The sequence below is a fragment of the Quercus lobata genome, chromosome 4, assembly GCF_001633185.2.
Source record: "Quercus lobata isolate SW786 chromosome 4, ValleyOak3.0 Primary Assembly, whole genome shotgun sequence".
NCBI lineage: Eukaryota > Viridiplantae > Streptophyta > Magnoliopsida > Fagales > Fagaceae > Quercus > Quercus lobata.
The window spans coordinates 62,142,006-62,214,094 of record NC_044907.1 but is presented as its reverse complement, the minus strand read 5'-3'; the positions used below and the strand labels follow the sequence as shown (position 1 = coordinate 62,214,094).

Genomic DNA, 72,089 nt, shown 5'->3' with positions numbered 1-72,089 from the left:
TTGTTTTTGAAATTCCCAACAATCTAGGTTCAACAAAAATAAAGTAATATTACCTTCATAATATTTTTATAACAAATCTTAGGTGGTAAGTTATTACTTGTTTTAAACTAAATGTACCGTTGACATCACTTTTTTATCCATTAATAACAACTTGTCATCTAGGATTTTTTTTGAAGATATTGTAAACGTAGTATTTCTCACAAAAATAATCTTGGTCCTCCAAAAAACTTATACTTATCAAGATGGTGTGAGTTCACTTTGCATCTCTCTCTCTCTCTCTCACACACACACACACACACACACACACGCACACATACTTTCTTCATTTTTCTATTCTCTATTATCATTTTAGACTCTTTTTCACTTCATTACTCTCATCTCAACATTTTCGGTTCCCATTTTTTGTCTTTTCATTTTGTTAGTAGAAGGAAATTGTAAAATTTTATGTGTGTATATATATATTGGTAATGTCAATATCTTTAAGCTCTTTTTTATTAAATTTTGTATAATTTAAATTTCTTAATGATTATTCTAAAAAAAAAAAAAATTCTAGAAACACCATTGTATATGACTCATACAAAATGGACTTAAACTAATAACTAAAAAGGAGGACAGACCCAAGTTTATGCACCAAGAAACGCACTTAATTATAAACCATTTAACTAATATACATAATAGTTTGTTCATGAGCGTTTTAAGAGCAGATTTTGTTCATGAACGTTTGACAATATCTTTTTTTCTTTCTTTTTTTCCTGAATGTTTGACCATATTATAATTGAACAACCTGTATAAATAAATAAACAAATGCTTGATTGTTGGAACTATAGTTGTCACTTGTAAGTATCGTACAATATGCGATACGTCTCATATCATATATGAAAAGTTATGTATTGTAAGGGTTTATCATAAGTACTCCTGAATCGTTCAATACATAAGTGTGTATCATATGAATCGTATCATATCATTGAATTGTACATATCATACAAAAAATAGACATATGAATTTAAAATGAGTTTTTTTGTTGTTAAAATTTGTGATTTTATTTGATTTAAACAAGTTGTTAGACTTTTTTTAACACAAAATTATTGGGATAATTAATAGAGTACAATAAAATAACATGTCCATGAGTCCCCCCCCCCCCCCAATTTCTTCTACAATATTTGGACTACACACTTGACACTTCGTTTTTATATTTGCAAATTTATTTTATATGTCATAAATAATGTACTAAATACAAATATAATTAATTTTTATTTCGTTATTATTGTATAAATTTAAGAAGCTAAAATTCCAAGAAAAAATATAAAGGAAAAATTATTAGAATAAAAGAACAATAAAATGGATAGTAAATGTTGATAATGATGAAAAAAAATGTCAATGAAGAAATAATTTTGCAAGATAATGAACATGATGATAATGATGACTTAAATGGAGTTTATATATATATATATATATATATATACAAGATAAAAATTATACTCTAACTTAATCTAAGTATATATGTTTGTAAAACTCTCTCTTGGAGATTTGAATCTCGGCCCTTACCCACACCCCACAAGCACTTATAGTTGTAAAATGACCATCGCGCCAAAGGTGTGTGATGATATAACTTAAATGGAGTTGATTAGGCAAGATAATGAAAAAAATTATTGTTTAGGCTTACATATCATGTATTATTGCTTCTGAATTTAATTAATTTGAATGTATATGTTATAAACATACGTTAAATTGATTTATTTAATTATCTTTGTTAAATAGTATTACATAAGTAATAATTAAATTGGTCATTAATTGAATATATTCCAAATGGAGTTATAATGAATATACCTTTTATATATGTATATCTATAGTTTTATATAATTTTATTATATGTTTTTGTATCTTATGATATATGAAAAAAAAAAATATATATATATATATATATATTTGTAGGAACTGATATAAAAAATAAAAAAAAAAATTGACAATTTTGATTAAAATAGTGGAGTAATGTAAATAAACATACGAAAAGAGCCACACCAAAACTTTTAGGGTATTATATATCATTGTTACAATTTTCCTTTTCAATTCATAGTTCATTTATTGACCACCCCACCCCCCCCCCCCAAAAAAAAAAAGAAAAAAAGAAATCATATTGGTCAAAATTCTGCAAATTGCAAGTTCTGAATGGCCCTAATTAATAACTATCAATTTAACGATTCAGATGAAGTTTCTCAAAAAAAGTTACAATTAGCCAAATAACTAATATATTTTCAGTTTCGCTCCGCTGACACTATATCTTTTGTTTTTGTTGCAGGGACCAATTAGATACACAAATTTTTAATATGTGTCTGTTTGTGTTTTGCTCGTCTTCATTTTTGTTTTTAGTAATTATATTATTATGATTTATGATGATTAGATATCATGTTAAGAGTCTTGTAATTCAATTAACACATCTTAGTATTTGTAACGGAAACATTCGATATTCAAATTCTTCCAAGGGCTGAACTAGAGGGAGCAGAACTTTAGGGTGGTTAGGTTTCAATCGATAGTGGTGGGTTTGCTGTGGGGGTGGTTGGTCACAAAGCCACATGGATCAAAGTAAAGCTTTTCTTCTTGCTAAGGTCTGTGAATATGGGGGTTTGGTTAAGTGGATGTTTTAATTGATTAGGTTTGGTTTTGGATTAGAATTTTGAGTTAAGAGGCTAATTTTTTGTCATAGTTCTTGATTTCATTATCTGTGATTTGATTTTAAATCTTTAAATTTTAACTTTGTTGGGTAATTTAGACTCCGGTTGATAGAATTAACAAATTAATTTTAAAACCAAGTTGTTAATTAGATCTATTATGAATAATTTTTGTTCAAACAAACAGAAATCAATATCATGTCAATATCATGCATAGCGGAATAGTAAATAAGACAAGATATGATAACCCATGAAAACCAATAAAACAAACTAGTTTCACAGTAAAAAACCTGGGGGGAAACCTTTCCAAAAAGAAATCCACTATAGTAAAAAGAAGTTTCAGATCTAGTACAAAATATTTGTCCCTAAATTCTACAAACCCAGTAGATAGACTTACAGTAGAAACCTTCTGTTGGAAATATTTTAGTGAATAAACAAGTTTTGATACAAAAAATAATATCCCAAATAATTAGCAAGAACATAAAATAAGAAGGAGTTTAGAACAATCTCACAATGCTATAGAATCACGCTGCGAAAGCGTTGTCCTTAAAGGTTGATTCGTGCCACTCAAAGTAAAACTTGGTGCGATTGGTTCTCTTGGCCAAACAACCTCCCAGGATTAGACTATAGTGTCGACCTTTGTGATGTACGCACTTCCACTCACAAAAGGTTTAAGAACAACCCTCTATTGCCTTTCCTTAGAACAAATATTCTTGTAGAAAAAATATGTGAGAGAGAAAGATAGTAGACTTGTGTATTTCTAAAATATAGAGTAGTAAAAAAGACCTCTTTAGAAAGTATGTTATGATGAGTATTATATAGGCTACTTATGAAGATAATAGTTTATAGTTATTGGTTACTAATAACCCTTAAAAACCCAACGGCTATATTATCAATTATTGCCTAACGGCTATTTTACTCATAAATTTCCAACGGTTAGAAAATAAATAAGAATAAAAGTGATTGGAACACACACCCATACCAACACCTTCTACCGCTTCAAAACCTTTGAACTCTTCAATATATGAACGCTCCACCTACAATCACAATTATAACCTCCACTTGACTTCAAGAACCTCTTAAAGGTTTTCTTCACAGTAGCAAGCCTATAGTGATTGCTATAACTTTAGCTTCTTCGCTAATGGAATTTTCAAATCTACTTTGAAACTCTTTGGTTTGGTGAAATAGAGAAAACTTGGTTACAAAACCCTAGCCGCATAAACGAAGTCTCTCTCTCTCTCTCTCTCTCTCTCTCTAAAAATCCTTCCAATAGATGGCTTATAATGTCCTTTAAATTCTGGCTCAAACGGATCTCAATACGAGTTTCAAATGAATAAGTTATGGGCTTTTTCGCGTTACCAATTTTTGCTGATCTGCAACGCTCGATTGATTGAGCTTGTGTCGAGACTTCTATCAAGGAAACAGTAAGTTTCGAGCTTCTATTGAGTGGTATTGAGCTCCTATCGAGCTCCTATCGAGCTACTATCGAGGTACATATTGAAAAAGTGCTAAAAATATGTTTTGCTTGACATTTTCTTGAGCAAACTTTTGTCTTCAACTTGGTCTTCAATTACAACTTTAAAACACATCAAAACTCAATAAAAGACACATAATTTGGCATGGTTTGACAATACCAAAACATATGACCCTAACAAACTTGATTTGTTGTGTTTTCCTCATCATTAAGTTTTGCTTGTTGGTTCTATTCAAGCATTTTTTTTTTTTTTACTTCTTGTTTGTTTACTAAGAAAGTTCTTGTTTTTCACACACACACACACACATGTATATATATTATTTAATCCAAATCAAAGAAAAAGAAGAGAGAGTGTCAGAGAGAGGGATGAGAGGTGAGTTAATAGAGTTATAGTTTGTTTGGACTTAAGGACTGACATGGTCAGTTTTGAAATGTTTTGGATCTAGTTGGCATTAGTTCAAACATCAGGGGTAGTTAGTGAAATTTACCCTTTATTTTTTCATACGTATGTCAATTTACTCAACAATCATAGATATTTTTTCATATTTTAAAATCGCTATATAATTTTTTTCATTCTTAATATTCTAACAATCAAAGTAAGTGATTAATCTAAATACCTAACTTTTAGACATCAAATTTGATTCACTGAAATGATGAAATATAAACAAACCTAAAAGTATTAAAAATATAGCAATATACCTACAAAGTTGTATGCACATTTCATTGGCTTATTCTTAAAAAATATGTAGAATTCAACATTTCTTTCTCTCTTTCTTTTAGGTCTTTAAAATTTGGGTATAATAAATTTAAAATTTAATATTATGATCGAGATGGTGGAGATTAAAAAAAAAAAACTGGATCGGACTTTAGTACCATATAAGGAAATTTAAGTAGTTTTTAATTTTTTATTTATTTTGTGTATAATATGGGAACCATTAATGATTAATGGAATAATGCCGTGAGGAAAGAAAAAATTGGGATAAGAAAAAAAAAATCCATAAATCTTGCAATTTTGGTGAAAAAGATAAAAACTAAAAAGAAAAAAAAAAGTGGGACAAGAAAAATAAATTGCCGTGAATTTTTTCATTTGGATGAAAACAAGGTAAACACAAATCAGAAAAGTTCGGTTGCGTACTTGTATGCAACAATTGTTGCATAATAAGTTATACGATAGTAAAAAGAAAGTAATATGTATTCAAGGGTTATATACAATAATCAAATAGACCCTTTTAGCTAGATACTTGTATTTATTTTATTTTATTATTTTTTGCTTCTACATAATACTCTATGGAGCTAAACTTTTTCTAAAAACTAGAAGGAAAAGTCCTTGGGTGAGTAGCTGGGGGGAAGACTTTCAAGACAGGTTGGACATATAAGTAAAACACTTCTAGGACTCCGAGGGTAAACTGTCCCCCCCCCCCCCCCCCCCACCCTCTCTCCCCCCACAAAAACAAAAAACAACGCCTCAGTTGCCAGTTGTAATGCAGTGATTCTTTCCTTTTTCCTTTTTTTCTTTTTTTAAGTCCAAGTAAACCCCTATCAAAAAAAAAAAAAAATTCCAAGTAAACGATTGGATGAAATGGGTAATTAGCCATAATTTCCCAACCATTTAGTTAGTAGTTTTAGTTCCCAAACTATATTATTTACTAGTATCTCGAGTCTTTTAGACTCGATTTTGGACTATAAATCGAGCATCAAAAACTCGATTTCTATGCTCTAATTACTTCCGATGTGGCATTTTTTTCCATGTGGTGACTACATGGAAATCGAGTCTTAGAGACTCAATTTATAACCCTTATAAATAAAAACAAATCAGAGAGGAACACTAGAACATCAGAGAAGAAAGCAGAGAAAAAAAAACACCAGAAACAGAAAGAGAGATCGAGATCGAAGTGGGTGGCTTCAGATCGGCTTCAGACCACCGTGTGCGACCCAGGCAGACCCAGGCCACGCGAGCCCCAGGCTGCACAAGCCCAGGCCGCGTGAGCCCCAGGCTGCACGTGACCCAGCTCTTTCTCTCCCTCTGAGCTCTTTATCTCCCTCTGATCTGAGTCTTTAGGATTGGGATTGATGTGTTTGGGATTTCTTAAATTTGTTTTTGGGCATTTCGGCTTGTCCATGAGACTTAAAATTTTTAAAATTTTTTTTGGGTTAGAAATCAAGTCTTAGAGACTCAATTTCCAAGTAGGTGCCACGTGGAAAAAATACCACATCAGACGTGATCAATCCATAAAAATCGAGTCCCAAAAACTCGATTTATAGGTTCTAAATTGAGTCTTTTAGACTCAAGATGCTAGTAAAAAATATAGTTTCGAAACCTTAACTACTAACTAGATAGTTGGGAAAATTAAATTAGTTACCCAAATTCCCCTAAATGATTTAACAAAATTGCGCGGAAAGTGCGGAAAAATATCTTGTCTAGCAATAGTTTTCTTTTTAGGTATTGTTCTTGGTATTTACAAAGGCTGGGTATATGGTTTGCTTAGTTGAACTTTAAAAGTCGAGTACAAATTTTCTATCCCATTCTTTCTACTCCAATATATACTTTACAAATAAAAATATGTCACATGTCCATCTAATTTATTAAATGCAAAATTTATGCCTTCTATTATTTCAATTTTTTAAAATAAATAAATAAATAACCCATCATATTTATGTAATTGAAATAATAGAATACATAAATTTAGCATTTAATAAATTAGATGTACATGTGGCATGTTTTTATTTGTGGAGTATATAGTAGAGCAGGAAGAATGGGACAAAAGATTTGGACTCGTAAAAGACACTCATAAATTAAATGGCTGTGCAATTTGTATTGCAAATTGCTTTCTTTCTTCTGCTGACATATGGATTAATAGAAGAAGTAGTTGCAGCATCACTAGCTATTGCAAAAACCGGTTGTATAGATAGGTGTGAAAATATTTCAATTCCATATCCATTTGGAATCGGAACTGTAGATTGCTACATGGCCAACTGGTTCGAAATTGTTTGCAATAAAACAAATGTCACTGCTAAAGCCTTTCTACCAAGTATTAGCATGGAGGTGTTGGAAATTAATATTAGGATACGTTTGGATACCGCTTATTGCTGAAAACTAAAAACTAAAAACTAAAAACAATGTAACAAAATACTACCTTCATTCCAGTTTGTTTGTTCTATATTTTATTTTGGGATGTCTCAAAATATTGTCATTTGAAAAGAAAACTAACTAACATATTAAAAAAATCAATTTAATTGGAACACCTTTTTTTTTTTTTTGAGAAAACTATTGGAACACCTTTTTAGTTGCCTCATTAAGAATAACTATTTTTAAAAAAATTGATAAATTTATTTAAGGGTAATTTTGTAAACTTATAAATTTTTATAAGACAGACAAAACAATAAATGATATTCCCTTAAAAAGTTTGACTTTTCAAACAAAACAAACAAATTAAGACTGAGGGAATAATTTTTAAATTTGTAAATAATGCCATGAGATCCAATTTTAATGAAAATTTTATTAAAAAATATTTATAAGTCCCATAAACAGTACAGAACTCACAATCCAAAAACACCACTAAAAAACCGTACAAAACACACTTTCCAAACAAGTATTTGATAAACTGTAAATGATTGGTAAACCCTTAGATGTTTATCTTTCTTTTTCTTTTTTGGTTGCCACGTAATTTTGTACGTAGCCAAACTTTTTCCAAAAACTAGAAGGAAAAGTCCTTGGGTAAGTAGTTGGGAGAAGATTTTTTTTTTTTTTTTTTTTCCTCCGAGAAGTGCTTTCCAAGGTAGGTAGGACAAATTTAAAAATTACTCTCTCTGTGTCTATTTGTTTGTTCTATTTAAAAAATCAATTTTTTTAAGGGAATATCATTTATTGTTTTGTCTGCCTAATAAAAATTTATAAGTTTACAAAATTACCTTTAAATAAATTTATCAACTTTTTTAAAAAGAGATATTCTTAATGAGGCAACTAAAAAGGTGTCCCAATTAAATTGATTTTTTTAAATATTACTTAGTTTTCTTTTCAAATGACAATATTTTGAGACATTCCAAAATGAAGTATAGAACAAACAAACTGGAACGAAGGTAGTATTTTTCTACAATTTTTTTAGTTTTTAGTTTTCAGCAATAAACGGTATCCAAACATACCCTAATATTGATTTCCAGCACCTCCATGCCAATATTGGGTAGAAAGGCTTTAGCAGTGACATTTGTTTTATTGCAAACAATTTCGAACCAGATGGCCATGTAGCAATCTACAGTTCCGATTCCAAATGGATATGGAATTGAAACATTTTCACACCTATCTATACAACCGGATTTTGCAATAGCTAGTGATGCTGCAGCTGCTTCTTCTACTAATCCATATGTCAGCAGAAGAAAGAAAGCAATTTGCAATACAAATTGCACAACCATTTAATTTATGGATGTCTTTTATGAGTTCAAATCTTCTGTTTCATTTTTCCTGTTTCACTATATACTTCACAAATAAAAACATGTCATATATCCATTTAATTTATTAAATGTTAAATTTATGTCTTCTATTATTTTAATTTTCTAAAATAAATAAATAACTCATCATACTTAGGTAATTGAAATAATAGAAGGCATAAATTTAGCATTTAAGACTGCATAAATAAGAGTGGTGATGGTGTGAACATCTCTGGAACTCCTTATTTCTTCTCGTCATACCGGAATAAATTTGTTTCGGTTGGTTGCGACAACTTGGTCACAATGACTGGTCTTGACTCTATGGTGGTGGTTGGTTGCAAGACGGATTGCAATAATCAAAAGCTGAAATATAAACGAGGTACATGCTCGGGGTTCAACTGCTGCCAGACCACAGTCCCTTATGGGATTCAACTACTAAATGTAACTTTCATGAGTACACAGAGAAATAATTGTAAACATGCCTTCCTAGCAGAGACACAATGGTTAAAGAAAACAGATCTCTCTAACCATTTTCTATATTGGGATTACGTTCCTGTGGTGCTGGAATGGACAGCATCTAACTTTACTACCTTTGATTTCAACGAGACACGTGCACGGCATTTAGATTGGGATTATACAAGTTACGGGGCCAAGTTCTATTATTGCCTTTATGGATACGAAGGAAATCCTTATCTTTTACCAGGATGCCAAGGTAAACTTCAATTACCAACACCTGTGATTTTCCTATATACATATCTATAGTCATCTGGATTTTACTGACATGCCTACTTTTGACTCATAGATCACTCTACGCTCTTGAGCTCTACATAATTTTTATTTTTATTTTTTAAGCTATATATAGATTCAGTACGATTAAGGTTGCGTTCGGTAATACTATTGCAAATTAATTTTAAATTCTAGTAGTTTGCTTTTTTAACAGAAAATTCTTTTGTGCTTAGTAATTAAAGTACGTGAACTATACCATATATTACACCTATGTATGTATTTATTAATAAAAACTCTCATTTAATTACTGTAAAAAACAAAAATATTGTGAAAAATACAAATTTTTTTATAACCTTTTTTTTTTTTTTAGAAACACACCTTTTTTTTTTATTTCTAAACTTATTAAACATGTATTGAATGTTTCTTGTATTATACTTACAAAAATACTCCAACTTAATTAAATTTCAATTCTTTTATCCGCCGTATAATTACTAATTTTGTTAAGGCGTTTTGTTTTATATATATATATATATATATATATATATATATAACAATTAAAATATCAATACTTAATATTTTTAGTTCCATATGCTTTATTTATTTATTTATTTTTTTTTTTGAGTAACCGGCCTGGAAGCCCAGGCAGGGCTTTTATTCCAATAAAAAACCATTAAACAGAGTCAGCAAAAGCCAAGGAAGTAATTTCCCTGGGAAAGTCTTCTAACCAAACTTGGGACACTGAACCTACTCTAGCCTTCTTAGCAAGGAAGTCTGCTACCTTATTACAAAGACGGGAAACATGACTGAATTCACAAAAAAGAAACTGGGATGTTTGTTGAATAACATCATCAAGGATATGTCCATACACGGATTGATCTGCTTGACCATGTTTGAGGGCCTGAACAATGATCGCGGAGTCACCTTCGAATACTACCTCGCTGATGCCAATCTCCCTGGCCAGATGCACAGCTTGACGACATGCGAGAGCTTCCACTTCCTCCACCGTTTGCGGCAGTGGTATGCGTCTTGAGAGGGCACCAATCACTGCAGCATTAGAATCTCTAATCACCACTCCAATTCCAGCCGCATTGATGTTGTTGAACACGGCTCCGTCGTAGTTAGCTTTAAACCGTGGGTGATCTGGAGGTCGCCACTGATGCGTTGTAGGCAGTTGGTCTATATTAAACATCAACAACTTCATGTTTTATTATAATCTTGAAACTTTTTCATTTATTAAAATTTTTCTATAATTAGATCTTATATTGCCATATATAATCTATATAGTGGATTAAAAATATCATTTGAAAATATAATAAAATAAGCCGATAAATACTTTTTTTTGGCTACATAAGTACGTAAAGACATTCTAGCCTCTAAGCACACACGTGAGGCTTTTTTATTTTTTGGGTAAGGGTTAATTTAGAGTATTTATTATAATTTGGGATTAATACACTTTCCAATCACAAAACAAAATCTAGAGATGTGATGAGTATTATGTGTGGTGAAATAATTTTTTATCACGCGCATACTCAGAGGCTAATTATTACTTAAATATGTTCATTTTCTATTTATTTTCATAACATCAATTTGCAAAAAAATCATTTTTACTCACGTGCATCCCTCGTGTTTTTTAAAGCATGCTAAAATACTTACATTTTTTTTTTTTTTTTGGGTGGTCTTTAAAGCATTTATATCAACTCAAGTATATGACTTCACTGTGAATGATTCTAGTCCAGTCCCCATTTAAATTCACACAATAATAGAAATGACACATGAGCCTATGTTTAGTAACAAGTAGATTGATATTGGGTCGGATCAGGTCGGGTTTACTGTGACCCGAAACCCAACCCGATAGAAATCGGGTTTGACTGTCTGAAACCCGACCCAACCCAAAAAATCGGGTCTGTAATTGGGTCGGTTTTCCGGGTCTCGAGTCGGGTCTTTTTTTTTTTTTTTTTTTTTTTTTTTTTTTTTTTTTTTTTTTTTAAACGGGAAGTAAGGGTTGCTATTGGGCCATCTCTAGTTCAGCTTTTGGATACTTTGTTTGACTGTTTAGATTTTCCTGTCCTTGCCTAAAGTGGGTCATTTCTTTTGAATGAATTTGCTCATTCATCAATAAATAAATAAAAAATCATTCTTGGGTTTTAAGATTAGTATTATCCTAAGCAAATTGGCAACAAAAAATGAAATTTACATATCAATAAAAGGCAGAATATGTTGGAGAATAATACAGAATATGTTGTTCTGCAAATTGGTCCTTAGGCTGTGCAAAGCATTTTGACTGAAAAGCAACACCTAGTGACATGGGTTCCCATGAAAAAGTGAATAAAATAAATGTTCTTCTAGGATCAATCAAGCTTTCTATCATGCTGTTCCCTGAAGTCTGGGTGTCCAAATCGAGCTGAAAATTATAAGCTCTAAGTGAAACAATTTGGTTAGCTTCTCTAATGCTAGAATTAAGAAATGGTGGCTGTGTTGGTTGAGGAATGTCTTGACTATGAGTTTAGCATTTTCACAACTACTAGCATTGATGGCCTCAGTTCTGCAGATGCTTGTACACAAAGTAAGCCTATTTGAAGTAATTGAGATGCTTCCACTTCTTGAAAATTAGCTTCTAATTCTGGATCAACTGCTTCACATGGCCTACCTGCTACATAAAGATTCCAAACCTCTAAAAAAAGGGGGAAAAAAAAAAAAAGGCTTTGTCAAGATTTTAGACTTATGAAGAGAATTGGTAAATTGGTCCTTAGGCTGTGCAAAGCATCACCTGTCTCTTCTGCAAGTAACATGAATAACATATCATATGATCTTTTCTTAAAGAGAAAAATACAGTTGGAAAGGTAGCTTCAACTCACTAAGAACACTGAAACAAATAGGTTTTCGGTATCCAACTAAAATCTTAAGAAAATATGCTAGAAGATACAGCATCTATACAAATAATTGCTAAAAAATCCCACGATCAAAAATACTTTTAAAATTTCCCAATTCAGTTTAAGCCAAGAAATATATAGCAAAAGCATGAAAAACATACTTTTCATTATAGGATTTGTAATGATATCACTACATGAATGTGTACAGGAAAAGCTTTAAATGCACCACAAAAGAACTGTACAGCTGTCAATGCTTTCAGTGCATAGATTTTGTACATAACATACACCACTGGTTGAAATATTTTGAACTAACTCCATATCAGATGCTTCATCCATAACGACAATCAGAAAAAGAGAGAAAATAACACACTCATAGAGTCCAAAACAGTTCCTTTTCTGTTTTGTTTGAATACAGAGTACAAAAACAATTGCTATAATCTAAACAATACCACTTAAATTGAAGCACATAATCAAAAATAGAGACCACATACAAAAACCAACAATGAAAACTATATCAAAATTTAGAACAAAGTCCACGACCTTTACCAATGAATCCCATGATCTGTAAAAAGCACTGATAAATGCAAAACCCCATCTCTCACACTCAACACCAATAACAAAATTCAAAGCCCCATTAAAGAATGTTTCAATCTTTATATACCAAGGACCAAAAAAGTGAAATACCTAGATGGCAAAACCGATCAAATCAAGCATTAGAACAAGAATTACACAAACACAATCACAAATTAGGCCAAAATAACCAAAACCCATCAATGTTTTGGACATTCAAAACAAACCCAGATAATATTTTCAACACAAAAAGACATACTTTCAAACTCTTGACCATAACCATAAAAAAGCTGTGCTGAGTACCCATCTACTCAAAATTATTACTTTGAATACAAACACAGTAACAGTAGCCAATCAACAAAAGACAAAGAAACTATTAAGAAATACAATAATCACATAAGTAATTCAATTAACTTAAACATACCCATTTCCACTACCAACACAAAAAAAAAACAAAAAGTTTTTTTTTTTCTTAGTTTGCCAAAAAAAAAAACCCATATCCAGAAATTAAGAAACAAAGATCAAAGCAAAAGAAAAACACTAAAAGAATAAGAGCAAGTTTATGAATATCAAAACAAACCTTCCATGTTAGCTGAAATCAAGCATAATGGAGAAAGCAGGAAGATCAAGAAGAGTGGAAGAAAAGCCATAACAAAGTTCCCTTCCATTACTCTCCCTTTCTCTTTTAGTAAATCTCTCTCAGATCCAAATGGTATCCCGCGCCCACCATCACAAACAACCTCCTACACAAAACCCAGCTCCCAAATCTCACATAACAACAACCAAAAACCCGATCTAATAAAAAAATATTATCTTTAGCAAAACCCAGAACACCCGTTGGAGTGAAAAGCATAGAGAAAACAAGAACTACACATACCTAGCACTGTAGAACAGATCTGGCGGTTTGAAACTACAAAACTCCAACTGGGTTTTTGTTCTTGTTCAAAGAGAGAACAAAAAACTGTAGGAAAATCCAATACCGTGTATAATGAGTGAAGAGAGAGTAAACCCAGAAAGCAAAAAAAAAAAAAAATTGAAACTTGAAGGCTTTAGCCACAAACCCAGATAGAATATATGAAAAAAAAATTGAAACTTGAAGGCACTCAGATTGAACTCATCCATAAGTACATAAACCCATTATTGAATCGGGTTCAGACTATCACACACACAAACACAACAACACTATCCAAAATCTAAAACCAAACACAAAACGAGAAGGATGACTTACACAGATAACTGAGGCCATGAGGGAGGCGGAGAGCTGAGGGAGACAGAGAGAACAACAACAGCGTTAGGTCTTTTTCAAAAGAAAAAATCGGGTTCAGACAAGTGTACTTATATGACCCAACACCCGACCTGAAACCGACCCGAACCCGAAAATAATTCGGAATTAAGACCCGAAACCCGACCCGAATGTTCTCAGACCCACCCAATACCTGTCGATTCGGGTCGGGTCAGGTTGGATTTTCGGGTGGGCTGGGTCCTTGCTTAGTCCTAGTAACAACATAACCAAAAACACAAATTTGCCATCATAATTCAATACCCCACTGCCTAAAAAACCAATTAAGCTTTATAAATCAATAAATAAATGAACATAGGCAATTATGGAATATAACAAAATCTAAATATTGTAAAGCTTACCAAAAGATAGTAATGCCATTTCATGAACCGATAGTATATCCATTGGAGAGGAACAAAAATTACATAGAATAAGCAATACACATAGGGAATATCTTGGGGTCCTGACCTAGAAATATCAATAAAAAAAAGAATCACATAAGCAATTGGTGTATTTAAAGCTTTCTTTGAGTCAAAACAATTCTACTTACTCGCTCCCAATAAATAGCAAAACGCGCCAAAAGCAAGCACCCCCAAAAGATGTGTCACCTACACATCAAAACACAAATCACAATTGTAGGAGCACAATTTTAATGGCCCAATCCTTGTTGATAAAGTCTTGGTCCAAAAAGTCCCACACAATGAATTTCTGTAGAGTATGGGCTGAAGAACTTGGTTCCAGTTAGCTTAAACGGTTTGTTGCATGGGTTGTGGAAATACAGAAAGAAGAACGAAAAAAGATAGACATGAAGAAAAATCCCTCTTAAGTGATCAGGTTTAAAACTTCATTCATAGACATATATCAATACAGTAAAATTTCTCCTATCTTCCTCCTCTCCACTTTTTTCCGTCCCCTTCTCTTGGGGGACTCTTACATATTATATAGGCCCTCTCCCATCATCTGGGCTTTACACTTGTTGATCATCCAAACCCCTACTTGAGCACCTGTCCCCTCAGACACCCTTATCAATTCTTTGTGAGTTGCAGTGGCCAAGGTAGCACTGTTCAGGGGTCTTTTCCTCATTAATGCGGCTAGGAGAGTAGTTGTGATGCATTTAATGTGGTGGTGGCAGCCTTTGCTGAGATATTTCAGGTTTCCTTCCTTTTTACGTATTTGGAGGATGGACTACAGGGGCTGGGACGTACCTTTGATCCGGATTTTGCAATTTTCGAGGAGGAATTACTCCTCGGACGTGTTCTCTTTGCCCCAGTGGGCTTAAATAAGGATTGCCTAGGCCGCGATGTCTCCTCGAACAAACTGGTCCTCGGACGGGCCCAAGGCCCAGCCAATCAATTATTTTGGGCCGGTCCCCACAACAGTAATATACTAAGATCCGATCCATATATTAATACATCCAATTAATTATTTTTAAAAAATTAAAAAATAATACTAATAATAATAAAAAGCTTGAAAAACAAAAAGACCACCTTGTTAATGAACCTTGGAGAGGATCTCCTTCGTCTGAACCGCTTGTTTGACAACAGCTTTTTTGTTTGAGCCACTTTCTACAACAACAGAAAAAACCAAACATACCCATATCGTAAAAACGAATGAAATTCACAACCCAACGTTCAAAGACAATAAATTTCACAGATTAACAACCATAGAGTACCTTAGACCGGTCCACTATCTTCTGCTTCACCTTCTGAAACGAATCTTCATTCATGTACTCCATAGTCTCTTCGTTGCTCAATATTCTTTTGTTGAAAAAAAAAAACTGTGTTTTTAATTTTTATTTTGAAAATTTAATTTATAAGTGAATAAATTAATTTGAAAATTAATAGAAGAGTGGTCCTATTTTTTAGATAATATTTTAGTGAGAGTTAGAGTTGTATTTTTACCGGATTATCCTTTAGTTTTGTTTCTACTTAAACATAAAAGTGTAGAGGCATTTTTGAACTAAAAAATAAGGAATCCAAACAGGAGAAACCCCTTAAATAATAGTAGTATAGATTAAACATCATCTCCTTCTTTGTAACATATTATATTAAATTATTTTAAAAAATAATATTAAAATAATACAAGTATGATAGTAAATTGAAATATTATAAAAGAAATAACTTAACATCTATAACCTAGTCCCGAATTTTTCATTCAAATTCATAATATACCTGTACGTATGTCTATTTTATTTTTTTCATTTTTTTATACCATATTTTTACAAGAAAAAAAAATTAAATATTGAGCTGAATAAAACACGTACGTATTTCATATCGTAGATATTCTGTCTCATGCATTACTAACTATGATTTTGAGAAATAATGCTTGGTATTTTGTTGGAATTGTTACTAGAGAGTAATTATAATAAATGAAATTACATTTGGTTACGTCTAGGAAAACAAAAGATAATCAATTGGACTAGACGCCAAAAGATAGGGCCAAAAAACTGTGATCCATATTTGTGATATATCTTTGAAATAGAGAATATCAACTTCATGGTGAAAATTTTAATTTTCTTTAAAAGGATAAAAACAAAAATTAAAAATATACATAATATATTATCACATTATTATAAATTATATTCAAGAGTTATACCTTTTTGTTTTTAGATAATATAAACATAAGACATAGGAGATGGGAAAGGAGAGAGTGAGAAGACAAGATTTACAGCACTAAATTTATACTAGATTTACACCTGATTTCTAATAAGTTATTATCACATACTAAATTTATACTAAAATAAATTATCAATTGATTCAAACTTTGTCTTTATTTTTTTAGTGTACTAGATGCATATGTATCAAATAGTTAGCATACATTTAATAAGGGAAAATTGAAAATGTATGTTAAGAACATAAAAAATTAAAATTAAAAAAACATGTAATCTAACGATTAAATTTTCAAAATATATAGTCATGTTAATTCTTTCAATGGGATTTGAAACCTTAGGCTATAATAAAATTTGTAGTCAAACTTTGTCCTAAATAACTTGAGCTTCGCTCGAGAAAAAACATTGTTTTTATTTGTTTATTTAAAAAACAATTCAAAGTTCAAACCTAATTTTAGGTTCAACTATTAAATAATTCAAACTCAAATATAGTAATATATTCATGAATAAGCTCATGAATATTATGCTTCGCTTAAGCAATATAATATTATTTGTTTATAAGTATATAAATATATTTATACTAGACTCATCACACGCACTTTGCGCATGCGATTAAAATCTGTTTTATTTTTTATTTTGGATTTAGTAAAATAATGTTTAAAAGTGAGATAGAGATAGTGTCATAATTTTTAGGATCTTTTTCTACATGAGAATTAATAAAAGTTTGAAAGTCTAAAACTTAGGAACTTCTTTTAAAATAGTAAATTACTCTTTTAACCAGTTTGTTTTTTTAAATTTAAAATTATTTAACTAAAAGATAGGGGTATTTTAGAGAGTTTAAGAATTTGTGTAAGAATATTTTAGTACCCAAAATGATGAAACTCAAATAGGGAATTCTATTATTAATAGTATAGATAAACTTCACAATGGATTGTGTTAGTTTATAAATAAATTCATAAGATATCAAATTATTACTAGTTTGTTGATAAAATACAAATATCGCATTTCAAATTAAAATTATTTATAATTTTTAACAGTACAAGGTTGATAAATCTAGTTTTTATAAGTTCATAAACAAAAATAATTCTCTCCAATTAACTGAAATGATATAATTTCAACCCTATTTAGTTATAAATGATTAGCATAAATTAACTATAGGGTGAAAATTTTTAGTTGTGATGTTAACTACATATGGGAAAAGAATTAGTTAATTCACATGTTACGGAAAAAGATTAAATTTGTTCACTAAGAAAATGAACTAAATTTGAATATATAATCTAGTTTGATAATAAATTTGAACACAGCTCTTGAACAAAATAAAATTGAATAAATATTCTTCAAATTTAGTACATCTTAGCTCAACTCTTTTGCAACACTAATTACAAGCTAGCTACACAATCTTAAATATCAAATATGCTAATTATATCTTTTAACATTTATACTTTACTTCTAATGTTAAACATTTTCACTTTAAGTTAATGATTAGGTTTTAGTTTGAAATATTTATCAAAATAACATATATCTTAAATCTCAATATAAATTTAATCTAAACTAAAACTATGTATTTCCAATTATATATAATAATCTAATATATAATATAATAGGTATTATACGTTCTTATTTATATTCTTGTGCAATTTTTTCAATAAATTACACCAATCTTATTTGAGAAATTACAAAATGACACCTCCCTAGAAGTTTGACGAAAAGTCACTACTTCTAAAGGTTTTATTTATACATGCAGCACTAATTTTTTCAATAAATTACACACCAATCTTATGTTTGGACCTTGTTAGAATAGTGAGTTCCAGTTGGCTCAATTAGTAAAGTTTCTGATAGTTGAATAAGAGATTTAAGATTCAATTCCAGCTTACACCAAAAACTGATTGGTGTCTTAGTCTAATGATAAAAAACTATTATCAGAAGCAAACGTCATAAGTTGAAACTCTCTCAAAATAATCTTGTTAGAGTAAGGATGCTTAAGAACCAAGACAATCCTAGTAATAAGGCTGTTTGTGCTTGATTAGCCTCCTTGCATTTACTATTTAACCCAAATCAATCTTGAAGAACGTCTTGTACTTAGTACTCCCAAAATTTTAATGAATTTATTAATTTGTCTGCCAATATTCCATTAGATATCATAAGATGAATGCAAAGATATGTATGTTGTAAGCACCAAATACAGAAAAAAAATGAATGAATTTATAAATTTGAATTTTATCCTATTCTTATCAGATATATATGAATGCAAAGACCAGAAACGCAATAGATGTCCCGACAAGTTAGATTGTGAGAATACAGAAGGCGGTTACACTTGCAACAGGCAAAAGTCTCGACTGAAGATAGCCATTATAGGTATGCCCATCTATATATAAAGGCTATTTCATACACTTTTAGTTTACTAAACTAAATGTACGTGTAGAAAATGATGAACATAGAAAGTCAATTAGCATTTATAATTTCTGTTCTCTTGGCAACCTATCACTTCACTTCTCATCACTAAAAGATAGGCCAAAATGGGGGTATATCCCTTTCGCTGAAACTTTCCAACAAATTGTCTCATGTCTGAAACTATTTAGAAATATGCCCATGTTTTAAACTCGATTTCTAAAAATCGAGTTTCAATTAAAAAAAAAAAAAAAAAAAAAAAAAACTCGATTGGGCAAAAATCGAGTTATAGGCAATCAAACTTAAAATAAATAAATAAATAAAATCTTGAAACTCGATTTTTGAAAAATCAAGTTTCAAAACAGGGGTATTTTCCTAAGTAGTTTCAGACAGTGACCATTTTGCTGGAAAGTTTCGGCGAAAGGGGTATTTTGCCATTTTGGCCCTAAAAGATATAATCATACCTCGTATAACTTGATAGTTTCAGACTATTAGTTGAACATTACTCATCACTCTTCTATATTTTTCCACAAATAACAAATCTATCTAGAAAAAATAATTTTTCTCTATAAACCGGTACAATTCTTCATCTCAATTTTGATTTCTAATTACTAGATAGATTTTTATAGTACACTCTATTGCCAATAAGGACAACCTCATCTTTTTCACTTATTGTTCACAAGAAAGAGGTCAAACAAAGAAATTAATGAAAACTTTAATGGAGCTAACACATATTTTCCAACTCCTTTCTTTTTTTCTTTTTTTCGAGAAACAAACACACGCACACAAGGGAGAGGGAAAGGGGTTCTAACAAAAGCACACCACAACTCTACTCAAAAGCCATGGTAACTTTTAAGAAAGAGTGGGGCAAATTATACTACACACAACATACTCTCTTAAGCAATATGAGACAATTACCCTTTCTAAGTTGTACATATTATTCATTTCCATTTCTTTATGATTATTCCTTCCACTACATTACATTCCATCATGAACTCCCAAACGATAAAAATTAATTAGGAGCTAACACTTATTTAGACTTTGCATATTGTGAGAACGTATTAATGTTAAAAAAAGAAAAAAAGAAAAAAAAAGTTAGTAACCTTTATTGGGAAAGATGTTTCCAGATTCTTCGTAATTATGTTCAATTCTATTTACACTTATTCATATTTTTATATAGCCCAAATTTTGGCCGATGTTTCTAACCTAAAAAAAAAAAAAATTATTATGTTGATTTAATATTTCTATTTTATTTGCTTGATGTATGCAGTTATTTGTACAAGCATTGGGGTATTGTTTCTACTTTTTATTACTTGGTGGTTATACAAAGTGATAAAGAAAAGAAACAAAATTAAGCTCAAGAAAAAATTCTTCAAAAGAAATGGTGGTTTGTTATTACAATAACAATTATCTTCAAATGAAAACAATGTTCAGAAGGCAAAATTATTCAATTCAAAGGGGTTGGAAAATGCGACAGGTCGTTTTAATGAAAACAGAATACTTGGTAAGGGTGGACAAGGTACAGTTTATAAAGGAATGTTAATTGATGGAAGAATTGTGGCAATTAAAAAGTGCAACACAGTGGATGAGGGAAATCTTGAACAATTCATTAATGAGATTATCATTCTTTCACAAATCAATCATAGAAATGTCGTTAAACTACTTGGGTGTTGTTTAGAGACAGAAGTTCCTTTGCTAGTTTACGAATTCATTTCCAACAGCACACTTTTTCAGTACCTCCATGAAAAAAATGAAGATTTTCCATTGTTAACATGGGATATGCACTTAAGAATTGCCACAGAAATTGCCGGAGCATTGTCATACTTACACTCAGCAGCTTCACTACCCATTTATCATCGTGACATAAAATCTTCAAACATACTTCTTGATGACAAATATAGAGCAAAAGTAGCAAATTTTGGTACTTCAAGATCAGTGGCCATTGACCAAACTCATGTAACCACACTAGTATATGGTACTTTTGGGTACTTGGATCTAGAATACTTTCAAACAAGCCAATTTACAGAAAAGAGTGATGTTTATAGTTTTGGAGTGGTCCTTATAAAGCTTTTAACAGGAGAAAAACCAGTTTCTTTGACAAGATCACAAGAAGGTCGAAATCTATCTACATATTTCATTCTTTCATTAAAAGAGAACCGTCTCTTTGATATACTTGATACTCAGGTCAGTAAAGTTGGTAATAAAGATGAAGTCATGGCAATTGCTAACCTTGCAAAAAGATGTTTACACTTGAATGGAAAGAAACGACCTATGATGATAGAAATCATGATGGAGTTAGAGGGAGTCCAAAAAGCTTCTCCTATTCAACCAAATTTTGAAGAACACGAATATGTTAGAAATGAAGAAATGGAGCCTAGGAATGACATTTCTATTTCAAAAAGTTCATGTTTAGAATCAAGGACAGCTTCATCATCAGACGTCCTACCACTTTTATCCATTAAATCAATTTGATTAATAAACTAGGTACTTTTTTTTTCATGTTGTAAACTATTATCAAATCATATTACTATTTTAAAACTCCTCCTAGTAGAGTGGCAATAATGATATTATATCTTTGTTTGGTCTTATTTAGGTCCTTTTGGTATTGACATAGGAAGTATAATTTTAACTGTTGAGTTTTGACAATAAACTAGCGTTTAGAGCGTTTAACAAACTTTGATGATAGAGTGTTTTGAAACTATTATTCACAGCTGGCAAGCAAATTGATATTGTGAGAAATGACAAAAGATGACATACACCCAAGAGAATAACCAGTTACTCAAAGATGTCTAAATACCCTTATTAAGATTTGTAAAAGCCCCCAAAATGCTATTTTACATCTCAAACACCAAAATTCTAACAATATTCGAGCTTGTATTCTTTAAAAAAAAAATTACAAATTTGCTAGCATCTTAAATTTAGAACCTACTATTGCTAAAATGTAAGCTTAAAAAATCTTATTTTATTGTTTCTCTCCTCTAGCTCAACACTCTCAGTTCTCTTTCTTTTCTATCATCTTTCTCATCATTCTTTCTCTCATTCTCTTTCTCCCAAATCCTCTAGTTCTTTTAACCTAGCTAGGCTCCATGGCTGAAGCTCAGGAGCTTCTCCTCCACCATTCACCACCACATGGGTGGCCCTCTCTCTAAACTGTTAGGACATATGTGGAAATTGTTAGAAACATATGTTATATAAATTAGTTAATCCTTTGACAAAATGCACTTTACTTGTAATTGGATAGATCTAGGATGAGTTTAGTTCTTCAAGAAACAAGTGTTCAAGTTTAGTATTGAAGTCATGTAAATCTCACCAAGAAACAAGTGAAGAAGTAATGTTCATTAAAGCTCGACAGTATCATTTCTATCGAGGATTAATGTTGAAGCTCAACAGAAGCTGAATCAGTCGAGAATTACGAAATTAGAATTTCCATTGAATCAGACATTACCAATGTTTGAATTACATGGTCAAGAGTCCTATCTGATTTCACGCATATCCATGAGTATTTGTGTAGGTTTTTTTTTTTTTTTTCCTCACAACCCTAGACATATATAAAGACTATTTTAAGGGCCGTCATGTGTGATGCAAAGGGATGCAAATGTTGTTGCACTTGTTGTTACATGCATATCGTGACTAGAGACAGAAATTGTCCTAGTTCATCTTTCTCTTTGTAGAAACTACTGCGTCTTTACGCCAAGAGTTTTGTGACCAAAGAGCTTCCTGATTTTCATCGTTAATGAACTGAAGAACTTAGCAGCCAACAATTCTCCTCAAATTATTATGATAATCACGTACTGGGATCCATGCATCATTGATTAGTCATGTACTGAGATTCGTGCATTGAACAAAAAGATTGTTGCTACAATACAAGTCCAATTGGGTATTGGGAAAATGGTTCAACTGTAGGTTGGTATTAGGTATTGGAATTCCTTTCACTTGTAACCATTTGTTTTGATAATAGTGGATTCTTGGAAGTGGTGACCTTAAGTTTACTCGGTGGGGTTTTACCTCGGTGGTTTTCCCCATTCGAAAACAAATCACCTATACCAAATTTACTTTCTACTGCATTTAACTTAGTTGGTGATTTATTTAAGTTGTCACGCTTATTGCATGTAATTGAATCTAATTAATTCACTTGGATAATTAATTGATTAATTTACCAAAGGGGTTAATACATTCTTGGCCTATCAAGTGGTATCAGAGCGGACACATTCTGATTAGGTTTAATTTTTGTTATGTGATCCATTGACCCCCTATTTGTCATGAATAGAGGACAATCTCTTATTATATCTCCTTTATTTGATGATTCTATGCATACTAGAAAGTACGCATGACAACTTTCTTGCAATCTTTAGATGAGAAGGTGTGGCAAGCTGTGGAGACTGGCTGGACTAAGCCGAAGGAAGTACCGGCTGATTGGGATGATGTAAAGATCAAAGCGGTAAACTTCAACAGCAGAGCATTGAACCCCATTTTCAATGTGGTCACAAATGAGGAATTTAAGAAAATATCATCGACTATAACTGCAAAGGAAGTATGTACCATTCTCTAAACAACTATGAAGGGACTAAGGCTGTCAAGGATTCAAAGCTCCAAAGGCTTATTACTAGCTTTGAGGAGATAAAGATGAAGGAGGATGAGTCATTTGATGAGTTCTATGCCAAGCTAAAGAATATAGTCAACTCAGCCTTTAATCTTGGGAAACAATTCCTAAACCCAAGGTTGTAAGAAATGTGCTAAGGTCTCTGCCTGAGAGATTTCATGCTAAGATCACTGCCATTGAAGAATCAAAAGATATTGACTCTATTCCTTTGATAGAGGAAGTTGGCAACTTGCAAACCTATGAATTGGATTTGACTAGAATTGGGAAAGAAAGTAAAAGTAAAAGTATGGCACTAAAGGCCATAAGTAATGAGACCAATGAATCTTCAGATGATGAAGATTCCAAGACGAAGTCCTACATCACTAGACAGTTCAAGAAGTTCATGAATAATGCAAATGAAAAAGGATTTGATAAGGATGACTGTAAACAATCCAGTTCATCTCAGCTCAAAAGCCAAGACAGAGGAAAGAAGGATGCTAAGGATGGCGGTCAGTACACTATTCCCTCCAAACCAAAGTGCTTCGGATGTCAAGGTTTTGGACATATGAAACCAGAATGTCCAGCATATCTCAAGTCAATTGGGAAAAGCAAGGCTCTTGCTGCTATCTTGAGTGACACCAAGCTTGAGATTGAGTCAGATGATAGTGATGAGAGGGAATCTTGAGTACCTTTACTGCTACAGTTGATCCTACTGAAGGGGTTACAGAAACAGTAGATGAAGAAAAGGACTTGGTGGTATCTAAGTTTGAGAAAATAGATGAACAAGATGACATCCATTTAGCCTATGCAAAATTGTACAAGGTTTCTAAGAAGCATGAGAAATTCTATAGGCTGGCCACCAAGAAGCTAAGTGATGTGGAGCTAGATCGAAAGGAGCTCTCTACAAAGGTTAATGAAGCAAATCAAACCATTGAAGCTTTGCGGTTTGAGAACAACTTCCTTGCTAAAAGAACAAAGAAGCTTAAAGCAGAACTATTCTAGGTTAAAGCTCAATTGGAGAGGACTTCCAGTGTAAAGCTCAATGAGATGCTAAGCTTTTAGAAAGCTGCTTCTGATAAAACCGGTTTGGGGTATGATTTCTTTTCTCCTAATATTGCTTCATTTAGTACAACTATGTTTGTCTCACCTACTGATAATGTTAATTCTAAGAATGATGAAGCTAAAACTGAAATAGCTAGTTAGAACTTAGATAAAGGAAAATTTATTTTAGGAACACCTCCTAAGGTTGAAAAGAAAGAGGCTAGAAACCCTAGGACAAAAAGGGAAAATAACAAAAAGTCTCAACAAAAGAAGTCGCATTTCAGTTATCATTGTGGAGCTTCAGAGACACTCATCCAAATTGCTACAAGTGGTTAGCCACTTAACAAAGCAATAATATGCTCTTATCCGAAAACCAGAATCAGTTTCCATTATCTCTTACCCCTCTTGGAGATCTTCTCAAGGCCCTCATGTTCCTTTCGAACTTGAAGGGTTTCAATTCTTCCCCTTCACCATCAGATCAAAGGTTCATTCAAAGGAAAGGTTCTTCCAAGGCGTGGAAGGAAAAAGGCTCAAAGTGATTTAGTCACTTTTTCTCTCTCTCCCTTTATGGTTATGCATTACTTATTTGCTTTGCTTTCTTGTTGAGTCAATCTAGTTTTATGCTTTGTATGTTTCTTTATGTTTTTGTTTGGTTGTTTTTCAGTTTTTGCTTTATTTGTTTTTCATAAAAATTGAAAAAATAAAAAATCAGAAAAATATAAAATAAAAAAATAGTGTGTGTTTGTGTATATTGGTATTTGTGTAACTTGAATGGCCATTGAAACAAAGTTTTCTAAACTTTGTGTCTCTTGTAGCTTAGATGAGCATCTCTATGCACAACTAAGTAAGTGAGCTTTGTGGCTCGTGTTTGTGATGAGTACGATTAAGTAATCTCCTATGCTTAACACTCATATCACTCTTTTTGACTAGAATGACTAGAAAATCCTAAGAGAAAGGCATAAATAACCACCTCACCACTAAAACCCATCATGTATAACATCTATATGTTTCGGCATAGCAAAATTGTGATGTTTAAACTTACATAATTTGGTTTTTTTTTCTCTCTCTCTTATATGCCCATGCATGCTATGCTCAAAAGGAAACATATGCAAAAATACAAAAGCAAAAAGAATCAAAATGCTTTTAAAAATAGTTGTAAGCATGTTTCTAGAAGATGTGAGAGTTATATGATATACCTCAAAGGTGATAGTCCCCATCAAGTAGTTATGATTGTGTATAAATGTATTTGATTTTCTTATATCTCAAATTGTCATAATATGAGACACTTATGCACTCTTACTATATTTTCATACACAACACGCAAATTCTTTGCTACTTTTGATACATGTGCAGATACAATGTGATTTGGCTATCACAAGGAATACAAGTGTTAATTTATGCTCACTAAAGTGTCTTAGCTTGGTTTTGAAATATAAAATTGGTTAGGCACGTTTAGTGTGTGTGTGTTTTGGATCTTGAATGCTTTGTATTTTTGTTAAGAGATGTTTTGAGAGCTTAACATGTTGATTGGATCAATGTTTGAGTAGGCTGCCTGTTGCATTCATCTCTTTATGTTTTTCTCTTCTTTGAAAAACTCATTTTCTTCAAACTCAACACCTTCTCAACAAATCTTCAACAGATTCCCCTCTATCAGGCCCTTCTTTCTTCTTTTCTTAATAGATCTTATCGCAATCTTGATCCATCAAGGTTTCTAGATTTCTTCTTGATAGATGCTCAACAGCTTCTTCGATCCATCGAGCAACTTTCTATCTGGCCGATAGATTCTCGACAACTTCTCGATCCATCGAGGTGTTTTTTTTGTGTTGACAAATTCTCGACAACACCTCAACAGATTCATTTCTATCGAGATTTAGTGCTTGACAGATATCTCAATCCATTGAGATGCGATTTCCATTTAAAGGCTAAGCACGAATCAGATTCATTTCTCACTTCTCTCTCTCTACAGAAAACTTCTTTCTCTCCCTCCAAACACCCTTTTCTCACTCAAATCTCTCTACCCATTGCATTTTCGGCCTATTCCAAGATTAGATCACTTGGTAAGCTTCCTAAAACCCTCTTTTTTCATGCATTCATGCATTTTAGACCTAGGTTTTGGGTTTTTGAAATTTTTTTGTGAATTTGTTGGGTTGGGTGATTTTGATTTGATATCGTATGTTCATGCATTTAGATATGTGATTGATTATTATGAAATGTGTGCTGATAGGTTTGGATTAGGTTTTTACCCATGATGCAATTTAAATTTTGCACATCACATTTTCATGCATTTTTCATGCATACATCTTTTCATTTCTTTTCTTTTCCTTGTTATCTATTGTGATGTATTCTCTCTCTCTCTCTTTCTCTCTTGGACAGATTGCGCATGGCACCCAAAGAGTGTAAGTCCACTCCGGCTTGGAACCTTTTGCTTTTGGGTCTTTTACTTCTTCTGATCCTATCCCCCCTCTTCACATTTGGTTCCGTCATGAGAAGGCCTCAAAGGACTTTTTGGATAACTTTCAGAAACGTGGCATTCATCTGAAGCGCCATGTTATTCTGTCGGACTTTTTCGACACTTCTCTCCACACTGTCATTCGGACTCAGGGATAGGAATCTCTACTTAAGAGACCCTTGAGGTGTCTCATCGTGTTTATACAAGAGTTTTACTCCAATATACACAGTATTGATACCTCAGTACCTCGATTTGCCACAACATTTTGAGGTACACATATTGTAGTTACCTCGGATTTTTTTATCCGAGGTACTACATGTTCCGAGGGTAGCGCATCCTGACTACCCTAGCTATGATCGTCTTTGACTATGTCCAAAGACGAGCTTCTATCTCACTTTTGTGAGACGCCTTCCACATGGGATGGGAAGCAAAACATCCCATGCTCAGGCTTTGCAAAAGGTCTAAAATTCCTTAACATGGTGATAACATTTACTCTTACTTCCCTGTCTCACCATAACTCTATCACAGAGTCTCATGTTCGTTTTATTTTGTCCTTCTTAGAGGATCTTTCTATAAACTTCCTTTCTCACTTTATCACTTCTGTCCTTGATGTCTATCAGGATACAGTGATCCGTGATAAGCTCATCTTTCCTTTGGCTATTATGCCAATCCTTCACCACTTTTCCATCCCCATTCCTGATTCTACTTACTACACCAGCATGGGTGCCATCGACGCTAGTTCTGTTCAATGAAACGAGGCTCAACTTCTACCGAAACGGCCACGTGTGGAGTCTTCTAGTCCTGCAGCTTCAGTTGTTCCTTCCACCTCTGCCCCTTCTTCCTCGACTGGTGATGTGACCTTGGAGGCGATCATGGCGTAGCTTCAATGCATAGATGCTCACCTTGACACTCTCACTAATGAGTTATGTCAGGTGAACACCCGTGTCAGTCGTATAGCATGACGACAAGCTCGCCTTAGTGGTTTCACCGCTTCTCCTTCTCCTTCTCTAGAGGCTTTGGTAGATGAGGATAGTGATGATGATGTGATGATGAGGATGCTAGCTTTTCTAGTGATGATGAGATGACAATCTCTCAGTGACTTATCCTTTGTCATTCGTGGCAAAAAAGGGAGAGTAGTTTTGGAATAAAAGTAATCTTATACTTAGGGAGAGAGTTAGTATAGGAAATTTTTGTTAGGGGGAGTGTCTATACATTTTAAAGGATGTAGTGATGTTCTTATGACTTTTCTTTTCTTTCTTTAGCGAGGTTCTTATGTACCTTATGTATATTGGTTTTGTGACCATTCATTTATTGACATACATTGTACTTGTCTTTTGAGATATGTATATGATGGTGTATGTTTTTCTTTACCTATCTCTCCATGTGTTGTTTCTTTTCTCTCTTTATACACATGTTTCTTTATGTATGTAATCTATATTTATGTTTCACACTAAGATACCTTGATGAGTTTTGTTTAAAGTGTTTCAGAAAGATAGATTGTGAAAATCTATCATGCCATGAACTCTCTTCTTACAAAGTTTTTCAAGAGTTTATGTTAGGATTAGATTTTTTTTGTATTCCAACAAGTGGTTATGAGTTTAGTGATTTAAGACTTCTCTTATGATTCATGTGTTTGTTGTGGTTTTGTCATGAATTGCCAAAGGGAGAGATTATTAGGACATATGTGGGAATTATTAGAAACATATGTTATGTAAATTGGCTAATCTTTTAACAAAACGCACTTTACTTGTAATTAAGTAGATCTAGGATGGGTTTAATACTTCAAGAAACAAGTGTTCAAGTTTAGTATTGAAGTCATGCAAGTATGACCAAGAAATAAGTGAAGAAGTGTTGTTGATTAAAACTCGACAGAAATCTCGACAGAATCATTTCTCTCAAGGATTAATGTTGAAGCTCGACGGAAGCTCAACAAAAGCTGATTTTGTTGAGAATTACGAAATTAGAATTTCCAGATTTGATTTCACACATATCCATGAGTATTTGTATAGGGTTTCTTTTCTCAAAACCTTAGACATATTTAAAGATTATTTTAAGAGCCGTCACCGAAAACAAAAATTGCCCTAGTTCATCTTTCTCCCTGTAGAAGCTACTGCATCTTTACGCCAAGGATTTTGTGATCAAGAAGCTTCCTGATCATCATCGTTGATGAACTGAAGAACTTTGCAGCTAACAATTCTCCTCAAGTTGGTGTGTTAGTCACATACTAGGATCTGTACATCATTAGTTAGTCATGTACTGGAATTCGTGCATTGAACGAAGAGATTACTGCTACAATACAAGTCCAATTGGGTATTGGGGTAAGGGTTCAACTATAGGTTGGTATTAGGTACTGGGACTCCTTTACTTGTAACCGCTTGTTTTGATAATAGTGGATTCTCGGGAGTGGTGATCTTAAATTCACTCGGTGGGGTTTTGCCTGGATGGTTTTTCCCATTTATTTTCCGTTGCATTTAACTTACTTAGTAATTTGTTTATGCTGCCACGCTTATTGCATGTAATTGAATCTAATTAATTCACTTGGATAATTAATTTATTAATTTACCAAATGGGTCAATACATTCTTGGCCTATCATAAACTTAAACCCAACTCTCCCTTCTCTCTTTCTCTCACCCAATTCATTGTGCCGAAGCTCCATGGCCAGAGCCTTGAGCCCCAAAAATTGCCTTTTCTTCCCTAGATCTCTCAGCCTCTCATTTTATTTCTATCCCTCTCTCGAATTGAATTTTTGGTGGGGGAAAGTTTGAGATGATGTTTTTCTTTGTTTTTGGTCATGCAATGGCCCTAGGTGACGCGTGGGTGCACTCTCGATGGCATGTGAGGACAAGATTGGGTTTATTTGGCTCTCTTACCATTCTCTGTATTTTCTAGAAATTTAGGTTTGCTTGCTGGAATTTTCATGGTTTAGTTTGGTGAGATTTTATGGTTTTGCAGTGAGTTATCTTAGGTTTTTGCTAGGTTTATTTTAATGGTTGCAGTGGTACACTAGTACTTGTTTATGACTGGTTTTTTTTTCTTTTTTTTTCTTTTTTTTTTCTTTTTTCCTTGTATAATTGCAATGGTGGTTGAATTTTGGTTGTGGGCAGTTGCTGTGGAGAGAGACACATGGAGAGGAAGAGAGGAAAGCGAGAGATAATTAGTTTATACTATTATTTTATTGGGGTGTTTATATAATTTTAATGTGTTGTATGTAAAAATAAAAAGGAAAATTTGCAAAATAACACCATTTTACTAACTATGTCGTTAGTTAGTAATGCTTCCAAACTATTTAGCAAACTAACAGCTCAAGTTTAAGAAATTCAAGTTCAGTGTAGCAACTCAACTCTTATAGACTCGAGTTCCATGTGCTAGTAGAGCTAAGGTGGATTAGATCCACCACGTGGAACTCGATTCTTACATACTTGAATTTCTACTCTTTCCTTCTTCCTAATTCCTTCATTTTTGTTTTCTTTCTCCATCTTCCGTCTTTTTTTTCCTTCTCCATCTTCTACCATCCCACTATTCTTCTTTTCCTTTCTCAAATTCACGCAAAAATAATTCAAAACCTTACCCTCTATTTACGGCTAAGAATGGTGAGGAGAAATTGTTAGCTATGGCGTAACACAGTGAAAACACTAGGCCGAAACGATACCATGGCAAATGATATTTTGCAGATATTCTCCACTTTTGACGGCAAGTTTTCTAGCAAGAAGTTGCCTAAGAAAGTCAGTGAGGACAATCCTAGAGTGAGCGCGGTGCTTGAGCATAGCCTCAAGTCGTTGGACCGTTAGATCTCTCAGTACGTGGCAGCGAAACATCTGATCTAGGATGATTCCGCTTTTCATTGTGGGTCTTTGGGGTTGCAAGTTGAAGTTGATATATGTTGTTTCGTTGTGGGTCATGCTTAGGTTTGTTGATTTCATTGTTTCATGGGCCTTTGGATTTGCTTGATTTCATTGTTCCATTTCAGCTTGAGTTCCACATTAGCTCTGCCAGCACACGAAACTTGAGTCTCTAATAATCGAGTTGAACTCGAGTCTAAGAAAAACCAAATGTTAATTTGCTAAATAGTTTGGAAACGTTGCTAACTAATAAAATTGTTAGCAAAATGGTATTATTTTGCACCAAAAAAAAAAAAAAAAAATCCATACTAGGAAGTTGGGTGAGTTGTAAATTGATATGTTAAAATAAATAAAGTAGCTTTTAAGATGATAAATGAGATATTTTTCAATGTTTAAACATTAAAAACTGTGGGCCCCAAAAAAATAACATGTTTGGTAGGAGTGTTTTCTTAAGAGTGTATGAGTTACATTTATCATTTTAGAGTGTTTAAATACTGAATTTAGAAAACTCCTCTTATATACCAGTTTTCAGTTTTCAAATAACATTGTTCAATGGCACTTTTGTAAATATTTTAAAAAAGTAGGTCCCACTTATTAGACTACATATCATCACTAAAAAAAAAACACACACACACACCAAACACACAATTATATTTTTTTCACTTTTGAAAAAACGTTATTAGAAATATAGTACCAAACACATTTTTTGTATTATGAGTACTTTAAATACGTGTTTTCACAATATTTTTTAAACCACAATTCTCACATCATTCTAAACAACAATACTCAAATACCTCTACTTAACAGGCTCTAATCCTCTAAGGACCTTCTATGTTCCTTTTGGCAATGGTGTAGTAAGTACAGTCTTAATTGTTATTAGTAGATTTTTTGCAATACAGTAGAATTTCAACTAAAAAAAAAATCTTTACCATTTGAGTGTTTAGCTCTTTAAATTTTTGTACATGCTAAGAGTCTTGTATCTCAACTAGAATCTCTTAGTGTTTCTAAAAAAGACATCTAGGATTCAAATCCAACTCCCCCCCCCCCCCCTCTTCATTGTTATATAACTATCAAATTAACACCCAAAAAAAAGTCTAGATTTATAAAGTATGAACATTAAATTGTAGAGTTTTCTTTTCTTAAATAATTTTCGTCAGATTGAATTTTCTCATGTACGTAGGCAAGGTAATAGACCAGCCCATTTATCAGCAAAACATGTTTTAGGTATTGATGATTTCTCTTGGATTGAAGAAATTCCTTATTTCTTAGAACAAGCTTTTCTCCAAGATGTAATCTTTTATTTTAGATTATAAATAAAGTTTTCAGTCCTCCCATAAAAATTAAAAATAAATAAATAAAATTTCTTAAAGAATTTTTTCACGTTCAAGAAACCGCCCCCCACTCCCCTTTAAATCTCTTTAACAAAATTACAAAAATGAATCTTAAGAGTCGTACACGTTTTTTTTTTTTTTTTTTAATATATTTTATTATTATTTCTTTTTTTATGTATTGCATTACGATCTTTTTATTTTGATGAATTGACTTGTGTTGATATTTCATTATATTAATTATTTTGTTATTAAAGTTAGGGGTTTGGGTTCAAATATATATATATATATATATATATACTAATCGCTAACCCGTGCTATGCACAAAAACCTACCTATTCGTGAAGTAGACTAAAATAATTTTATAAAATCTGAAATTGATTAAGAAACTATACTAATGCATGATACTGCAAAAAATAACTTTAAAATTCAGATATTAAAACTTTTGAAAGACCAAAAAATATTAAAGAATCAGATAATTCATTGCTTAGAAATTATTGAAACAAAGCAAAACATATATGACTAAACAATAGAGAAATATAAGAAAAAGATAGGTTACATTCAAAAGAATAATGCATGGCTATAACTTTTGAAAGAAATCAAAAGATTCAAAACTTACAAATTATAGATAATATATATATATATATATATATATGTATGTATGTATGTATGTGTGTGTGTGTGTGTGTGAGAGAGAGACTATATAACAAAGAAATATAAGAGAAATATGTGTTACCATCAAAAGAACAATTCAGATGTTAAAAATTTTGAAAAGCCAAAAAATATTAAAGAATCATAAGATTTATTTCCTACAAATTTTTGAAACAAAACAAAATGTATATGATTATACAATAGAGAAATATAAAAGAAAAATTGATTACCTTTAAAAGAATAATACATGGTATAGTCATCAGAATCTGCTAAACATGTTCAAATATTGCAAAAATTAACACAAATTTAGATGTTAAAAATTCCAAAATGCCAAAAAATATATATAATTAAAGAATAAGTTATTGAAATAATTCAAAAAATATATGAATATTCAAAAGAGAGATATAAGAAAAAGAAAAAAAAGTACATGAACATATAAAGTAATAAATTTTAAATTTTAACAAGTCTAAACATTAAAGGATGAAAAAAAAAAAAAAATAGTCACAAGCGTAGGGTTTGGTGGTTCATGTACAAAAATCACTTTTTAAAAAATACATGAAAACCCATAATTTTTTTTTTAAAACAAAGTAAAGGAAAATAAAATAACAGAAGAAAAAACTCATATCTCTACTTAGCTTTAAAAAAAAATTGGGATTTGCATTACTTTTATAATGTTCATGATTAATCTCACATATTTGGAAATAAATTATCAACGTTTGAGTATGGATTTAAGTTAAACTTGTTAAAGAGATAAAGTTTCACTTCTTGTTAAATTTGGACTTTGGCTGTCGATAGTCTTAAAAAATAATTTTATTTCAAAAAAATAATAATGATATTATATATATATATATATATATATATATGTATGTATATATATATATATATATATATATATATATATATTTATATATCATAAAAGTCAGAGTTGGTTCAGTAACGTCCTTTGCAGAGAAGGAATTGGAGTTGAATACAAATTGACCAAGTCAAAACCGATTAAATTGGTATTCAAATGCCTAGCTAAAAACTTCAACTATTAAATTGGAGTTGCTTTTTTTTTTTTTTTTTTTTAATTATTAAATATTGGGTTTGCTTTTGGGGAAGAAAGGGAGGTTTTTTAATTAGGTTTTTTTTTTTTTTTTTTAATATTGCTAATGTGTAAATTTTTGAGAGCTTCAAAGGCTTGAAACATATATCTAATAGAATTTTACGTAAACTAAACTATTGTAACAGTTGATAAGATAATTACACGTTGAAAAAAAATAATAAATATATAAAATATAAAACTCAAAATAAAAAGAAAAAGAAAATACTGATGATATGGAAAATTGTGGGAACTTCAAAGGTTTCGATTATATATATATATATATATAGATTACATATATCTTTTTCTTTTTTCTTTTTTTTAGAATTAGATTACATATATCTAATAGGGTGTTGAGGACAACTTTCTTGTTACGTGACATTATTTCATGAGCAACCAGCATCATATCAACATTATTATGAATTTTGGATAAATCTTATTTAAAGCCCAAAATAAGTATATATCTTATTCAGGCCAAAATGGCCCATTAGCATTAATTTTTGAAATATTTAGCAACAGAGCACTGTTTCGGAAATAATTAGGGAAATACCACTTTTTCGGGCCCTATAGCGGCGTTTTCCTGCAAAATTTTTTTATAAGTCCCATAACAGGTTCAAGGGGCCCTATAGTGGCGTTTTTAAGCCCTATAGTGACGTTTTTGGGCCCTATAGCGGCGTTTTCCTGCAAAATTTTTTTATAAGTCCCATAACAGGTTCAAGGGGCCCTATAGTGGCGTTTTTTAAGCCCTATAGTGACGTTTTCGGGCCTATAGCGGCGTTTTCGGAAAAAGTGATATTTCCCTAATTATTTCCAAAACAGTGCTATGTTGCTAAATATTTCAAAAATTAATGCTAATGGGCCATTTTGGCCTCTTATTCAACTACATAGATCTTTTACTTTATCAATTGGGCTCATGACCCATAACGTCATCAAGGATGGACTCTGGATGGGAAGCTTGTATTATCTTGGTCATCTTATTCAAGAATTTACGAAAGAAAGAGGCAAGATCATTATTCTTTCTATCTCCATCAAAGTTCTTCAAGAAGCAAAATTATTCATCTACTATGATATTAAATTGCATTTTGGATTATTCTAGTAGTAAACTCAATATCTAGACTTCCAGTATCAACAAGTTCAATGCCTCAGAAACGCAGAATCAAGGATAAGATATTATCCAGCTGTGGGGTTGAACGTTGTGTTAAGATTATTATTGAAAATTTCTACTTCAATCGCGAACACAAGAATGAAGTTTGCTTTAATAACATACTCAATCATGATCAAAGCAGCACCATATCTAGCTATAACCTTGATCACATGATTACTGGCTACAATATTGCCCTGATGTACTCAATCCAGCAGCATCATCTCCAGCTGTCAGCAATCTCAAATTGGCTCATCCAAAAAAAAGTTTTCAAGCAAATTCTTTACTTGTGCATGCCCTTGCAATACAAGCCATGCACTCAGGAGGCTAAATGTTGAGGATAATTTTTTTCACACCACATGGCATTATTTCATTGGCAACTCGCGCCATATCAACATTTTTATGGATTTTGGATAAATCTTATTTAAAGCCCAAATAAGTTTATATTTTATTCAACTACATGGATCTTCTATTTCGTCTTCATCAATTGGGCTTATGACCCATGACACCATCAACATCACTATATGAATTGGGCTCAAGCAAAGATTCAAGGCTCATGGCCTTTATTATCTCTCTCATACTCATGGAAAGCGGCTTATCCAATAAAATCCCATATTTACACAAGACAACATTAAAACCCATGGCAAATTATCTCATTTTCAGCTCATGATCAAAGCTTATAAGTCTCTTTGAGGAAACTTTCGGAGTCATGGAGTATGTACAATAAACCTCCAGCAGTTTAAAGTTGATAAAAGAAACATGTTATTTGACATGTTGTCTCTAATTCCTTGAAATTTGAAAAGTCAGTGTGTAGTAGGTAGTATTTAGTAAGCCTCTCATATTACATAATACTTAAAATGATAAAATTTCTCATTGCTCTTCACTTAAAAATTAATATTCATCACATAAAGAATACTCAATAGGTCTAGCCATCTAAATGCTGGCCAAGTAACTATTCATTCAATCTCTAACCATTCTTATACAAATTTGGAAATTTAACTATATTATTTCACATAAACTGTATTATTATTTTCAGCCCAATCCAGCCTTAAGACATGGCTAAATCTTATTGTTTATCTTTATTTTCTAAAATATAAGAAATATATTTAATATCTCATCTAGCTTCTGTAATCTAGCATTAAATGCCCAAATACTCCCTTCTAGCTGCTTAATCAGAGCATTAAATACTCTTCTTGTTCCCCATGATTTGGTCACAACACAAAAAGACCATAACTATATCTCTAAAACTTCATTAAATATCAACTAATTAGTTAATTACTTACTAAAATTATACTATAATAAAATCATGTACTAAACATATAAATTTCAATAAGAGAAAGCTTAGTACCAATAGTGGGCATATGTCCCAAAGTGACAGCATCAACTATACTATAATAAAATCATGGACTAAACATATAAATTTTAATAAGAGAAAGCTTAGTACCAACAGTTGACATATGTCCCAAAGTGACTGCATCAACCCATTAATTAGACATGGAAAACAAAAAGGATTCGGGTTAGGTCAATCAGGTTGCAAGTTAAAATGAATTCAGGTAAAAAAATGGGTCATTTTATATGGATAAGAAAGGGAGAGCATCAACCCATTAATTAGACATGGAAAACAAAAGGGTTTGGGTTAGCTCAATCAGGTTGCAAGTTAAAATGAATTCAGGTAAAAAAATGGGTCATTTTATATGGGTAAGAAACAAGTTGGGTCAATTAGATTTCAGGTCGAGATAACCCGTATTTTTCACATAAATGTTTTTTTAAAAAAACAAAATGTATTTGCCATTTGAAAAGTCATGCAATAAATTACTTGATGTAAAATACATTACTTTGAATCACCACTCATATTAAGAATGAGCTTAGCTAAACAAATTAATACTTGTTCAATAATGTTAAAATTATACAAATCCCAACATTACTAACAAAAACAAAATAACACAAAGCATATGTAAAACAAACTCACAAGTTCATTTCTACACAATATCAACACCCCAAAATATAAAACAAAATTACAAATGCCTTATTGGATAACTAATTTGACAAAGAATAAAAACATATAAGAAATTTACAATCTTAAAATCCAATTTTATAATCTATTATCAATTATGGTTGGTACTCTATTTCAATTTGAGAATATACATTAAAATTTGATTGTTTACTTATTTATACATAATCTCTTTTATGAATATCATGTCATTGTTAAGCAACATACACTTTAGAAAATATCATAATTTATTTTGAAAATCAGTTTATTTTGGACATGAATTGTTAAAAAATAGGCCTAAACATTCATAATTTATGCTAATTTCATTGATGTACTTTGACTTCACTCTTTTCACACTTTTGAATGTTTCTCATATATGTCTGTAATTTTAAATATTTTTTTTTAACTCTACTGTAACCTGATAATCTTGGCATGTACTTTATTATTTGATATCTAAAAATCTTTCTCATGACAAAATGTCTCAACCATTGATCTTTCAATTTATTTTCATGCAGTTATGTAAATGTCTCAATTGTTTCCTTAAAGTCATTGTATCTAAATGATGTTAAATATATATATATATATATATATGAATGGCGTTATCCAAAAAATGTTAAAATTTTGATTTTTTTTATAAAAATAAAAATAATAATAATAATGTCAATTATATATTGTCAATTAAGTTTGACTTGTGCACTGTAAAGCTCACAACAAACAATTAAATAATATTGTTTTAATTTTATTATTTTTTTACAAAAAAAAAAATTAATTGTTCAGGTTACGAGTCAGGTCGGGTTGACCTGCACAAAATGGGTCAGGTTATGGGTTAACTCATTTTTGCTTCTGGTCAAAAAATTAAGTTTTGGGTCAAGTTGGGTCAACAAATTTTGACCCGTTTTGCCATGTCTATCATTAATACTCAATTCCAACAACTAGCTGTCATAACCAAAGAAGTATAGATCCCATAAAAGAAATCTTACCATTCTAAGCCATAATCCATGAAAGATATGCTGAATATTCTCTCCAACAAATGACAGCTTCCAGCTAACATCATCTACTTGAGCTCTAAGTAATAGTTGTGTCAAGACAGTTGTGACAGTAGTGACAGAAATCTTAAAGTTTCAAATTTTCTTCTTTTGGCTAAAATCCAAAAACCAACTAAAGAAATTACTATTTCTTTGCTAAAAGCCTTTCTTTACTTGTCAGTCTTATCTCCAGCTGATCCTATTATAGTTTCATACTTGGCCCTATATAAAGTTACTACTCTTACACACATTACTACCCATCTCTTTCATCTTCAGAAACTTTATTATTTTGCTACCATATACATATTTCAATACTTCTTTACTCCTCTTACAAAAATCTCTTAGTAGCCAAACACTACTCTCACACTTTATATTTAGAAAATTCATCTATCTTGCTGCACATATCTCCAAATACCTAAGCATATCCCTTTCTTCATTTCTCTTACAAAATCTCTCCTCTTAGAAAGCAACACAACCCATTACATAACACAAAACTAGTAAAGCAAGTCTAATATCAGATTTTTACCATCTTTGATTTCCATATCTCTCATATTTCTCATGTATTTCACAAAACCATTTCTCATAAAGTATATACATATTTTTCATATATCTCACAATCTCATTTCTTACGAAGTACTTATACATAATCACAAAGTACCTCTCATACTTCTTGACATCTTACAAAGCTCATTTCTCACAAAGTACCCACACATATTTCCCATATGTATTTTCCATACATATTACAAGATCCATATCCGACAAATTATCTACATATACTTCCTCATACATCTTACAAATTACATATCTCTCAAAGTATCCATACATATTCCTCATTCATCTAACAAATTACATCTCTCTCAAAGTACCTATATACACTCCTCATACATCTTACAAATCCATTTCCCTCAAAGTATGTATACATATTACAAACTCTATATACTTTGAAATCTCCATATTTCACACATCCTCCATACTTCTCAAGATATATAAAATATTATTAGAAAAAGCCCTTCTCCTATAAGGCTGAAAAATCTCATATTAAAGTCCTTCTATGGAAGGCACAAATTTATCTTACAAAATTCCTTCTCATGGAAGGCAGTATCACCTATATCTTCACTAAGAATTAAAAGAGCATTATCACAGGTAAATTCATTTAAGTGCATGATAAAAAGGATAAGTTTAACCAACCTCTGCACACGACTGGACATACTCTCTCTCCCTCCAATTGCACCATTTTTTCCCTTTCAACCTTAAAGTAATCATGAAAGGATTCATCATATCATACTGCCTCTCCACTGCTAGACTCATTTTATCATGCTGATAGAATGTTATTAGTCCACTAATGTTATATCAAAGACCATACAAGATAAGTCACTATTTCTCTATCTCTAAATTTACTTTATTGACATGTTAATTATTACTGTGTAGCTGGATGCAAGTTACTTTAATGTTATCTCACTATTTAATAAACATGATTTTACAAATAAACATATATATTAATAAATTGATTTGTCACTGCTAAATATACATTATTTGGATATACCTTATTATGTTGAACATGAACTATACGATAGTTGGACACGGACTATCTTGAACCCATCTCATTGTTGGACACCTAAATATTTATTAATCATTCTCTAATATTGGATAATACCCAATATACATCATTACAATATTTAACTCATCATTCAACCAAAGCTATTACGTTAAATACATATTACTTTATTTCAACCATTAATTAAAGTTATTATACAAAATATGTTATTATATCAACCATTATCATGATTTTTAGACTTTGAGATTTTCTATTTTGTAAGACTAAAAATGCACCAAAAGCCATTAGTCTATTCAGCCTAATGTTAAGTTACGGACCCAACTCTCCAAAATAAATTTGGGTCTAACAAGGTCACTCCTCCACAGATGACATGTGGCTATGTGCAAAAATGGCCCTCAACATAGGGTAAAACTTAAATATCATTTCGAAAAAAGGCATCTTGAAAAAAATAACATTATTTTTATCTTATTAGTCAATATAATCAAATGTTTGAATTCAATTTGGGAACTTAATATACTACACCTAAATTTGCCTAAGTTTATTCTTATTTTACATCATTCCCAAAACACTTTTTTTAATGGCATCTTTTTGGAACTTTCACAAGGGTTTTTTTTCTTTTTCTTTTTTGGCATTTAGCATGATTGTGGGATAATTTTCGTTAGTTGTCAAGATTTTGAAACAATTTTATAACTAGCCTCTCGAATCTTTGAGACTTGAGTTCAGTAACAAAAGTCAAGCCTCTAAGACTCGAGTTTCAATGCTGGCACAACTGACATGGAACTCAAATCTTTCAGACTCAAATTTTATTGAAGAAGATCCAAAGAAGAAGAAGATCTGAAGAAGATCAGAAAAAGAAGAAGAAGAAGATCTAAAGAAGAGAAAGAATGTTAGGAACTTGAAAAAGAAGATCCAAAGAAGCAGGAACCTCCACGTTAAAGAAGAGAAAGAACGTTAGGAACTTGAAAAAGAAGATCCAAAGAAGCAGGAACCTCCACGTGAATTTTTTCTTCCACATCAGATTACCACCACTTGCAACTCGAGTCTTAGAGACTCAAGTTCCATCATTGAACTTGAGTTTCAAAACTTCGAAGTGCTAGTTTGTTAAGTAGTTTTGCAAACTTGACAACTAAAAATGTTCCCAAAAAAAAAAAAAAACCCTTTCATGATCCGTTAACTCCTATATATATATATATATATATATATATAAAACCAAAACTTTTGACTTTCTGTTAACCTCTCCAAAGCTTGCCACATCATTATTATTATTTTTAAACAAAATTATTTAACTTTCTTTTAACTACATAACAAATGTTTGACCAAGATTTGAACTATTTCTCCTAAAAAGCAAAACCCGATACTCTTCTTCCCAAAATCTCAAATGCTCCACTAGTCTCCCTCTCCTTCAAAATTTCTCTGCCATTAAATCGTTTCCCCCATGGAAAATACAAACACAAATCTGATTCACATCATAGTAACTGTCCACGGATGTTTATAATTTTGTGTCATCAAGTGCTGATTTTTTGTTCCCTCTTAGAAGATGTGGGTGGTTTTTTTTGGGTGGGTGATTTTTTTTGGGTTGTTTCCTCTGCAGAGTTGTCGTCACCACCCCGTTCCTTCTTCCACAGACCATAATTTTTTTTTTTTTTTTTTTTTTTTACTTCTTTTTAATGGGTCTTTTGCCTTCTTTTACAATCTTACTTTTTAGTTTTGTGTGTAATGATGACTGTGAAGTAATAATTAATGTTACTGACTATTAGAAATTCGGCTGGTTTGACTTAAGCCATAAACCATGGCACATAGATCGTCCACATAAGTTATTTGATAAGTAAGTTTAAATTTAAACTAACTGATATTGATATGAATTGTCAAGATCAGTAGTGAAGTAATTTAAACTTAGCAATTGAGTACTTTTAGAGATAACATATATTTAATAGTAGGTGAATTCTACTAGTATTTAAAGTGTTCCTATAACAGTCAGGTTAATAGTCACAATAAGTGAACATACATATAGTTTTTTAGTGTTCTCTCAAAATAAGTCATCTCTTTAGGACACCATCTACTATTCCCTAAAATTTGGAACATGGAAATTAGGAGAGACTCTAGTAGCCTCTCCGATAACTTGGAGGTGTTCCATAAAGAAAATCATGAGAAGTTAGTAAAGTAAGCAAAGAATAAGATCCGGTAATTTGGTGATCCATTCTCCCAAAAGTACGTGTCTCTATAACCCAAAGTTATTTTATTCAATGTTGACAAACCCAACGTGAGCTTCATTTCAAAATTCAAACTTATTAAAAAGAAAATATTGTCTTATCATTGGCTGGCTGGCCCCACGTGAACATATTTTTGTATAAATATACGATAAAGAATAATATGTAAAAAAATACAATAATCTAAAACAAAATGTACATAAATAAATTAAGATTATTTGATTACTATTATTCTTTAGTCAAATATACGTTCATAAACTTGGTTGTTTTGGCTACATGTATATGTGTAATATGTGTTTTTACTTTTTATTGGGTATTATTTATGTGTATATATATAGGGTTTGGTTAATGTAGGCCCTTAGGGTACAAAATAACCATCAATTTTAAGAAACTTTTTATGAAAGATTGAAAAAACTGTCAAAAAAATTAATTATTTTTTCATAATATATTTTTTTAAATGGTTTATTAACATATGCCCTAAGGATATACATTAGTAAAATATATATATATATATATATATATATATAAGACAGTTGTAACAATCCACTATAAAACTCACTTTGCTCATTCTTTTTGTTTCTACAAACTCTTTGTCTCAAGGTATGTGAATTTTAGACTCATCAAGTTTGGTGAGAATTTAATCAAACTATGTGTCGTTTTGGTTTAATTTATTTTTTAGCTACTTAAAAATAAGATTGTTTTAAAAAAAATTATTATAAGAGCAAAGTGGACATATTTAATAGAAAAATTATCACAAAATTTTTTAAAATCTCATTTTTAACGTCTCAAAGATTAGAGGCTATTTATCATTGATAATGAAGCCACTTAAAAATGCATCCAACCTTCAACCCACCCTCAACCCATCTTATCCCACTGCTGATCTGACTCCACCCCCACGCGGCCCATTATTATATAATTGAGAAATAATATATTCACAACATTTTTATAATATTTTTATAATAAATCTTAAGTGACAAGTTATTATTAGTTATTATTGTTAGGACAAAAATGTAATCTTAGTGTTAGGTTCAAATTTGAACCAATAACAACTAATCACCTATGATTTATTATAAAAATATTGTATACATAACCCCTCACTATATATTTTGCTCTACAACATTAACTATTACATGCAATTTTGGTGTTTACGTATGAACATATTCCTTTATGGTATCCCTTTTCTTGTAGATGTGAGTGTTTCTCAAATAAATAAATATATATATAATATATATTTTGGTCCTAACGTCTGACGTCACTCTCCAATTACGAGTTTACAACCGCGTTCTTTTATCCTATGTTGGGTGGGTCTGTCACTCACACTTAAAGGTTAAACACTCACCGCTCAAACTCCAAAGCTTGGCAATGGCAATGGCAATGTCCATGGTCATGACTGCTTCTCTCTTGGGTCTCTCTCCCCCACCTCTATGTAATGGAAATTCCCACAGAAATCATGATATGGGATTTATGACTGTCACAACGCCCTCCTCATATTTTCACTCTCGCACTCTGACTCTCAATTCTAACCCCAAAAGGACTAGTAGTACTATCAGGTACCTCTCCTTTTTGTTCTTTGGTTTTATCCATTTCCTTTTTTTCATGTTCCTTGAGTGATTGGATTTGTATGATAATGGTGTTTTAGATGTCAATCAACAAGTACTGATGAACCAAAAACCAGAAGAAATTTACTGGATAATGCTAGCAACCTCCTTACCAATTTGTTAAGTGGAGGAAGTCTTGGGTCGATGCCTATAGCTGAAGGTGCAGTCTCGGATTTGTTTGATCGGCCTCTCTTCTTTTCACTCTATGATTGGTTCATAGAGGTACTTTACTTACCCTCTTTTGCAAATTTGTCTTTTAGATGATTTAGTTGTCACTTGTCAGCTGGTTGATTGAAAAAATAAAAAAAGCCCTGCAGTGTTTCTATTGAATGTTGAGTTGCATTTATTGAGTGTCCATTTGGGTTAGCTGTTTGAAAATGTGCTTTTTTTTAGATATAGAGAATTTATAAGTTGGGTTTTGAAAACATAATTTTTAAAAGGGTTCAATTAATGTATGTCTGCCTGCACTTAAGCATACATTAATCATCCATTTTAGGAGGAAAATTGAAAAAAACTCAACAAAAAAAAAAAAAAAAATGACTTTTTCATTTTCTCATTAAGATTTACCTAAAATAGTTTACTACTGTATACTCTCAAGGCATGCATTAGTAAAACCCCTTTTTAAAAATGCAATTGAAGCTTTTAAAAATGCAAATTATTTCAAGTTTTCATGTAAAATCTTCTCTTCCCCCCTCCACAAATTTGCAGTGCCAACCGGGTTCTAAATTTGAATTTTTGTTCTTAACTGTCATTTTCTTTTATGTGCATTGTGCTTTCGTGATTTGATAATTGTGGACATGCTAAGTTCTATTGTTCACTCTCCTCTAAACATGTTTGTTGAACTTGGCAGCATGGCTCTGTGTATAAACTTGCTTTTGGGCCAAAAGCATTTGTTGTTGTATCGGATCCTATCGTTGCAAGACATGTTCTTCGAGAAAATGCATTTTGTTATGACAAGGTACTACCTAACTATATGATTCTTGACTCCACCCATCCCTCCTCTTGTCAACATGATTATTGATGTCAATATGAGTTTATGTAAAATGCCTTTTATTTATGTAAGCATGTACGAACTTTCTTTGTTTGGTCTATACTCGTATCATCTAAATTATAGCTCACATATTTATACGACTGTTCCAGAGATCTTATTTCTTTTTTGCTGATAAAATAGGGTTTTGACTTTTGAGCCTTTGCCAACATATAAGGTTGGCATTAGTTTTTGTTTGTCTCAATTGGGTCTTGAGGCCAATAGTATGGGAAATTAATTGAGAAAAACCATCAATCACAAGAGAAATGACAATACCATTACCAGGTGAAATGATTCCAAACCTTATGAATCTTGATAGCTTTGCTAGCATGTTTGATCATTATGGGATTTGACTAGCATACTTTTAAATTATATGTCATCTTTAAGTACTTTCTGCATATCATTTATTTATTCTAATCTATTATTACTCAACTTATTGCAAACTCAATTAGGGAGTCCTAGCTGATATACTAGAACCAATAATGGGCAAAGGACTTATACCTGCAGATCTTGACACTTGGAAGCAGAGGAGAAGAGGTAAGCAAGTAAAAAATATGTATTTTTGGGTTTTGCACCTTAGTTTATGACAAAACTCAACTAGCACTATATTAATTCTCCAACTAAAATGATGATCCACAATTTGTTGGTATCTAATTCCTCTGTAGTCATAGTCTCTTTAAAATCCTTTGGGATTAGTTAGTTTTGAAAGGTGGCTTAGATCAAAAGATGATTTTCCTACAAATGTAAGTACATATTGGTAATTTTGGGAATGTCAAGTTGTATGTTGTAAGAGTTCATATTGCCTGGCACTATATATATATATATATATATAGATGAACTACACTAAAAAAAATTATAGAGAAAATTTGCTCTTAATAATTGTCATAACTTAGACGCTTCATACGGTTGGATAAGTGTAAAAAATTAGACAGGATATACAATGATAAGTAATTGAATGCCAGGAAGTGATCCTTAATGTCTTGTGTTAGGCACTTACTGGTAAATTTTATATGTTATGCAGTTTCTTCTAGTTTAGTTAGGTACAAAGTGTTCTAGCTTGTAGTGATGGATGACAACCAGCATAAAGGCTAAAAAGTAGGCACCTATATCATGATAGTCTGAGGTCTGATATCCAGTGCCTCCCCAATGCCTTGCAGGAAATTAATAACTTAATCAAATTTTGTTGTAGTATTATATAATATTACTCATTTATGTATTTACCAACCTATCCTGATCTGGATAGTAAATCAACTTTAACCCGGTGCTGTTGAGAGACGCAGATGGTCTGTACTGGTTAAATTACCGACCTGATCAGTGATGGAGCAATTCGATCCGGACCCATGGTTACTCACTGGTGATCTGCTTCCTTAAAAAAATTGGCATGCCAGTCATTAAATTACAACAAAAGTAAACCAGTTATTTTTTACTGACTAAAGGCTTATATGGTAAATTTAAAAGCTTAGAGTTCTTAGATACAAGATTATTGATATAAGGTCAATTATTTTATTAATCATAATGGTACTTCTGAATATAAATTATTACTTCTGGAATGGGGTTAAACTTGTTTTGCTTATTATAAATTAGCACTTCCAAGCTTTTTTTTATTTCCTTATTATGAGATGGCACTGATTTTGTCTAATAATTCCATCTGCAACTTCTTCTGAGATATATATATATATATATATATATATGATCAGTCTACCTTCTTGTTCTATTTTAAATCTAATCATATTAGAATAATAATATGTTGCAGGCAAAATGATGCTCATAGAAATGGGAACTTAGACATCATATCCTCCATGGGAGTCTATATATATTATGTAATTTTTTATGAACTGATACTTCAGCAGTGTCTATGGTTGTTCCATTCTTTGCGAGAAGAGAGCTATTTTTTATGGTTAATTCATGCTGGAACTGATTCTTTTCATTTATTTGAAAATAATTCACAGTTATTGCTCCTGGGTTCCATGCCTTATACTTGGAGGCTATGGTCAAGATATTTACTGATTGTTCAGAAAAAACAATATTGAAATTTGAGAAGCTTCTACAAGAAGAGACATTGAACAGAGGGAGGAAGACAATTGAGTTAGATCTTGAAGCAGAGTTTTCTAGTTTGGCTCTTGACATTATTGGGCTTGGTGTGTTTAACTATGATTTTGGTTCTGTTACTAAAGAATCTCCTGTAATTAAGGTATGCCCATCAATTTTGTTGTGGTGTTGCATTCATTGAACATTACATGTCAACAAGCTACTTTCTTCTTTTCTTACTGAGGGATCAGTTATGCTGAAACACATATGCATCTCATATAAACATTAGAGCAACAGTTTCTCTCACATCTATATTTTTGGGGCGTTTCTCTCTCTCCTATTGAAAAATCATAGACACTGTAAATATGCACAGAACATTAATCTTCCAAAATATGATATCATTAATCTAACAGGATTTTAGATTTTTCATTGTTATGAACCTCCCTCGCCCTGCGTCCTTGCTCTGGTGTCCGCACAAAGGAGTGATTGATTCAATGCATGGGCGTGAAAAGAGGTAGAGAAAGACCATAAACAGCATTGGTAGGAGTAGTGAAAAATTACGTGTTAATTAAAGATGTGGAAAAGAGTCTTATTTTCCATAGTATAGAATGATGGAGAAGAATACATATGGTTGATCCCATTTAGTCTATCAACATATAGCACCCCCAAAATCTTGGGATTAAGGCTTTATTGATGTTGTTTGTATGTGTATTAATTTAACCTCTATGAAAATTTGGAAGGCAATCCCTCATTGTCTCATGTGGAGCAGTTGGAGATAGAGAAATGCTAGGTGCTTTGAGGGGTGTGAACGTTCAATTTTAGACCCAAAACTTTCAGTCCTTACTTCTTTATTTGAGTGGATGAATGCTTCAGGGCTATTATTCTTCTTCAATTTACTTGAAACGCTTGATCATTGTAATTTCATTCATAGTTGAGGGTATATCTCTTGTATAGATCAGTATAAGGCTCATGATGGGCTCTTTTAAAAATATATTATAGGCAGTATATGGCACTCTTTTTGAAGCTGAGCACAGATCCACCTTCTACATTCCATACTGGAAAGTTCCTTTGGCAAGGTGGATAGTCCCCAGGCAGCGGAAGTTCCGGACTGATCTTAAAGTTATCAATGACTGTCTTGATGGACTCATCAGAAATGCAAAAGAGACCAGACAGGTGAGAAAATATTTATTCTCTTTGATGGATGTACATGAAGATTGAATGTCATTTAAATAGGCAATGATGAAAATGTATTTCTACAAATGTGAGCAACTGTTATGCATTTGGAAGATATTGGTTATCATTAATTATCTTGAATAAACTCATCAATGTGCGGAAGGTACCATGTCAGTGATAGCAACTTTTAAGCCTGAAATGTGTAGAAAGGTAACCACATTTACCACATGCCTATACTATGGAATTATTTATTTAATTAATTAATAATTTTTTTGGGGCGCCACAAATAACTCTTGGTGACAACTTATGAAAATTATGCATTGTATACTGCAACAACAAAAATCAAGCCTTAACACAAATTTTTGGGGTCAGCTATGGAATTTTTCCAATTGCTACCTACCAACTTAGGTGTTAATTCCTAAGTTTTTCTGCTTGGTACAAATTCCTGGCAAACCCTAAGTGCTGATTCTTAGGAGGCCTATCCTTAACTTTTATCTTCTTTTCAACATTGCATGGCATCAACTTAGTATTAGAGTAAACCAAATCCAATTTCCAGCGAAACCAAGAAAGCAACAAAAATCCACCCTTGCAAGCACTGAACCCTCATCCCACCAGCACCCATCATCAATCCGTCAGAAAGTTTCATACCCACAAACCCAAGACAAACCTGACCTGAAACCAGCCACGAACACTCTGAACCCATCAAGTACCCCACCAACCATGAGACTCCCTTGCCAGTGACCCATCATCATTGAAATCACCCACCCAAAAATAAATAATAAAAACTTTTGTCGTCACCGGAACCCACCAAAATCCAACCCTCCAATCATGAGCCTCACCAACACATCAGCCCAAAACTGCCATCGACATCCAGCCATATAACATTCTTGTTTATTGCTGTCAAGATTGCGTCAAGGCCACCTCACCACCGCCACCACAAGGCCCACCATAACTCCCTCATCCTCCCATCACCAAACCCCCTCTCACCAGTGGCTTCAAGTTTTGAGGTCCCGTGCAACTGCACCAGCTATCCATCGTGCTGAGGACCCACCACTCGCCAGCCTCCCTCTCACCACAACCTCTTGGTCCCAAGGGCTTGGTAAAGCAGCAGGGGTGGGAAAGGAAATCAAGTCATCAGAGATATTTGCATCTCTTATAGATGCAGTGTATGATGGCTTGCCAGATAAGAGATGACCAAATAAGCCCTTTTCTTGTAAGAATATCTCAACTGAGCAAGCCCAGTATATATAATCCTGCCATTTAACTTAATATAAATAGGCATCATGAGAGCACTCAAAGTTGTCAAGAAGGGCATAATCTGACGTCTAGTAGTCATGATGTGAGTAAACAAGCAAGAAATGTAGCAGTGCAACAAGAAAATGGAGAAAAAGGCCTATGAGAATTTTGCTGCATCATGTGTTTTTGTTAACTGTGTATGCATAAAGGTGGTAGTTAACTCTTGATGCATATAGTAAAATTAAAATGGTTTGCATTCTTTCAGAATTGAGCGATTGATGAGGACCTTGAAATTTGTAAATTCTATGTTGATAAGAACATGGTATACCCTCTGATATATTTTTGTCTCAAGATGTAATTTCTAATAACTAATACGGAAAAGAACATCAATAACTCTTGGACAAAAGAAAAGCAATGAAAACTATTCCTTTATGTTTTATCTCATCAAAATAACTTCATTACTGCATATGAATCTGTACATGTTTAATAAAGTACTGAACATTACATTATGTATGATATTACTGGCTCAAGTCAATGTGTTCTTAGCTTGGTTCCCAATAGCATGTGCACAAACAAATTAGAAATTAGTTTCAAAAACTTGATTTTGTTTAGGTTGTATGACAGGAAACAGATGTTGAAAAGCTGCAGCAAAGAGACTACTTGAATCTCAAGGTGGAGACTCATCATTCACTTTTTGTCTCTTCCCCCCCACCTCTCCCCCCTTCTCTTTTCTTGCTCTCTGCTGTATTTATCCTCTGTTTGAAATATCATCTGATTGACTTTTACTAGTTAAACTGTAAAGTTGTTTATATGTAGGAGTTATAAAAAAAAAATTTGAGATTCTGGAATTGTAACTATGAAGTATGCAGGATGCAAGTCTTTTGCGTTTCTTAGTTGATATGCGGGGAGCTGATGTTGATGATCGTCAGGTAAATATATCACCTTCAATCTTCCGGAATAAGATTTCATGCCAAGAAATTAACTTCCTCAGATAAAACTGTATTTGCTTTTTCTATCATCTGATTCTAGATAATCAGTAAATTTTGTAATCTTATTCATGTATACCATGCATTTATCTTTTTCTAGACATGTCAATAATTGGGTGAAAAAATTGGAACATCTCTAAGTCTGTGTGCTGATGTGCCATTTGTTAGGTTGGACCTGTCTTAAACCAGCTATATTTCCTCGACATTTTTGGATGTATAATTACAGTTCAAAATTATGTTACCATGCCTTCTGTTTAATTCAGGGCTGACTGTGAAATCTCTCTTTCTAAGCCTTTTTTTTTTTTTTTTTTTATTGGATGGCTTCTCAAAGTAGTCATTCTATCACTAGTTTGATGGATTTAATTGACTGCTGTATTTTTTTATATTTGTATTACACCACCAGTACATATCCCGTGTGCTGGGGGTTGTCTTTTTTATATATTAATAAATTCTTACTTACCTATCAAAATAAAATATATGTCTACCATGCTTTTTTGACAGCTTCGGGATGATCTGATGACAATGCTTATTGCTGGCCATGAAACAACAGCTGCCGTTCTTACTTGGGCTGTTTTCCTGCTTGCACAAGTATGATTCTTCATTACCAACTTTTGATATAGCATTGTAAGTTTCATGAAAATGGGTTCTCAATACATGCTCTTCCATGACTTACTTTTATCAATGGCTCTTTTCTTCTCGTAAAGATGATGCGACCATGCTCATGCATTTTGATTTTCTAAATTGCAGAACCCCTCCAAAATGAAAAAAGCTCAAGCAGAGATTGATTCAGTGCTTGGCCAGGGGAGACCAACCTTTGAATTGGTTAAAAAATTGGAGTAGGTCACTGATTGGTACTTTTATGAATTGGTTCTATTCACCAGTAGCTCTATGTTGAAAAAGCCTTTGTATTGGTACCCACGTAAAATACGCTTTAGCATATAATAACAATGAAACAAGTAGATGTAGCAATATATCATTAAGTTTGCAGTGTTATGAGCTAGGAACATGGTTAAAATGAGGGCATAAATGGATACCTTATTTTAGAGGATCACCAATGTAATTATTCATGTTGGTGCCTTTTTGACAGTGATATTTTTTGTTTTAGCCAATGGCTTAGACGAAATGGCATCTCTTTCTCCCAGAAGGGGAAGAGTAATGGTTTCTTTCTCATATGTGTACAAGTGGCATAATCTATCGGGGGGAAAAGTACTTAAATTTTTTGTTAAATTACATTTTGAACCCCTAATTTATGGGTGGTTTTAACCCAACACTTTCAGAAGTTTCAAATTAAACTTCACAGTTTAAAAATGTTTGAATTTAAACCATAAACCCATTACATGTGATGCCATTAATGGAAAATACGATTAAAAAAAAAATGATACCACGTGGCTTGAGTGAAATAATGTCCATATAACGGACACATCTATTGAAATAATCACACTGCATAGTTTTGTTTAAGTATTATCTGTTTATGGCATCGACTTAAATAGTTAAATGGGTGTGCAGTTTGAATTGAAATGTTTTTGAAAGTGTAGGTTTTCATTTGAAACTTTTGGAAGTGTGGAGTTTAATATGAAAATACTCCTAAATTGTGGGGTTTGAAATGTATTTCATTCTAAATTTTTTGATGCTATATCATTGATGACATGAGAATCTTAAAGAGTATGATAGACTTATGGGTTACAATTAATTTATGTTTGAAATTTGCATAGACTGCAACAAAAGAGTTACATGGAAGGTTCCAACAATCAAGCTTGACCTTGGCCGATCAATAGCAACCCAAGCCTGAATAGGTTTGCCCAAGCTTGTCCTAGTTCACCTAGCTTAAGTCTTAGACTGAATACCTAAATTTGCTGAGCAGACGTCAAACAGCCCAAGATTGCTTGTATTCAGTCTTTTGCACCATTTTCTAATAATTAGCAGATTAACAATTTGTGTAATATTCCACTCTTTCAGGTATATTAGACTTATTGTTGTAGAAGTTCTGCGCTTGTATCCGCAGCCTCCTTTGCTAATTAGACGTTCTCTCAGATCAGATGTATTACCAGGTATTACTTTTTGCTGAAAACACTAGAAAGATGGATATTGTTGATTCATGATTTTATAAAAAAGCATTAGCCTTTCTACTCATTTTATATGAATTTTAAAATTTGTATGAATTATTTTGCAAAAAACTGAATTGTGCCATTATGATTCTTTTGAGGTTGCATCAGTCCATGCAACAACTTCATCTGGTTCATGTGGTTATGAAGACATGAACCGGACTGTCTACAAGTGATGTGCTTGTCTTTTTCCTGCATACATAATTTTATAAACATTTATTTCTTTTGATAAATGGGTTAAGAATCGGACTTTATTTTAAACTTGCAGGAGGGTACAGGGGTGACAAAGATGGTTATAAGATTCCTGCCGGGACTGATATTTTCCTTTCTGTGAGTAGAAAGCATTTATATCGCTTTTATCTTTGTGCTTTATATTGACAGGTAGAACTTGTTTTAAATGTAATGCTTAAGTGGAACTTAACCCTATCTGCCAGAAGGTTACTCTTATATACGCATACAAATTAGACAAGTGCACACTTAAGTTATTTGCATTTCACTTTTGCTTACAACTTAATTTATTCTCTTTCTTTAACATAATATTCCTCAATATTTTGTCACATTCAGGTATATAATCTCCATAGATCTCCATACTTTTGGGACCGACCCAATGAGTTTGAGCCAGAGAGGTTTTTAGTGCAAAAAAAGAATGAAGACATTGAAGGATGGGCTGGGTTTGATCCATCTCGAAGCCCTGGCGCATTATACCCAAATGAGGTCACTTAATAGTCTCCATATTTTTTGAAGCATACATAGTTTCATGATCTCATATTCTTAATATAGATTTGATGGTTGCAATCATCAGATAATAGCGGATTTTGCATTCCTACCCTTTGGGGGAGGACCAAGAAAATGTGTTGGAGACCAATTTGCACTAATGGAGTCCACTGTGGCATTGGCTTTGTTGTTGCAAAAGTTCGATGTGGAGCTGAAAGGATCTCCAGAATCGGTGGAATTGGTCACTGGGGCAACAATGCACACAAAGAATGGAATGTGGTGCAAATTGAAGAAGCGATTAACATAAAGGAGATACATGTATTGATAAAACTTGTATGGTGCATGTACTAACAACTGGCGTAACCAATTATGGGACTCTCAAAAAATATCCACAAAGAGAATAAAGATTATAAAATTTTGAAGAATGGGTTCCAATATGAATAAATTAGTAAGGGAGATGATATTTCAGCTCTTGGAATTGTTTCTTCCGCATCACTTCTTTTAAATTAGCATCACTTCTCTTAAATTAGAACGAAACAATTTTGATTTTTGAGAGCTAAAATAATTAGTATATATTTTCCAAACTTTAAAATTAATCCCCATTAACCAGAGTAAGTATAAGGATGTGTAATGTTAATAATAGCCTTTCAAATCTCTTGAATATATTGTGGATATCAAACTTTTCTTATTTTTCTGAGCAAATACAATAATAGACTTTATCATTTATACAAAATCATATTGTACAATGGGGAGGAGAGAAAAATGGCGTTCTTTTAACTAGACAATGACTTCAGCATATCTCCACTTTTCACCCAATTTTATGATAATATTATAGTAAAATATTTTATTTTCAGAGATACTGTAAATATAAAATGGTAAACGTAAAGACAACGACAACAAGCGGGGATAGCTCAGTTGGGAGAGCGTCAGACTGAAGATCTGAAGGTCGCGTGTTCGATCCACGCTCACCGCATTTTTTCTTGTTTTACTTTTTCCACTGAGGCTTTCTCGTGTTTGTCAATGACCCATATTTTTTTATCTTTTAGGTCCAACCCATTAATACAGTTTCTATTTGGTCCATGAAATGAGTCACCAACCAAATTGCATTACACTCAGTCAAGTCAATTATTCTTTTGGTGATTCATGAACTTGATCAGTTAGTCGGAGTTTGACATGTACTATGGTGGGCCCAGGCTTATATCCTCCACATTAGTAACATTTTCTTCCTCAAACCCTCTTCCCTTTAGGGATGGCAAAATTTTTTTTTTTTTTTTGGCCCTACTTTAACTTGATTTGCCAGCCATGTGTGCATTTTGACTTATTTTTCACACCGCATTGAGGTGGTAGGGGTGGATTTGGATGAGATTACCCCTATCTTTTATTTATATTTTAAAAATACACCCGAAATTCTTAGTAACTTTATTATTAAGTAAAATGTTAAGATACTAAGACTTTTTTTTTTAATTATTGTCTGGTTAAATACTTCGGTTTATACTATTGAGTTGCTTAATTAAAAATAGTTTGATTTGGTGTGATCAATTTGAAGCACCTATAATCCGGTCCCGCTCTGCCCCCATTGTCATTCCTAAGTATTTTTTACTCTCTGTCTTTGTCTCTCCCCTTCCCCCCTCCCCCAAAAAAAAAAAATGCTAGCATAATGAGGTGCCCAAAAATGCGTCATGAGGGACATGTCCATGGGTGAGGTGGCCAGCCACGATTTCAGGCATGCCATTATGATGTGGCCAAAGCTAGCAAGGCTTTTAGACAACTCATATAACTCAAACAAGACTTTCTTATCATGTGCCCAAAATAATTTAGACATACTTAATTGTTTAGGTTTTGTTTCTTTTTCTTTTCTTTTTTTGGGATAATTTGATAATGGGGGATTGTCAGGTGGGGTTTGAACTATAGATATATAGTGCTACTAAAGATCCACTGTTGGAGGGTTTAGGTAAGTAAGGTGATGAACATAACCTCACACACCATGGCATTAAGGATATCCCTGATAGTTCTATGCCTACCTCATAGTTGAACCTACCAGGGATAGAGGAAAGAAGGGTGTTAACTCTAGGCTCCAAGATAAGAAAGGGAAGAGAGGCGTTGGTGTTCAAATCTTTACTCAAACACTTAAGCCAAATTTGTGACGCAGTGAAGAGTGGGAGTACAGTTACTTCTACAAGGTCTGACAACTTGGATGAAGTATGGAGGATGTGATGGACGTTGTTAATCTCATGGGTGATGGATGTTGTTATTCTCAAGGAACAAATGCTGCAAATTGAATAGCTGAAGCCCATTGCAAATAGAATAAGTGGTCATCGAAGTTTCAGATTGTACTGTTTTTAATATCATTTTTGTTATGAACAATTTTCTTTGTGACATTTATAAATTCAAAGGTTGTGATGTTATAAAAAATTGGTGGTGTGAAAATAGAGACCCTATTTTGAACACAACTTCTGAATAAAAAATCTATGGCTTAGGCAGAGGTCTCGAGATTTTTCCCACTTAGCTTGGCCTTAAAGGTCCACTGTCTCCATGCCGAGCATGAGCCACAAAGACCTTTAGACCTACACCCCTTCCAAATATATATTCTAATCGTACCGGGAAAAACCTTAAGGTTTCATTTGGCTGGGGTAAAAACATGGAATATAAAAAAATAGGGGACAGTAGGGTTTCTTTGGTTGTTTGGTTGGGGTGGAAAATTGGAGAGATTGCGGTGGGGCTCAGGTATTTTCCCCCCCAATCCTACCAAAATTCTATCTCCCCAATTTGGGGTGATTTTAGGAGAGAAAATGAGAAGAGGGATAGATTAGAAAATACCAAGTCTGCCCCTCCCTCTACAGTGTGTCTGTGTGCTTTAGCTTAATTATGTTGCTTAAGCATGCAAGGAGTGGCAGAAGAGCACTAATTTTTTGTTTTGAAAAAAAAAAAAAGGCAAAACTCAAAAAGAGGAAATAGGAAATAGGATGGTGAAGTAAAACCTTTCATCCTCAATAAGAAATAATAAGGGATGTTAAAGATTCAAAAATAAGGAATACAATAGGATTGAACCATGAATCTTCTTTAATGGTTTGAGGTCAAGTAATCTTGGTTTGGGAAGGGGGGATGGATGTCAACAATTACTTCAGTGATTTGATGAATATCTTAAAATATGAGGTAACATATGATCCTCAATAAGAAATTATAAGGGATGTTAAACATTCAAAAATAAGGAATACAACAGGATTGAACCGCAAATCTTCTTTGATGGTTTGAGGTCAGGTAATCTTGGTTGAAAATCTTAAATTTTCTAGTAACTAGAGAGAGAGAGAGATGCATTATATTTATATACCTTTTTTTTTTATAGAATGCATAAATTTACAAGAAGGAATTTTTGGAAGGAAAATCAATTGACTTGATTACACTTGAGAACTAATTGACAACTCCTCTATCTATCCTCATCTAATCTAAGTGGATGGGCATGCTACCTTTCCAGGTGCCGAGAAAGGTGCTTACTGGGTAGATGCTTCGTTGCAATGTTGTGAAACTGTGAGGAACCCATGGTCTGTTCCTGCAGATAAAGAGAATGCTCATGAATTAAACCAAAAGAGCTTTGGCTTGTACGGAACTTTCTCCATGGTGGGCAAGTCATGGGTTCAAAATCTATCGGGTGCATATGTAACTTACCCAAAAAAATAAAAATAAAAAACCCTCATTTGAAAGGAAAAATCCATAATCCCAATTTAAATGCATACCATATCTTGCAGATTGTCCTGTATGTCAAAACACCCATGAATCACTGGCGCTTTGAAACTAAGCTGTGCCTGCAACTGCAAAAACCCAATCCAAGACATTCTTTATAAGCATTCTATGGGTCAAACCAAATTCTTAAAGGATGAAAGGGACTAATTGATCAAGTACCAGTCCTTGCATGCTCTGTTGGGTCCCATATTGACCAACACGTGATGCTAACGAATGCAACTGTCCCTGAAGAAATGAGACAATTTGTCAGAAACATATGCATTGCTTGCTTCTGAAACATTATGCAAACTTAACAAGGTTGAATAATAGCAAGCCACATACCAGCCCCTGCAAGCCCTGTTGATTGCTAAAATAATCATCACGTATAGGAGAATTTGAGTTCAACTGTCCCTGTCATAGGTAAAAAGGCACCAAATTTAAATTATCATCAATTAGAAGATACAAAACCACTATCGAGACTAGATGACATCATACCACGGAATTTATATTTTGTTGATCATCAAAATATTCATCAAAAGCAGGAGCTCTAGAACTTAGCTCCTACAAAAATACAAGCAACCACATCTGAGAAACATCTAGCTAATGACAATACTGTAATTATCATACACATTTACTTTTTAAAAAATTCCTAAACAAAATTCTTCTTCCAATATCTCACACGTGACATTCCTTACCACCCCTTGCAGGTCCTGTTGAGGAACATAACAATTATCCAGGTTGTGTGCTCTTGAACTCATTTGCTCCTACATATGTAAACCCATAATGAAGTGCATAACATTATAAAGATCATCTTGCAACTTAAAGAATATAATCTGAAATTCAAAATTAATATGGGACAAACCATCTGCTGGCAGCTCTCTTGAATCCCAATAGTTACACCATCAGGCTCAGAGCGTCCCTACAATACACACAGAATCTGCTTTAGGATGCTTCACTGCATATAGCTTATTTAGAAGATATAATACCTGCATGTCAATCATTAGGCAGTAACTCACCTTTCTTTTTTTAAATGTTTTCTTTTTCTTAGATGACTTGGCCATGCTGTTGTTCTGATTCTCCTCTTCAATGTCAAGGAAACCATGAATTGCCAATTTGTTGGGTTCCAAAACACTCCTAACAGAATTGTTCACACCCACACAATGTTTCAATACTTCCTCTAATGCTTGAAATGCTATACTGTAAGTTTCCTCAGATAAAGAACCTTCTTCAACCAATCTCATGGCCCGTTTACATAGATCATTGAAACGTAGTACCCTATAATGAAGCCCATTCGATACTTGACTGGTAGGCTGCCTGACCTTTGCATCTTTTGTCCAACGCTTCAAAATATAGTGGGATGGAATGTTGGGAAGACCACAATTTTGAAGAACAAGTATTGCATGTCTACAAAGAAAACCCCTGTATTCAAATGAATGACATAAACAACATATATCCAACTCTGCTTTATTCCAAGCTACAACAAAATTCTGGCGTTCTTCGAAATCATCAACTCGGTATATCACAGTCCCATTATCTTCCCTTTCTTCTTGCGAATGACAAGAAACCACTCCCAAAACCTCAAACTGAAATTTCTTAAATACTGCATCAGTATAAACTCTCGACATTTGTTTCTCAAAAGGTGAGAGAGATCTTAATGCAGGTTGTTTGTGGCGTGTTTCAAAATCAGCCTCGGCTTCCATGTAATACCTGTCTTCCAGAAATGTTCTATACTGCTCAATAAACTCCTTGAATGAAGTTTCCCTACATATGTACCTGTCAAAGAATGAGGTTATGCTTTCAGATCTCTCAGTTGTAGAGAGTCCAGCAAAAAACGAATCCCGCATGTAGGTTGGGACCCACTTATTACGATCTTCATACAATGAGTGGAACCATTCATCCTCCTTCAGTTCAAATTTATCAACCATTTTCCACCATCTCTTTTCAAACTGTTCATCTGTCCAAGACCGGTAAATGCATTTGTTAAATTTTGCCATAAATTTTTCATTTTCATTTATGATACCACCCAAATTTTCAAAAATCCTCCTCAATATATGCCACAAACAAAAACAATGGCGTGTATCAGGAAATACATCTGCAACAGCTTCTTTCAAGAACTTGTCTTGATCAGTAATTACTATTCTTGGAGCTTGGCTACCTACTGATTTAAGCCAGGTCTGCATTAACCAAACAAAAGTTAATGTAGTCTCCTCGCCAATCAATGCACATCCTAGAAGAATGTACTGGAAGTGATGATTAACTCCAATAATAGGAACCAAAGGAACTTTATATTTGTTTCTAACATAAAAGGTATCAAAGAAGACTACATCACTGAAATTGATATAATCATGCCTACCCTTTGCATCAACCCAGAACACACTTCTCAAGCGCTTTTCATGGTCGAAGTCTATTGAATAAAAGAAGTTGGGATTGTCATCCTGCATATACATGAAATTGTCAAGCATCACCTGTACATCTCCCTCATCTAAAGCCAACTGCAAACCCTTCTTTTGACAAGCAACAATACCAGGTTGCTTGTTATGTCCCCTGATAGAATTATAAAAATCAAGTGGACAAATATCATGGTTATGCTCCTTGATAAAACTATGCACAACCCATTTCTCTTCAGGTGTCCGCTTCATATGCAACCCTGCCTTGCAATCTGTCTTTAAACATGGTCGTGGTTGCACGGTTGAACTAGAGACACGTTTGCTTCCAAATCTTGAACAGGCAATTTTTATATCAATAAATTTTCCTGATTTTTTTGAGCGCCTACTGGCTTTTATAGTGATGCCAAATCCCACAGACCGAGCATATTCTCTGTAGAAAGAATATGCTGCCTCCTTTGTCTCAAATTCCAAGCCATTATGGGGCTCACAAGTGACACTTTTGTTAACACCATTCAGCCCGACGGCGTTAACATCAACTTCATTTTGAATAGTGGAAACACTTGCATTTGGTCCAAATACTTCCTCAACATGTTCACTTGTTGTAGGAGAATTTACATCATCTTCCTCAACATACATTCTATCTGCACTATCCACATCATCAATATTTGTATTTGATCCAATATCTAATTTCTCATGTTCACATGAAGGAAGTTCAAGATCTATCTCCATGATGAAATACAGTTTATTCAATAGAGAAGGTTATTTTAATAAATTTCCTGAAAGGACATAAGGTAGGAATTAGTTTACAACCAAATGAAGACTGAATTGAACAGATACGACAGTTAATTGAATAAACAGAACTATTAAAGAATTAATAAAAAAATTGAAATTGTTTAGGTTGCTAGGCTAAAAGTATACTTGTTCCACCCAAAAACAGTAATTGGGCTTGGCATTTTAAGAACTACACCAACCCCCCCCCCCCCCAAAAAAAAAAAAAAAAAAACACACTCATGCATCAGGATGATTATATCTATGAAATATTCAATGCATATATAGACTTGTAAAGGGAGGTTGTAGTGGAAGAACATATAAGGAAGAACCTTGGTGCGATTGAATATGCCATATAAATCCTGTTCTTTGTTCTATCCAAGGCTATAATTTCTAACAAATTAAAAGACTTTATGCTACTTGATTTTCACCATTGAGTTTTTCAAATTATTAATATTTAATAACATACAAGAAACACTATAAATAACGAAACCTTAGTTGCTCTCATTCAAATTCACACAAAAAGACTGCAATCCACAATAAGTATATTTATCAGCAACTAGGAACTTGTTTCATTTTTCAATTACAGTGATTGCAAACATATACCTTCATCTTCACTAAAAATAATTTTTCACTCCTGCAACATCAGAACTTGCAATCACTCTTACGCAAGTGACTAACACTCTTTGGATTCTTGATTCACAGTACCTATAGCCGTTCTAGTACAGGTCATCCACCATACTATATTACAGCCCCTATTTTCTAGCACAAACCAACATTAATCAAATTTCATTGACAAAAAGTTGTAATACTAGGTGAGAGTCGTGGGATCCCTGCTCCATTTCTATTTTTATCTTCTTGTGTATACCATAATTAAATAATTTATGCTCAAATTCTCTAGATTTTCTCACCTACCCACTTAGTTTCTTGAATGCACACTATGTTTATTATCCTCCTAGTCATTGAATCTACTATTTCGATTAGTCTGTTAAGGACCATATATTCCAAGTGCCTATATAAATCCTATTTTATTCGACTAATTTCTTTACCTATACTTGTCCATCAAAGTGCAGGAACTCTTGTCCATTTCACATTTCACCTGAGCATTAATGTAGTGTGTAGCTTACAAGAAACACCCTAGATAACACTTTCCACCCTTCACTATATCTAAGGCCTGATGCAATGCGTCACTAGTGAGGGATTTCTCAACTTGCATCTTTCAGAGTATAAGATTCTACTGAATGACTCCACACACACACACACACACACATACATGTTTTGGTACATCATATATGTAAGCATTTTAGAAAATTATCCTCAAAGTCTTGGGACTAGGGTTTTGTTGTTGTTGTGTGCATTTAATAAAATTATACATTCATTACCAAGTCCTCATCATGTCTATGTCTTGTCTTCTTAAGAACAAAATTGAGCACACTACCATTTCCATACTGTGTCAAGCCTATATCCTGCTCCTGGATCTTGCTAATCTACCAACCCTTCTTTCCAAAAGAACTGTTTCCTAGTGCATCTAATGTTGCATAAGTTACAAAAGGAAGGTAATAGATCATTAAGGCTTACCATGCAATTGAGAGAAGCACCAAAATCCTAGCCATTATTGCACAATGTAATAAACCAATCCAATATACAAGTGCAAACCAAAAAGAAGAAAGTATTGCAATGGCATTTTCGATGATATATGTGATAACATTTTCGAATTTCCCCTTTCCCCGTCCCTTTGGGGCTAAAACTTACTAAAAATACAAAAACATTTTAGCTCGATTTCTTTTCTTCTAAATGATCTTTCCTTAACTCTAATAAAGCATCAAACCCAAACTAACTAAAATGGAAACAAAGACAAATAGGCCTGGCACGTGAAGTCCAGGAAGGCAGAAACAAACCAATTGAGCTTCAATACCATGTTAAAGTATCCAAACAAAAAGCTTAGTAGTGCATGGAGAGCCCAACTAGAACATAAATCCATAACTAAGCCCACACCAACTAGTCTAAGACTCTCAAAACAATATCTATATGCTTCTCCGAAAGGATGGAAAAAGGCGAAAAAAGATGCTAGAACTGATAAGATCATAAGATAGCAGACTGGCCTTTTTTCCTCCATTTTTTCCCTTTATGGCAGAGTCTAGAAAATTCTGTCAAAACTACTAAAAAACATAAACTCATGGCTAGTGTTTTATATCATCAGGAAGTGGAGTTATCACCAAAATGAAGTTTACCCATTAATCTTTGTGACTGCCCACGTTCAAACAAGGAAAACAAAATATCATTCTTCAATACATTAATTTCAAGTCACAGAATAGAAGGGACAAAGTTAATTGATGTAAAATTTAATCGAAGCTTAATTCAAACCAAAAAGGCTCATACCCTTTTTTTTTTTGGGTAGAAGGCACCTGACAATTGCACCAAGGCCCGACTTCTCTTAATTCAAACCACAATACCGCTAAACACAAATTGAAGATCACAAGCATATAAACATATATTACACAGAAGAGACCCCAATTTCCTAACAAAGAACAACCTCAGTATTTGGAAATATCAAAACAAGATTGAGAGCACCCAGAATCCTAAAAATAATAATAACTAAATAAATTGAGAGCAGAAATGCATACATATAATCTGAACTCTCAACTCAGCTTAGTAATAATGACTGACACAGTAATTGTAAAAAGACTTCAATTTTGTGTGTTTTGTTTTTGTTTAAGACATATAAAAAGGACGAGAAATCCAAATCGAAATCCAACCAATCGCAGAGATTCGATGCTTACCAACGTGAGTAAAAGTAAACGAGTGAAGAGTGAAGAACTGGAGTACCGTAATCTCTGACTGTAACTCAAAGTCGGCCGGATTCAGTTTTATCCTATATTTTTTGTCGGGTCCAAAATAAAAACTCTATTTTTAGTTTTTTTTTTTTTTTTTTGAGAAAAAATTAATATTATTTAATTATTAATTATATAAATTAGCTTCTTTTTTTTTTTTTTGGTTAAAAGGAAATAATATATAGAACTAACTGGCCACAGTTAAAAGGAAATGATCGTTGACCAAAAAAAAAAAAAAGAAGGGAAATGATCATTCAGCCAGTTTGGACATCTCCCTAATGACATTCATTTCCTTGCCTCAAAACTGTGAGCTTTTCAATTTTGGACACGGCTTGTGTTAAGTGGAATTTTCACTGGACACGCTGGATGTTGGACACATGTCCAAGTTTTCTCATGTACTTAGACACAGCAATAAGGTTGCACACTTTCTTACACGTAAAATAATTCTTTCACGTACAATGTCAGTCTGGATAGAAGATATATTGCAAAATCATTTTCATGTAATTCAAGCCGATTCAAATGGCCTCCCTTACTATTAAGCGTTGGCTTTCTTCTCAAAAAAAAAAAAAAAAAAAAAAAAAAAAAACACTGGCCACAGAGACCAAAATAGCGACTACAAGCCTACAATAATACAATCCGTTAATATCCGAAGCAAGTAAGGAGGCAAATTCTACAAATTAGCTTTAATATCCATTAAAAGGAAATAATATAAATTAGGTTTAGCTTTGTGGTAATTGTCTCACGTTGAAATCACGATTTCAATACCAAAAAAAAAAAAACTATTCTCCAAAATAATATTATCAAAAAAAAAAAAATTCTCTCTTTGGAAATTGTGTGTTTTTAAGTATTGAATTTTAAGTTTTGCATTGAGATCGATATTCGAAATCACGATTTCAATACAAAGAAAGACTATTCTCCAAAACAAGTTTATGATATCACAACTTTATTTTTAATTTATAAATAAAATTATATTATTTTTCCGAAAAAAAAAAATCCTTTGGTTAGTCACTTATATAACATGAAATATATATATCATTTTAAATTTTTTTTTAAAAAAAAAGAGAGAATTATATTTTAAAAAATCACTTTAATTTTGTAAAAGACAAATCAACTTTATTAGAGAAAAAAAAATTGATTATTTTATAGAAGTATTTATTAAGAACTAAAAAAGAAAACTTGTCTTGATGAAAAATTATTGTTGAACTAATACAAGTGATTCTTGATGCAGAATAATACCCATGTGCTATCTAGAAATATATATATATATATATATATATATTTTTTTTTTTTTAAATGATAGTCTTCATACTGATCTTGAGAATCTTTAAAATACTGGTGAGGGAAAGGAGAGTTTGCTAATTCTTCTTCTTCGCCATCTTAGAGATATTCTGCAAGAACAAAAACAATTATACAATATAAAACTTTGCATATAAATGTATTTTGAAAACTTAAAACTTACTTGATTCTTGAAAACATAGGGTAATACTTCAAAGTTCAAACAATAATTTTTATTCAAATACTTGAAAATATTATAATGATAATTTTTCTAATACAAGGGAAGGATTTTTGGATATTGATAAGGAGAGGTTTTATGATACAAAGGAGAAACTTAGGATTTTGATGTTTCAAATGGTTGTGTCCAACCCTGTCTTTAGTCTTTACCCGCGCGGAGGGAGGGGAGATAGTAAAAGTGAAAAGTACCATATAGTTCCGCATAGTAACTTTCAAAAATAATTTCCTAATTCTCTACGTGAATCTTTACGTGAACAATAATTATCGTAAATAATTTTATCATATGTCCAAATTCTACAACAATGACTTGTCTTCAAAATTTTCTAATACTGATAACTTGAAAGTAAAATTGCATCACATTTATTTCTTCATTATCACTTTAATTCGACACTTGGGACCTAGGGGAAGAACTCCTAAAAATCGAATCCATAGTTAATAGCCTAGAATGACTCAATCAAGTTGTCTTATTGGACAACTGTTATGACCACCCTAAACTCTCAATTTCAAAACAATGAGATGACCAACGAACTCATACTCAAGATCCATAGAGCAATCTTCCATAGAATTACTTATTAATAATGAAAATAATGAATGCGCATTTCAAGAGAATATGCCTCTGATACCATAAAAGACCCAAGAGAAATAGAGTGAGTGGATGAAGAGAGATATATGGGTGAATATTTTGGGAGAGATATGTTGTAAAAACAGAATAACACAACAATATAAAACTTTGAATATAAGTCTATTTTGAAAACTTAAAACTAACTTGATTCTTGAAAACTTTGAATAAATCTTCAAACAATGATTCTCATTCAAATACTTTGAAAATATGACAATGAAATTTTTGTCTAATATAAGGAAATGACACGTGGATACTGATAATAAGAGGTTTTTTATACAAATGAGGAACAGAGAATCCATATCAATGGATGCAAAGTCTTGCAAAATAAAAAAAAAATTAAAAAAAAAACCACTGCATTTTACACATTTTGACCAAAAAAACACTCACATCAGTGGGTGTAAAATTGTCATAAATGCTTTTACATTTTTTTTCTCTCTCCTTCACCTCACTCTCTCATTTTCAGCTTCTCACTCTCATCTCTCTCTCTCTTTTTATCTCTCGTCCCTCAGTCCACCGATCAGTCTAGCCTCACTCTCACCAATCAGTCCAGCAAGCCACCACTGATAAGCGAATCACAACGCCACCACTAATGAACAAATCGCAACGCTGCCACTGATGAAAGAATTGAAGTGCCGTCAAAGAAGAACGAAGAAGCAAGCCACCGAAGAAGCAAGTCGTGCCACCTTTGCTCTTGCCATGCCGCCACCAATCACTGTCGAAGCTCACTCATTGTTATGATCGCTGAAGCTCTCATCGTGCCACCACCGATTGCCGTTAAAGCTTTATTTGATCGATGGCTCTTGGGATTTTGATCCTTTTTAATTTTTTGTTTGATCAGTTTTGGATTTTTTGTTTGATCGGTGGGTTTCGGGGTGATGGTGCTTGATGATGGCAGCTGGGTGGGTTGATGGTGGGTGTGGATTAATCATTGATGGCGGATGAAGATGAATATTTTATTTGAATAAATGTGTATAATAAACAATTGATGTGAGTGTTTCGTAAAAATGGGAGTGTAAAATAGAAAAAAATAGGTTTTTTCCGTGCAAATTTACAAAAATTTTGCATCCACTAATGCGGATGCTGGATTGATGTTTCAAGTGGCTGTCTTGAAGCCCGCCTCTACTGTGCTACACTGTGCAACACTATCATTCAAATCTAAAGCTCAAGAATCAAATTTACATTTGACATTCACTTTAAAATTGTCAAGGACTTAGGGTAATATTTATAAAAAGCCCCTTACACTATGAGTAAGAAATTAATTTTACTTCAATTGTGAAGTCAAATCTTGAAATTTTGGTAAACAATCGTGTAGCTTAATTGGCACCTCCCCATATATAAAGTGTTTGGAATATAAGAAGGAAAGTGTTCGATCTGCAGAATTAGAAGCATATTGTAATTATCTCCAAAAAAATTGAAATTTTGATATAGTTCAATCTTTTTTAAATCCTACTTCTCCTTTTGGAAACTAAATTTTTGTAAAATTACCTCACAAATAAAGTGATTCAATACAATATAATATTTTATTTTGATTAATTTTAAGAATAAAAAGTCAGAAAAAAAAACGTAGACAACTGTAAGGATCGGATTTGAGTTCCAGGTCCAAAAGATAGATGAAATCAGGCCCAACAAGCCCAAAACAATGAATTTGTAGAGAGTGGGTTGGAAAACTAGGCTAAAATGAGTTGGACAACAAATAAAGTAGGCTCAAATGACAAGAACAGGAAGATATAGTGATTTAAAGTAAAGAAAATCGTCATTGACACAGTCCGAGGAGATCAGTTCTTATATATTTCTCACAAGTTTGATTACAACTTTGGTTCCTAATTGCTACAGTGTTTTTCTCTTTTTCTCGATTCCTTTCTCTCAGTGCCTCTCTCTCCTTTTATCCTTTCATCTTTACCCTCCACATGCAGGCCAGATGGTTGGTGTTGATACCTGTCGCATCAGCACTTTCCTGAAGTCTATATGTAGCAGCTGTAAGGTTGAAAACCATTGTTCAGGTATCACCTTCATATTAATGCGGTCAGAAGGTTAGCTGCAAATCATTCAATGCGGTGGTAACGGCTTTCTCCTTAGATATTTTAAGACTTCCCCCTGTCCTTTGTTTCTGTAATGCTTATCTGTACCAACAGAGTTTCCTAGAATGTTCCCCTAGACGATAGACCACCACTTCAAACTTTGGCTTTGGTTAGCCAAGGAGGCATTGATCCTCGGACCACCCTTATGGGTCTTATAACCAAAACTAATTTCTTCATCTACCAACACAGACTCCCCTAGCAATGTTTACTCCTCCTCGAACGACTTCACATCCCCGGATTGGGCCTCAAGCCCAATATATACATAGGTGATGAGCTTTTGGGCTCAATACCCCTACAATAGCCTCTCGGAATCCTTCTTTCTAGCTCCTCGGGAAGAAATAAGGATTTCGATGTAATGATAGTTCCTCCATGCCCATTTTACTTCACCTCTGACGGTACAGATGCCCTTTTTAAATTCTCAAGGCTCGCTCCTAACGCTTCAGTATTCGAGACTCTCCCTCATTAAATTTTTACGGCTTTATATTCCCCATGTTCTATAACGCGATGTGGATCCAATAGTTGAGGCTTCTGCTGGAACTTGGGCGGGAATTTTCTTGCTTCTAACTCTCTCCTTGATATAAATACCACTCAAATCAATCACTCACCTCACCTTAGCATTCATTTCACTTTAACGCACATACACTGAATCTGTAAACTTCCCAACTCACTCGTGCCCTTACAAATACCAAAAGCCTGTCTGAGGATACTTTTATCCTTTCTGTAAGTCTTCATAAATCTTTTCACTTTATCTTTCCGTATAATTTTCTTTTCTTGGTGTTTTTTCCTCCTCGACTCCTCTTCCTTCTTATTATCTTCTCAGTACCTCTAACTCTCTCTTAGGAATGGGTAGATTCAAGAGTTTGGTAGACTCTGAGGAGGGTTTAGGGAGCTTCAGAGCTCGATATAGGATCCCTCCAGAAGTAGGCATTAGATATTGTAAGGAAAGGCAGTGGTTTGGAGAAAGGCGAGAGGGAGAGGTAGTAATCCTAATGATCGCCTTCATAAAAGGAAAATGAGAATCCCTACGGGCACGGTCACTAGGGATTATCTTAGGGCCCATAAGTTAGCTCCCACCCAGTGTACCCCTAATATGTTTAGAATATTAGGCTGTGTAGATGCCCTTAATGAAAGAATGGGCGTAAACCTCACCCACCACGATATAAATTGGGTTTACAACCCCCACCACCTAACCAGGCAGGGGTACTACCTAAAATCTCAGTACCTTGAGGTCAGGCTCATCCAATGCCTTCCCGACTCCAACAAAGGTCTGAAAAATGACTTTTTGATCCTATCAGGGGAGTGGCACGATGGCCTCCCCTGTCCGAAAAAAGAGGGGAAACCAGGTGGGGTTCTAGGTTTAGATTTGTAATTTCAAAGTTACCTCTTTTCTCTTTCTCTTTTGTTGCGTGAAATTCCCTTTTATTTGCATTATTCTTTACTAATGATGTTTTTTGTCTTTCAATGGTTTTGTAGATAAAAACACTGCCATTCCCAACTTCAGCCTTGTAAACTGACAAAGCTTGGACAAAATCTTGAAGGCTGAAGTGTTTGTCCACACTGACGGTCAACCGAGGGCAGCCCACTTGATCTTGGACTACATCCCAATTTCCAAGAGTTTCCAAGCGCCAAAGTGTGTTATTAAAGCTAAGGATCCTCGACTGCACCAGATTAGTGTAGCTGCTCTTGGCTTTCTCCTCACCAGCCCCATTCTAGAAGGCACGCTTATCACCGAGCCAATACCCGAACGCATACCAAAGGTAGCCTCTTCACCATAACAAACAACTAGAGTAGCCACTTCTTCTCACCCTGCCACACAGAAGAAGAAGAAAAGGAAGAAGTAGTCAAAGTATCTGATTCCGAGGACGAGTTTGAAGTCTTCAATCAAGTTTTGTCCCAAGAAACTTCAACTTTTAACCTCGGCCATTCATTCACACCAATACTTGACGAGATGGGGATTCAATGTAAGCCAAGGTCCACCCCACTAGAACTGATAGAGTCCCAACTGGGGGGGAATGTGCCTGGGAAGGCCACCTAGACTAGGCTTCCCACCCCTCCCACCTACCCTGCCTGCCCCTCAGATCTGAACCTGCCGACTTGAAGAGAAAAAAGGAGCCGAAAAGCAAGGAGGTGGTGGAAGTTGGAAAAACCCACCCCTCTCAAGAGGATGAGGCCCAAAGAGCGGCCAAGCAAGCCAAGGTAGGGCAGAGGAGCGCCGAGAAGAGGAGTGATCCTCAGGTCGCCCCTCCAGCTTGGACCCCCACCCCAATGTTGGATGGGGCCCCTCTTCCAGCCAATGCCTCAATCAAGGACTTCTAAGGAAGGACAGCCAACTATGTGGCCGACGCGGTGGAGCAGGCTTTACTGCTCCCCGAGGACATGGCCAAGCTCCAGTCCATGAAGAGACACGAGGTCTTCCTCAGCCTGAAAAGGTATCTAGCCATGTTACGTCCTCTACTTAGCTCCTTCTTCTCTTCTGTTTTCTATTACTGCCTTCCTCTCTTTACTTTTCTAATCTATGTTTCTTTCCTCAGCAAGTTATTCAAGTCTCATTCCGGGTGGAGGAGATAACCAACTACTGCCATAGGTAGATGAAAGAAAAGGAGGGAAGGCACAACGCCACAGTAGAGGCCTTCAATGTGGCCGAAAAGAGTATACAGGAGCTCAAGAGTAGGCTACTTAAAGAGGAGAGGGAGAGAAAGAGTGTTGCAACTGCCCTAAACAGTGCTGAGAGGCAGGCTGAAGGCCAAAGGGTGCTCCTTCACAACACCGAGGATCAACTAGCCTCCTCTAAAGCTCAGATCGTTGCACTTAAGAAGAAACTGGAGGAGGCCGAGAAGGTTAGGGAACAAGCGGAGAGGGCTCGGGATCAGGTCGAGCAAAAGGAATATGACGTAGGAATGGCAGAGACCGAGGAAGCCCTCAGGGCTAAGGTCTCAGGGGTGTGTAGGAACTACTGCTCCCAACTATGGAATGAAACTCTTAACCAGGCTGGGGTTAAGGCTTCATCTGTACTTAGGAAGACAGAGAGTGTCTACTACCCCCTACCATCCAAAAGTCTGTTCCCTCTGGTTCAAGGACTGAAACCGCCTTCGAGGTGGTAGAAGTAGACAAGGACAATACAGCCAATGTTCCAACCTCTTCTGACAACCCCTCTGAGGAGGCCAAGCAGCCTGGGGTCATAGAAAAAGACAAGAACACAACTAGGGAGAGGCCCCTGGTGTAATGAAGCCCCCAACTGTCACCCAAGACCCTCTTACTAAGAAAGAAGCTCCTAAAAAGATGGATATTGTCCTGATCACTCTTCCCCTGCCTGCCAAGGCTGATCATGCAAGCAAGGGCCTCAAGGTCTCAGAAGCAGCATCCACTTAGCCTGTCAAAGGCCCTCCCAAGGAAAAACTTGTAATAAAAAAGAAATAGATTTTAGTGTAGTTCTTTCTTTTGTGTTTTTCTTTTCTTTTCTTTTGCCTGCAAGTTCTGTTTAATACTCAGAAAAGTAACTTAACATATCAATTTACCCAAGGTATGTGGTCCGAGGAGTTAGGCATAACTAAGGTTCTATTTAATACTTAGAAAGATGCCAAGGTTCTATTTGATACTTAGAAAGATGCCATTAAGTATTAATTTACCTAAAGTATGTGGTCTGAGGAACCAGGCATAGCTAAGGTTCCAATTAATACTCAGAAAAGTGACTTAACATATCAATTTACCTAAGGCTGATCATGCAAGCAAGGGCCTCAAGGCCTCAGAAGCAGCATCCACTTAGCCTGTCAAAGGCCCTCCCAAGGAAAAACTTGTAATAAAAAAGAAATAGATTTTAGTGTAGTTCTTTCTTTTGTGTTTTTCTTTTCTTTTCTTTTGCCTGCAAGTTCTGTTTAATACTCAGAAAAGTAACTTAACATATCAATTTACCCAAGGTATGTGGTCCGAGGAGTTAGGCATAACTAAGGTTCTATTTAATACTTAGAAAGATGCCAAGGTTCTATTTGATACTTAGAAAGATGCCATTAAGTATTAATTTACCTAAAGTATGTGATCTGAGGAACCAGGCATAGCTAAGGTTCCGATTAATACTCAGAAAAGTGACTTAACATATCAATTTACCTAAGGTATGTGGCCTGAGGAGCCAGGTATGACCAAGATTCTTTTTTATATCTAGAAAGACAATAATATGAAGCTCAATAGATAATGTAATAAACGAGAATCTGACAAAGAGGACTTTTATTTATAATAATACATTTTCAGGTTATTTACATTCCAGGGGCGTAGTACAACATTCTAATCTAGGTCTTCAAGATGATACACACTTATTCCAGCCACCGAGGTGATGCGATATAACCCTTCCCAGTTGGGCTCTAACTTTCCCCATGCTGAGTTCTTTTAGTACCCAGAACCTTTGTTAACACCAAATCTCCAGGTGACAGTGGCCTTAGCTTCACGTTAGCATTATACTCTTGCTTGAGCTTGTGTTGATAATAGGCTAATTGGACCATGGCACTTTCTCTTCGCTCTTCAATTAAGTCTAGGCTCTTTCCTAACAGCTCGACATTGTTGCTCGAGGTGAAAGAACTCATTCTCAGTGTTAAGAACCCAGTCTCTAGAAGGATAACAGCCTCGGCTCCATAAGTCATTAAAAGGGGGTCTCCTCAATGGACCTACGAGTTGTAGTCCAGTATGTCCAAAGGACGTTTGGCAACTTTTCTACCCATTTTCCCTTTGCGTCGTCTAGCCTTTTTTTAAGCCCACTCATTATGACCTTATTGACAACTTCAACCTGTCCATTCACCTAGGGATATGCCAAGGTGGAATATCTATTCATTATGCCCAGGTCACAGCAATATCTCCTGAAAGTTTTGTTATCAAACAGAAGTCTGTTGTCCGAGATGAGGGTACGAGGGATTCCAAACCGAGTAACAATATTTTTCCAAACGAACCTCTTGGCATCCACGTCTCTGATATTCGCCAATGTTTCAACTTCAACCCACTTGGTGAAATAGTCTATGCCGACTAACAAATATTTCTTATTTCCTACTGCCCTGAGAAAAGGACCTACAATGTCCAAACCCCATTAAGCAAATGGCCAAGGGCTGGATAAAAGATTAAGGACACCTCCTGGTTGGTGAATGTTTAGTGCAAGTCTTTGGCATTGGTTACACTTCTTCACATACACTTGTGTTTCCCTCTACATATTTGGCCACCAATAGCCTTGAGTGAAGGCCCTGTGAGACAAAGATCTACCCCCTATATGGCTTCCACAAATCCATTCATGTAATTCTTCTAGGAGTAGCTCAACTATTTCAGAGTGTATGCATAGCAGATTATGAGCTAGAAAAAGATCTCTTGTACAACTTTTGGTCTTCAAATAGCCAAAACCAAGGAACCTTCCTCCGTACCTTGTTGGCCTCGAACTTACTCTCGGGCAA

General features: G+C 33.6%; 3 protein-coding genes, 2 long non-coding RNA genes, 1 other non-coding gene and 1 pseudogene across 8 annotated transcripts; 3 read left to right on the top strand and 4 right to left on the bottom strand.

Annotated features, from left to right (window-relative positions):
- Positions 1 to 9,958: 9,958 nt before the first annotated feature.
- LOC115985542 lies at positions 9,959 to 10,489 on the bottom strand. Its single transcript, XM_031108482.1, has one exon. The coding sequence runs from the start codon at positions 10,487 to 10,489 to the stop codon at positions 9,959 to 9,961; it is 531 nt and encodes a 176-aa protein (XP_030964342.1).
- A 2,945-nt stretch (positions 10,490 to 13,434) lies between these two features.
- LOC115987390 lies at positions 13,435 to 14,005 on the bottom strand. Its single transcript, XR_004091071.1, has 3 exons — positions 13,957 to 14,005; positions 13,606 to 13,689; positions 13,435 to 13,523 (listed from the first exon to the last, which is right to left on the bottom strand). It is a non-coding gene; the product is annotated as an uncharacterized LOC115987390 (long non-coding RNA).
- Positions 14,006 to 14,383: 378 nt separating this feature from the next.
- LOC115987391 lies at positions 14,384 to 15,515 on the bottom strand. Its single transcript, XR_004091072.1, has 3 exons — positions 15,495 to 15,515; positions 14,558 to 14,615; positions 14,384 to 14,470 (listed from the first exon to the last, which is right to left on the bottom strand). It is a non-coding gene; the product is annotated as an uncharacterized LOC115987391 (long non-coding RNA).
- Positions 15,516 to 18,760: 3,245 nt separating this feature from the next.
- On the top strand, positions 18,761 to 21,591 carry LOC115985541 (annotated as a pseudogene).
- Positions 21,592 to 43,185: 21,594 nt separating this feature from the next.
- On the top strand, positions 43,186 to 53,222 carry LOC115986732 (cytochrome P450 97B2, chloroplastic). The gene is made up of 14 exons (XM_031109995.1): positions 43,186 to 43,440; positions 43,530 to 43,710; positions 44,339 to 44,446; positions 44,968 to 45,052; positions 46,465 to 46,706; positions 47,543 to 47,716; positions 49,577 to 49,624; positions 49,822 to 49,881; positions 50,440 to 50,526; positions 50,686 to 50,774; positions 51,895 to 51,986; positions 52,309 to 52,370; positions 52,605 to 52,754; positions 52,843 to 53,222. Exons 1-14 carry the CDS (start codon positions 43,253 to 43,255, stop codon positions 53,059 to 53,061), a joined length of 1,785 nt encoding a protein of 594 aa, XP_030965855.1. The 5' UTR covers positions 43,186 to 43,252; the 3' UTR covers positions 53,062 to 53,222.
- A 432-nt stretch (positions 53,223 to 53,654) lies between these two features.
- TRNAF-GAA lies at positions 53,655 to 53,727 on the top strand. Its single transcript has one exon. It is a non-coding gene; the product is annotated as a tRNA-Phe (tRNA).
- A 2,341-nt stretch (positions 53,728 to 56,068) lies between these two features.
- LOC115986798 (protein FAR1-RELATED SEQUENCE 2) lies at positions 56,069 to 62,501 on the bottom strand. 3 transcript variants are annotated; one of them, XM_031110120.1, is made up of 9 exons: positions 62,407 to 62,501; positions 57,488 to 59,634; positions 57,334 to 57,390; positions 57,167 to 57,235; positions 56,967 to 57,032; positions 56,814 to 56,882; positions 56,652 to 56,717; positions 56,486 to 56,560; positions 56,069 to 56,301 (listed from the first exon to the last, which is right to left on the bottom strand). In XM_031110120.1, the coding sequence occupies exons 2-9, from the start codon at positions 59,585 to 59,587 to the stop codon at positions 56,215 to 56,217; spliced, it is 2,589 nt and encodes an 862-aa protein (XP_030965980.1). In that variant the 5' UTR covers positions 59,588 to 59,634; positions 62,407 to 62,501; the 3' UTR covers positions 56,069 to 56,214. The 3 variants fall into 3 exon arrangements, with proteins under 3 accessions (XP_030965980.1, XP_030965982.1, XP_030965981.1); XM_031110122.1 differs by having other exon boundaries at positions 56,069 to 56,295; XM_031110121.1 differs by having other exon boundaries at positions 62,006 to 62,466.
- Between the last annotated feature and the right edge of the window lie 9,588 nt (positions 62,502 to 72,089).

Coding starts and splice junctions, on each gene's coding strand:
- LOC115985542 (XM_031108482.1), bottom strand. CDS start 10,489: ATGAAGTTGTTGATGTTTAATATAGACCAACTGCCTACAACGCATCAG.
- LOC115986732 (XM_031109995.1), top strand. CDS start 43,253: ATGGCAATGGCAATGTCCATGGTCATGACTGCTTCTCTCTTGGGTCTC. Junction 45,053..46,464: donor TTGGAAGCAGAGGAGAAGAG/GTAAGCAAGTAA, acceptor AATAATTCACAG/TTATTGCTCCTGGGTTCCAT. Junction 47,717..49,576: donor ATGCAAAAGAGACCAGACAG/GTGAGAAAATAT, acceptor GTTGTATGACAG/GAAACAGATGTTGAAAAGCT.
- LOC115986798 (XM_031110120.1), bottom strand. CDS start 59,587: ATGGAGATAGATCTTGAACTTCCTTCATGTGAACATGAGAAATTAGAT. Junction 56,561..56,651: donor AACAGAGCATGCAAGGACTG/GTACTTGATCAA, acceptor GGGTTTTTGCAG/TTGCAGGCACAGCTTAGTTT. Junction 56,302..56,485: donor AGGACAATCTGCAAGATATG/GTATGCATTTAA, acceptor CTTTATCTGCAG/GAACAGACCATGGGTTCCTC.